Genomic DNA, 70,424 nt, shown 5'->3' with positions numbered 1-70,424 from the left:
TACCTCATAACTGTAATTTTGCTGCTGTTCTGGATCATAATGTAAATCTCTAATATGTAGAATATCTGATATGCGACCCCTACAAAAGGGTTCTTGGGCACCCCCTAAGGAGTTGCCACCCACAAGTTGAGAACCACTGCTCTACGTCATTGCCACTTTTTTTCTTGAAATTAAGCATTTGATTAAGTTAGGTGTTATATAAGACAGATCTCCAAATTCATGCCCCTCTTATATTAAGTCGGAATGTGAGCATTTATGAAGTCATATGCTTACAATTTCTAAGGTGGGTTAGACTATCAAATTGACATAATCTAACTTTCATTGGTCCCCTTATACACTCAATCTGAAAATGCTCACATGTTTTGGAAGATGATGCCAGTGTCCAGAAGGACATATTAATGCTACATTGTACTCATCCCCAGATGTTCTGTTTTCTGGTCCCTGCCACAGCACTGCCCCCAAGCCTGGCACTTGAGAGTAAGGTATAACACAACAACGTTCACAGCACAGACATCTTCCTATTCCGTTGTTTCTATGACAGGTAATGCAATCTCAGAGTACTGATGACAATTGGGCAAGGTTTAAGTGTGTTCCCCTAGTCTGTGTGTTGGAAGCATAGGCCTCACTGCAATAATGTGAGACCTATAAGAGGGGTGACCCTTTAGGGGGTCCTTAGGTCATTGAAATGTTGCCCTTCAGAAGCAATGCTGGTCTTGGGGATTGAGTCTCCTCAAAGCTAGCTCTTTGTTTATTTGTCTATTTGTTGTTTTTATACCCCAATCAAATCCCAACCAAAGTTTCCCCTCCCTCTGATCTTCCTCATTCCTCCCCCATCTTCCCTCTTCCCAACCCCAACCACTCCTCCTCCACTGTTTCTCTTCAGTTACAGGCAGGCATCCCATGGATATCAGCCAGCCATGGTATATCAAGTTGCAGTAGAACTAGGCACCTCCTCTTCTAAGATTGGATGAAGCAATCCAGTAGGAGAAATGGGTCCCAAAAGCAGGCAACACAGTCAAAGAAAGCCCCTACTCTCACTGTTAGGAGTCTCACACAAAGACCAAGCTATATAACTGTAACATATGTGCAGAGGGCCTAGGTCAGTCCCAGGCAGGTTCCCTAGTTGTTGGTTCAGTCTCTGAAGAATTGATAATTATAGTTTTCCTTAGTTATGATATATGTAATTTTACTATGTTAAAATTAAAACCTTCCTTTTTATTTAAACAGAAAAAGGGAGGTGATGTGGGATTCTCCTTTGTATGCTGTGAATACCATTAGTGAATAAGAAACTGCCTTGGCCTGTTGATAGGGCAAAACTTAGGTAAGCAAGAAAACTAAACTGAATGCTGGGAGAAAGAAGGAGGAGTTAGAGAAAAGCCATGTAGCCCTGCCAGAGACAGACATGCTGAAACTTTGCTGGTAGGCCACAACCTGGTGGTGAAACACAGATTAATGGAGATGGGTTAAATTAATATGTAAGATTTAGCCAATAAGAAGTTAGAGCTAATGGGCCAAGCAGTGATTTAATTAATATAGTTTCTGTGTGATTATTTTGGGACTGAGCAGCCAGGAACCAACAACCGGCCTTCCTTCAACATCTGTGAGCCCCTATGAGCCCAGGTTAGCTGGTCCTGTGGGTTTTCTTGTGATACCCTTGACACCGTTGAGCCATACAATCCTTCCTCCTCCTCTTCTGCAGGATTCTGAGAGCTCCGCCTAATGTTTGGCTATGGGTCTGTACCTATTTCCATCAGTTGCTGAGTAAAGTCTCTCTGATGACAGTTGGGCTAGGCACCAGTCAATGAGTATAGCAGAATATCATTAGGAATCATTTCATTGACTTTTTGTCATTCGTGTTTAGTTCTATCCCAGGTCTCTGGGTAGCTGGCCTCTGGGTCCTGGTCCTGGGGGGGGGAGGATGGAGGTCCCTTTCAGGGTATGGTGCTCCAGCTGGACCAGTCATTAACTGATTGCTGCACAATTTCACACCATCTTTTTCCCAGCACACCTTGTAGGCTGGTAAACTTTATATAGGTTGGAGGGTTTGTGGCTGGGTTACTGTCCCGATCCTTCTACTATCAGTCTTACCTGGTTACAGGAGATGGCCAGTTTAGGCTCTGTATACTCTATTTCCAAGAGTCTAAGCTAGGGGTACCCTAATAGATTCCTGAGAGTTTCCATTGCTCTAGGTTTCTAGCTCATTCCAGAGATACACCCCAAGATTCCAGTTGTCTCTCCCAGTACACTCTCTCCCTCCATTCTCTCTCCACCTGATCCCTCCTGTTCCCATCCCCATCCCCCCTTCAAGGTCCCTACCACCATCCACTGGTAATGACCGTTCTATTTCCCCTTCACAGTGAGATTCATGCACTCTCTCCCCTTGAGCACTTCTTGTTACTTAGCTTCTCTGGGTTGTAGTATGGTCCTCTTTTACTTCACTGCTATGAAAGCCTGAGCTTGATTTGTGAATTGCCCTCTGATTTACCACCTGGAGCTGAGATCTCTCTCAAGGTTTACTGTCTGAGAATGTGTTCTTTTCTCTCATTTGTTCTTGCTCTCCTGGGTGCTGGTGCTGACACTATGCCATCAAACATCCTGAACTGTGAGTTAAATAAACTTTTCTTAGAGACTTGTGACCAGCTACAATAGCAATAAACTAATATCGAAATAATGAAATAATGAAAAGATACAAAAAAGAATTCGGTGAAGAGTCTTCTTTGTCTGCCTTGTCCCATCGTTCAGCATTCTTGCCGCTTAGCACCCCTTTCTGCTCCCACAATTACTTGACCCCTCTATGCTTCCATTTTCTCTTCTATAAACTAGAAGCTATGATAGCAATAGCACCGATCTCAGAGCTGCAGTGATGAAATGAGTGGGTACATGTAACAGGCCCCCAGACCTTAGCACAACTGACACCGTGATAGAAGCACCATTCAGGCCTTGGAACCCTACACATAGGCAGCAGCTTCTGCCCAAGCCAAAGCAAAGTCTGTAGTTTTCTGAAAGTCCCTGAAGACTTTCTATTGGCTTGTACTGTGTCCAAGAGGTCTTCCCTGGTGAATACCTCACAGCATACATGCAGATAGAACACAGGGAACAATGGCCAGTCACATACAGTTAGAAAAGCACTGGTTATCACAAATATACAATAAAATGCATGTGTGCCTGTGTATATGCATGTGTGTGCACTCATGCATGTTTGTGCTTGTTTGTGCATAAACAACAATTCTTTAATTCACGTAATTTCAAGTAGAAAATTTGATGGAGAATCCAAGCCTGGGATTTAAATGACTACCCCTATAACATAATTGGAAAGAAGGTAAAGGTAACTTCTATACTCTCTCCATAGTGAGCACGAAGCACGCTTTCCTCAGTCCTCTATAGCAATCTAGAGGTGGAGGTCCACTTTTTCTGGGACTAGGGTAGTGGGCAGCCAAATCCCTGCACTTGATTACCTATCCTCCACAAATATGTATATATATATATATATATATATATATATATATATATATATATATATATATCATGGGAAAGGGAGTGTGGGAAGCATAGGAAGAAGTGATAGGGATGAGCTTTGGTCAAGGTAGCAGTGGTAATGGCAGATGTCCACGGATGAACCCTGAACAATAGCCGCCCCTGAGAGAAAAGGGGTAATAGTTCTAGAGTGGACATGGGTAGGGTGAGATGAGGATTTCCTGTAAACCATAAGTGATGGGGAACCAGGGCCCCCAAACCTCACTTAGATAAGGAGTAACTCTGCGACTCTGTGCCTCCATCACCCCACATGAGGACAAGATGAGCTGGGCCCCTGTGAAGAGGGCTAGGGGAGTCCAGTTCTCTATCTTCCTGCACCCCAAAGACTGCTGTTTGATCTAGTGCAGGGACTATAAAGGGCCAAGTGGCAACAGAGACACAGAAAAATGCACCCTCACATTGGTCACACTTGCTGCTGAGAGGGGAACTTCTCCAAATGAGACAGATGTTCCTTAAGATCTTCTTCAAGCTCTAGAGAGTAAGAGTGGCCCCAAACCAAGAGCCCAGAAGCCTGCTAAGGGAATGGAAACTCCGCAAGCACAGGGTGCAACTTAGTGTGGCTGGAGCCTCTTCCAGGAGGCAAGTGTATGTATGTGAGCTACACCATGAGGGTGGGAGATGCTGAGACACCTATTTCCCTCCCAGGGCAAAGTTCTGCCTGTGCCACTAGCTACTGTACAGCGGAGGGGCTGAGGACATAACTGGGTAAGCTGGAGAAGAGTCTGGGTCAGGGGAACCGAGCAAGCTCTCGAGCCTCACAGGCAACCTACTTCTCTAGGGAGAAGACAGGTCAGGGCTAGGTGTGGCCATGCCACCCTCTCTTAGGATGACTGTCAGAGGCTCCCTTCCTCCTTTCCCTGCTTTTGGTGTGTTGCTGGATGTCCTCTCTGGAGCTGTGGTTTTCCAAGTATCCCCCATCATTCCTATCATTGCTCTTCTTGGATAGACCCAGGTGCCTGTGACTGCAGTCTGCTCACCTCTTCCAGTCCCTTTCATTGCTTTTCTTTCCGTATCAGGAGACAAGACTTGGCAGAACTGAGTGCTTAACTCTTCTGACCATTCCATTCACTGTATAAACAAATCCTTCTTAGAATTATATTATGGCAGCAATCTACATTAACAAATTTCTTACTGAAAGACATTTAGGTTACTCCTACTATTTCCGACATTTTCCGACTGTAACCATTTTGTGGAAAATAACTGTAGTTTAAATCAGTTTACACATGTCTTGATATCTCCCTGCCATAAACTCTTAGAAGAGAAACTGCTGGGTCAATGAGTTCTTGCGCTTGTAATTTGCATGGATGTTGCCACATCACCCTTCCTACAGGTACTAAATTACACTGGGCCCCATTCTCTTCATGCCTCACCTACACAGAGCTTGTCAAGGAATGTGACCTTCAACCTGATACAGGAAAGATAGCGAGTTTAATTTGCATGTCTAGCGTGTGTTTAAATACTGAGCTTCCTCTCTGGTGAACTGTCTCTTCCTTTCATGCCATTGGCCGTCTTCCTGTTGGGATGTCGGTCTCGTCGTTGATGGGAATAGTTCACACGGCAGAAAATGCACATTTCAGTTGTATTTAGCTGCATTCATTTTTTTTAACTTTCGTAAGTTTTATTATATACAAAAACTTACAAGTAAAATGAATGTCACATATCAAAGTTAGCCAAACCTAATATCTTCACATCTCAATGAATGCCTAGTTAAAATAGACATTCTGAAGCTGGGTAGCTTCACACTGAATTTTGCATTTTCACCACCGAATGTATTCTTTTTATGTCATTTTTAATGTATTTTTCCATACAATATATTATGATCCCAGATCCTCCTCCCACTTCCCCACCCACCCAAATCAGAAGGATCACAAGTTTAAGTCCAGTGTGGATCACACATTTTTTTCATCATCATTCAAAGTAACAGGCTACAGATAGGAAAAGATTTTTGACACTGTATTAAATAATTATTTTCCCAGGTTGCCACATTATTTTATTATTTTTAAAATATGTACACATTTAGTGTGTATGTGTGTGTACACATGGTGTGTGTGTCTGTGTTGTGTGTAGTCATAACACAACCTTCAAGAGTTGATTCTCTCCTTTCACCACATGGGTCATGGGGATGGAACTCAATTCTCCAGGCTCGGCTAAGTACAGGGTTTTCAATCATATGGACAGCCCGATCTTTTCTTTCTTGTCCTGCTATGTTTTCAAAGTTGGTCTCCCAAGTCACCATTTAATTTGTTTCTAGTTTGCATGGTTGCACTTTTTATACTTAATCATGTTGCATAACATGAGTTTATTCTGCTGTGTGGCAGACACTGCTTTACTAAAAACCACCTTGGTTTTCGTAGCTGAAGAAATTCACACTTGAATAAAATGAGTTATCTAATTTTAAAAAGCTGCTTTTAAAGTAAGCATGCCCACTGTCGGCTTTAACCAGAGAATCCTCCCTTTCCAGTGGGTAGTGATGAGTATAGAGCCTCGTGGCTGTACAAGAAACTGAGGGTTAGAGACAAAAGAGTGTTCAACCTTCAAAAAGATGTCTGCACCTTCCTTTCTCACGCTCAAGAAACATTGTTGAGGGGTGGGGGAAATGTGATAGCCAGAACACAAGGAGAAGACACGCAAAATGTCACCCGCTCTTCAACATACAGCCTACAGCAATTGCTATCACAAAGTTGCAGCTGGCCCTGTGTCCACCCTGGGTCTGCAAAGAATGAGATTGGGGGCTGGAGAGATGGCTCCATGGTTTATAGCATTGGTTGCTCTGGCAGAGGACCCAGCTTCAGCTCTCATCACCCACATGGAGGTTCACATCCGTCAGTAACTCCAGTTCCAGATCCGACACCCTTGTCTGTCCTCCGTGGGCACCACACCTGCAAGCGGTACACACACCTACATGCAGGCAAAACAATCATACATGTAAAACAAAATAAATAAATCTTTACATTAAAGAAGAAGAATGAGATTGTCAACAGTCAAGTGTGGAAGGAAGAGGGGGCTCCATCTCTCACCACTGAGCATTTGCTACTGGCCTATTAAGGGAGGAGAGTTATTGCCTTCAACTGTGTAACTGTTGGTGACCACCCCCCCCCCCCCCCCGCCAAGCTCCAAAGCTCCAATGGATTGTTCCAAGCCCGATGCTAACACAGATGGTTCTGATTAAATTAAACAGGTCACAAATCAAAACCAAAAGCCATGAGTCTGGAAAGGAACAGGAAGGGTTAACCTGGAAAGGAGGGTGACGAAAGAGGATATGAGCCCTATGCATGTATGAAATTGTCAAAGGATGAAATTCATCAACTACTAAAATTTTGGTTAAAAAGGGATAAGCATGCCCTCTGTTCTGGCGGCCTCTAGCGTTCATCTACTGGCATTACATACTCGGCATCAATGGGGTTTGCTCTTTCATTTTGTTTAGAGACACAAGATAGGTCCTGAGACCAGGTAATAAAGGGGAAAAAAGAAAAAAAAGAGAAAACACACACACACTCACACACGCGCGCGCGCACCTGGTTTAATCTGGGAAGTGTATTAAATTATGTGCCTAAGGGACTAGTTCAAAAAAGGAGGCATCCTCCTCCCATAGCCCAGGATCTGCACTGGGCAATTCATGGGTAGGATTTGCCTGTGTGTGTGCTGTTTAAAATCTACAATTAGTGTTGTTTTTCTGTGGTCATGGTAGTGGTGGTGGTGGCCATAGTGGTGATGGTGGTCATGATGGTGATGGTGGTGGTCGTGGTGCTGATCCAGGCTGTAGTGGTTGGTCATGGCGGTCTGAGTGGTGTTCTTTCTCGGCTTTTGTTCTTTATTTCTTTTTGTAAATCCTTCACACTAGGCAAGCATCTAATCACAGTGCCTCCTTGGGACACCTCGCCTTGTATATAAGTAAACTAAGGCTCTTGGAGGTCAAGTACTTTAACTAGAGGACACAAAGCTTGAGACCGTGTCTGCTGCTCCCACAGCCATGTCCTTTCTTTTCAAACTTACCTACACTACAGAAATTGTCTCTTTCCCTTAAGGAAGATCTTGGCATCAAAATATCCTTAAGTAATGTTTAGGTTGTTGCAAAGACACACGTGCGCGCACACACGTGCACACACACACATGCGCACACATACACACACACACACACACACGGCTATTTGATTTACTAATTTACAGTAGCAGTGTGTGCAAAGCATTCAATGGGTTTCTATTAAATGAACTCACAATTAAATATGGCTTGTTTTATATTATAGTGGAGTCAAAGGTATCAATTAGAAAATTATGGCACTGGCAACCCTCACTCACTCACCTAATGGTAGTGTGCTCACTTAATCTTGGATCTGGGAGCAGTGTTTTGCTATAGAATATCCTGTGCCAATAGAAATGTTCTGTTAATGGGTTATGGGGGTGGCTCAGTGGGCAAAGGAGCTTTGCTACCAAGCCTGACATGTGCTCAGTCCCTGGGACCCACATGGTAGAAGGAGAGAACCAATTCCTGCAAGCCGTCCTCTAACTTCTGCACACATGGGCTAACTCTCTCTCTCTCCCTCCCTCCCTCTCTCTCTCTCTCTCTCTCTCTCTCTCTCTCTCTCTCTCTCACACACACACACACACACACACACACACACTACCGATGCAGCTACCGATGGAGAAACTGAATTTTTTTTTCTTTGTTTAGAGTACTACATTTTTGTTGAAATAAGCACATGGCGCTGGGGGCAAATGCAGAAGTTATTTTAGATTATATGATAAGCTTGGATACTTGAAATAACCCACGTGACACAAACAACTAAATATACTTTTTGTTAAGTCTAAATCTTTTTAAAAAGCATCAAAGAGCAAGCAAGATAGCATGTGTCATGTGTATCTGACCATTATCAGGGGGAAAAAAGTAAAGTGCTCAGAGGGCTGAACCGAACATGGAGACTGCCTTTTCCACAGGATATTTTTTGAACTTGGAAAGCTTGCATTTCGATGTTAATGGCCCTTCAGTGAGGTATAAACCACAAAGTCTTGGAGTCACCCTAGACAGAGACACCTCTGCAATTAAAACACTAGGTCCGCAAAGGGCCACAGCCTTGTAGAATGACGGCCTGGACTCAGCCCACCAACTCCTACACCGAAGAACTATGGGGAAAGCTGTCTGATTCTTTACCTAGGTGGTCTGCAAAGCTCCTTGACTACAGAAGCCCCCAGATGGTGGTATCTGAATACACCAGCAGATCTAAATGCTGATCCTTTGGGAGACACACACCACCATTTGGCTCGAGAAGCCCCACAAATAAAGCCCCATGGAAAGCACACACAGTGGTCACTACTGCTGATCACCAAACACTCCTGTCTCTCTGGCTTTCTGAAATGTGGCAGGAATGGGTTGAAGTTAAGCATGCTTTGAAATCGGCTATGACCAAGTGGCCTTCTTCAGCTAATAATGGGAAACGCAGTGGCAAGGTTTAATTTCCAGACGAAAGCTTCAGGGGCAGGTACGCCTTTCTCTTCGCACTGTGAAACCGGTGTGTGGAAGGAGAGAGAACTAAAACTACTGCCAGCCTGAGTTTTCCAACGAGATTTAAAAATCAAACACTAACATTGGGGGGATGGAGAGATGGCTCAGTGGCTAAGAGTTCTGACTGCTTTTCCAGGGGACCTGGGTTCCTTTCCCAGCATCCACGTGATTGATCAAATCCATTTGCTAACTCTGGTCCTAAGAAATCCATCACCACCCTCTGGTGACCTCTAAGGGCACTGCACACACCAGGCACACTTGCATGCACACAGGCAAAACACACACATAAAATAAAAATACATATTTTTGATAATGTCGAGGACATCCCTGACTTTTATCACATTTTTGCTCCAATCTCCTCTTCTCAGAGACTAGATGATAGATAGATAGATAGATAGATAGATAGATAGATAGATAGATAAGATAGATGATAGATAGATAAGATAGATGATAGATGGAGAGATAGATTAGATAGAAGATAGATGGATGGATGATTGATGGATGGATGGATAGATACATACACACATATACATACATATGTATGTGCATATATTCATAAGCATTGTAGTTTTATGATTTTATAAATAAATATATAATTCCAAGGTATTTTTTTACAACTAGGTAGATTCATGAGCAGATATTTTTCAATCTATTTGTTTAATTGGGTACACAATTAACATAAGATTGCTTATTATTAGCTAATTTAGCCTAATGCTCACTAAAGGAAAAAGAGAACTTTTCTTTGGTCACACCTGGTCTCTCTGTTAGAACCTAAACTTTTCTTTAATACACACGTTTTATTGTTGCAGTCAGTTAAGTTAAGCCTATGTCTAACCAGAGAAGCCCTGACCTCCAGAGAGAGGATCAGTAAGGACAGGCATGAAGCTAGGTCCTGGGAGGAACCCTGAGACACACAACTTCCTGCCTCTTGCCTTACACATTTGATGAACTGAAAGAAAAAGAAAAAAAAAGTTGGGCACAAATCCAGTCATTCTGTGGCCAAATCACTTAATTTCTTAATTTCCCTTGCGGTGAGCTTCACTCAAAAGATCCCTGCAACTCTGTTCTTGTCAACGACTTTCTTTCAAAATAGAGCTCCGTGCCTAATCCTGTTGGTGTCGTGGTTGTTAACATAGGGAGCCTTTCCACCTTCAAAGAGCACAGTGCCAAGGTGACAAGGAGGAGGGCTTGGCCCTTTCTCATCAGGACAAAAAAAAAAATAGTTCCCTGGCTGTGGGTAGAGCTCAGTGTAGGACTTGAAAGGGAAGATGAAGACCACAAGGAAGACGGCAGTGGTGGGCGGGGCTGCAAACATCCACCAAGCGAACGGCAAAGTACAGATTGTCCAAGGCAAGTCTACTCTTTCTTTCTTTTCATTATCCTTCCTGCTTCTCCAAATCCTGCCCTCCCTCCCCAATCCCTCCTCCGCCTCTTTCTCCTCCTCTACCAGTACCTTTTGCTCTCTTCTCCTTGTCTCCTTCTGTGCTTCCTCCTCCTTCCTGTTTTTTTTCTTTTCTTTTTCCTTTCTTCCAGCATCAACCAGAGTAGAACTGAACTGATTTAAGTGCACAGGAATCAAACAGATATGAATTTTCCTTCCTTTTTGGTTTTGTTTCTGTTTCCTTGTTTCTTTTTAGCTTTTATTTTGTTTCATTCGTTGAAATAGGGTCCCAAACAGCCCAGGGGGGGCCTCAAACTCCATAGCCAGAATGAACATTGAACTTCTGATCTTCCTGCCTCCACTTTTCTAAGTGCTGGTGTACACACCAAGTCTATCATTTGCAATGCTTGGATTGAGTCTCTGGCTTCATGCATGTTAAGCAAACATTCTGTACTCTGAACTACATCCAAGTCCCATCCACTTTTCTAAAATCCTTTCCTTTGGGTCCAAATGTGTGATGACACTCACCACAGCTTCTCAGCCCGTCTCGAAACCAAGGCCTCCCTTCCTCCCACCAGTCCACATCTGTGCCTCTACACTTCAACTCAAGATGCGCTGCCTTGGGGTTAGAGCTAATTGGACCTGGACTATGTCCAAAAGCAATCTTGGAGCTTTTGTCTTTATCACCTCCCTCGCCCCCACAGAACGCCTTTCTCAGGAGGATTTCACTCTGGGTAGGGATGGTCTACCGCTTGCCACGCAACCTTCGGGAGCCACACCCAATGGGACCTCTGGCCTCCTCTCCACCTGGTTTTGTAGCCATGGGCCACACACCTCTCTTCTCCCCATCCCCATTACTCATTTATCACACACTTTTCCTGTTCCTTTTTATGTGTTTATGCATATACATGTGTGTGTATGTTCACACGTGGGCGCATAAGAGGTACATGCGCATCTCTATTATATGCATGTGTGAGAAGGCCCAAGGTTGCTGTCTCAGGAAACTTCTTTTCCTCTTTTCCATTTTATTCTTTTGACCACTTTTCCACTTTACTCTTTTGGGGTAGGGCTTTTTTTTCATCTATTTATTTTACACCCCAGCTGCAGCCTTCCCCCACAACCTCCCCTCCCAGTCCCTTCTCCCCATTTCCCTCTTCCCTCAATGCCCTCCATTTTCTTCTCCAACCATTTAAGAGCAAGTCGACCATGGATGTCAATAAAACATGGCATATCAAGTTGTAGTAAGACTAAGCACTCCCACATGTGTTAAGGCTGATCAAGGAAGGAGACCCAGCATGAGAAATAGGGTCCCAAAAGCCTGTAAAAAGAAAAGGTCAGAGACAGCCCTTGTCCCTGCTGTTAGGAATCCCATAAGAGGAGCAATAGACACAACCATAACATATACGCAAAGTGCCTAGGTCAGTCCCATGCAGGCTTCCTGGTTGTCCATCTCTGCATGTCCCTATTAGCCCAGGTTAGTTGTTTGTGTGAGCCTTCCCACCGTGATGTCCTTGACCCCTCTGGCTCCTGAGGTAGGGCTTCTTAGTCAAACCCAGAGCTCACCAACATACAATAATAATAATAAGTGTGTGTGTATGTGTGTGTGTGTGTGTGTGTGTAATTTAACTGTGTAAACTAGAGAGAGAAATCCAATGGTAGTGCTTGCTGAGTAAGCATGAGAACTTGAATTTGGGTCCCCAGAACCCATATAAAATGCTGGGTGCTCACCAGTGATCCCAACACTGAGAAGACAGGGATACAAGGACCCCTGGCCATCCAACCTAGCATACTCAATGAGTTGCAGATCCACTGAGAGACCCTGCCTCAAATGCATGATAGAAAATGACCGCAGAAGAAATATGACATCAATTTGCCTTCTCATGCACATGCTAACACAAGCCCGCACACACACACACACACACACACACACACACACACACACACACTCGCGCAAGCTCACACACAAAGCACTTGTATGTGGGGTGGCAGGGAAGGGGGAAAGGAAGAGAAAAATTAAACAGAAAGATGGTTATTTTTCTTTTTACAACCTAGAGAATTAAGGCTCAGAAAAGCCACATAACACATAAGAAATGGAGATATTTTGTCAGAGACACAGTTAAAAGATAAAAACTAAAGCATCATTTTGAAAGCCCAATTTGCAGGAGTTTGGATTACATCCTTTTAACCTTTATCCACTTTTCAATTTTCAAACATTTACATTAAAATTTGTCACACCCCAAACTTTTAGTTGCAGCACATAGAGGCCACCAGCAACCTTACTGGGCTTTCACGTGAAGTCATTTGTATCCGCGCTGAATGTTCCAACCACTGTGAGGCACAAGATTGAGTTTCTTATACACAGGTCTGTGGGGACCCTATAAGTCTCTTTAGTTCTTACATTTCAAACGGGTGTTTATCCCTGTATGTTTTTTAAAATGAGAGAAATAGGTACCTTCACCCATACACCTGCCGTGGGCTCAGATAGGAACCAGGTGAGCCTCACCCATCCGCCTGGCACACGACATTGTCAAGGTGACAATATGAGTTTCGTAATGACCAAGGGCACGTTGCATCATGATCCTATCTTCTCAGAGTTTGAGCAATTCATGTGATTTCTGGCACCTCTTATCTTACATTCCGTTGACTGATGGGAATGTGAGTAGATGCTCAATATCAGTGATTCCCTTTTAGAATCAAAAGAACTTGACCTGCAGCTGTCCTTGCCACCACAGAATTTTCCATCTGGTTGTTCTGGGAACCTATTTCCCACTCAGCCACCAAAACAATCCTTTCACGGCGATGCCAGCGAACCCATCCTTTTAACACCCCTGAGGCTTTTCTCTTACTTGAAATAAAATCAGGGGCTGAGAAGACAGCTCAGTCTGCAAAGAGTTTGCTGGGCCTGAGTTAGAGTCCCTAGCACCCACACAGAAAGCCAGATGCCCTGGTGTGTGCCTGTAAGCCCAACACTGGGGGAGGGGTGGGGATGGGAGGATCTGTGGGACTTGCTGACCCGCTAGACTAGTTAATTGGTGTGCTCTGGTTCTGCGATAGATCTTGTCTCGAACAAGGTGAACATTGACAGAGGAAGATGTCCAGTATCAACTTCTGGCTTTCATATAAATATGCATATGCATGCATACACACACACAAAACACAGAAAAATTGATGATTGATAGATAGATAGATAGACGAATAGACAGACAATAGATAGAAAACACACAAAAATTGATGATTGATAGATAGATAGATAGATAGATAGATAGATAGATAGACGAACAGACAGACAATAGATAGATAGAAGAGAGAGAGAGAGATAGACGAACAGACAGACAATAGATAGATAGAAGAGAGAGAGAGAGAGAGAGAGAGAGAGAGAGAGAGAGAGAGAGAATCAGTTCCTCCCTAGGACCATGAGCCCTGCCCACCCCAGCCACTTCCCGCTCTGCCCCCTTGCTGCTCCTCGCTGCTGTCACACTGGCCCCTTCATGCTCACAGCCGCAGCTTTGTCCCCTCTCTTGACATGCCAGTGTCATTCCTGGAATGTTCTTCCCCTCTGGATGTTTCTTCTTCCCTCTTTTTAAGTCTCAACACAGATGTTCCCTACTGGCGAAACCAACCTGGACCACAGTCACTAACACCACCCAGACCTGGACCCACCTCCGCTTTCTATTCTCTTGGTGCTGATTCTGGCCCATGGGTGGCATCTAAAAAAGGCTTTTTCCTTGACAGAAATCACAGGCTCCACACAGGGCGTAGGGGTGAACGGGCTTTTCATGCAATGGGAAAACACTGGTTACTGTTGAGCAAAACAGACAGCTAGGATTTCCATGCCAGAATAGAGTTTATTGGAAGGACAAACAAAGGATTTGCATTGCAACTACAAAGACGAAAAGTGGGACAAAAAAACCACATTAAGTCCCACTTATGCTCTGCTTCACACGGGTGGCAACCAACTCACCCACGCTCAGTGGGACTATTTTCAAGTCACATTCCGATAAGTTTCATTAAAGTATAACATTGGGTATGTAGACACCTTGTGATGGGAGACAGTCTTTGATCCTATTGTCGGTTCCTTAAAAGACAGACTTTGCATCTCCAGTGCTCGAGGTTCAAGCCAGGAAGTGCTCTGCAGTCTGCAGCTGACCCCAGGACCCAGTCTGTCTTTGTCCGGTGTGGTTGCTTTTTGAGGTCTTAGGATGAGCTGGAGTTAAGTTGTAACTGGTACCTTTGTCCCCCTTCTGGCAGTGGTAACTCTAGCGCACGAAACTGTTGCAAGGCCCACACCGAGGTCTTGTGACACAGGGGTTAGAGACGCAGGGCCCAATGGGCTTGTCACATGCATTAGTTGTGGCGCAGGGATTGCAAGGGAGCCTGGAGAAAGAAAATCAATGGAGCAACTTAGAGCAGGGTGCATTAAACACACAGGAAGACACTGAAAAGAGAACAGTATTCAGACATGCCTTTGAATGTCTGCAAGCAGATGTTTGAAGGGATACATTCATTTTAACCAAGAAAACAACTCACCCCTAGAAGAGCCTTTCAGCCCATACTCACTTGCAGTCCTCGCTCTCCAGCAGGCCTCTGTACGTGTTGATCTCACACTCCAGCCTGGCCCGGATGTCCAGCAGCACCTGGTACTCCTGGTTCTGACGCTCCAGGTCAGCCCGGATCTCACCAAGCTGGGACTCCACGTTGGTGATCAGGCACTGCACCTGGGACAACTGGGAGCTGTAGCGAGCCTCGCTCTCTGTCAGTGTGTTTTCCAGAGAGTTTCTCTGTGGGAGGAGAAGACAGAGGCTGTCAAACAGCTGTCCCCTCTAAAGGTCCCTGCATGGCCTTGCAAAGGAGTCACAGCCTTCAAGAGCTAGGAAGAGGGCATTGCCCCAAGGGCATCGCAGTGACTCTGCCTCCTGACTCCACACTGCTCAGCAGCAGGTCTGGATACTACACACCAGGTTGTGCTGGGCCTGCAGCTCGATCTCCAGGGCGTTGACTGTGCGTCTCAGCTCGATGATCTCTGCCTGGCAGGACTGCAGCTGCTCTGAGCTGGACACCACCTGCTTGTTCAGCTCCTCGGTCTGCAAGAGGCAAAGGCAGAGACAGGCTCAGACCCTGCCTTAGAGTCCTGGGGGACTCAGTTCCTGGGTGGCCATGAACTCAGATGCCCACCTGTGTGGTGAACCATTCCTCCACTTCTCTGCGGTTGGTTTCCACCAGGGCCTCGTACTGACACCTGGTCTCATTGAGCACGCGGTTCAGGTCCACAGTGGGAGCAGCGTCCACCTCTACATTGAGGCGGTCTCCAAGCTGGCAGCGCAGGGTGTTGACTTCCTGGTGGGGGAAAGAGGAAAATTTATGATATCAGAAAAGGTCTTGATGCTCTCCTTGAGAGAATACAGTTGGACTGCTGGTGCATGTGATCATTCTATAATATCCATTCCCTTCCTTCCCCGCATCATTTTCCCCATGGTCAGTGACACAATCTCTATTCCCTTCCATCCCAGCATCCTTTTCCCTATGGCCAGTTATTGACTGATTCTTTTTCTGCCCTTCATACCCAACATAATACTTCTTATCTAAAGGGATGTGGTCAGTTCACATCAGAGCTGAGACATAGCTGAAAACCATTTAATTTCTACTCCGTAACAGCCCAGGTCCCAAGTCTTGCTAGAATATCTCACTGTATCCTTAAGTTTTTAATGTAGTAGACAAAGTCTAACTACAAAGAAAATAAAGAATATTTGCTTCAAAACCTGTCAACCTTGGACAAAAGAGCCTTAACTCGCAATGTGTTGGTCCTGCCAGTGTGAATTTTCCTGAAGGAAGTTGAACATCTATACATTTTTCTACTGATCTCTAATGGAGCCAACAGAACTTGGTCCCGACCTTGCAGAGCCTTGAAACAGACTTAACTTGTATCTCATCTTTATCACTCTCATATAACTTCTAGAAGCCTCTAGAGCAGTTGTTCTTAACCTTCTTAATGCTGCGACCCTTTCATACAGTTCCTCATGTTGTGGTGACCCCCAACCATAAAATTATTTTTGCTGCTACTTCATAACTGTAATTTTGTTACTGTTAGGAATTGGAATATAAATATCTGATATACAAATGGTCTTCGGTGACCCCTGTGAAACATCCTTCGACCTTCCCCAAGGGGGTCACAACCCACAGGTTGGGAACCACTGTTCTAGAATATTTATAGTCTTCCTCTTTTTTTAAAAGAAAAAAAAAAAAGAATGACTTCAGAGGCTCTCAGTGCATAGTGGAAATTTGGTGCATAACAAGCTCTTCATGAGTGTTAGCTGTCACCACATGCAGGTTCCGGGATTTATATTTTGCTCATATCTGCTCCCTGTGTGCCAGCGACTGGTGTGTACTGGGGAGCACTTTACTCCATGTTTCTGCCAAGCAACACAAAGAGCAGGAAGGGTTTTGGATGAGGATGAAGAGCTGTGGTTTGAGTCTAGCTCAGCCCTCTTGTTGTGTGGCCCTAACTTACAAAACAGAGAATCTTAGTGGCATCCACATAGGCTCTCACCTGGGAGTGACAGAGGCTCCAATTGCTGCCTTGGCTCTGACCTTCCCTTGGTCCTGACTGAGCTAGCCAACTTCCTTTATTCTTGTTCCTGCCTCTAGCAGAAAATCCTAATCTCCTATCACGATTTTTTTTTTTAAGATTACTCATTCTCTACAAATCCTTTTTTGTTTAGAGAACATCTTTCTGGGCTAATTGAGGTTCAACCCACAGCTCCTCCCATAGCCTGTGGCAGTCAGAAACATGTCCTAGCCAGTTCGACCGTGTACTTCACTTTGGGAAACTTCACCTGCTCATGGTTCTGCTTGAGACACAGCAGCTCCTCCTTCAGGGACTCCACCTGTGCCTCCAGATCAGACTTGCACAGGGTCAGCTCGTCCAGGATTCTGCGCAGGCCATTGATGTCCGACTCTACCAGCTGCCGCAGGGACAGCTCTGTCTCATACCTGCAATCACGGGAGAATTAGGGACAGACTGGGTAGGAATATGCCTGGCCTCGACTCTGCTTTGGTTTGGTTTGGTTTGGTTTGGTTTGGTTTGGTTTGGTTTGGTTTGTTGGATAACTAGGAATTAAAGATACTAGTTTTTACAACCATCTCCCTCCACTTAAGTTATCAAGACCCAGCAGTAGTTCCTAAAGGCAAAAGCACCGCAATTGCTTTCACAATGCCAGTGAATCTAAGGAGACAAGAGCTTGTAAATTCCGAGGCTTCCAGAAGGAAGGCACCTCCCACATTCTCATTGAGTTCTGTGCCTAGTAGGAGACCGTGCTACCCCAGACACACAGTTCAATGGAGTTGAGATTTGGGGTGGAAACACCAATCTACAATGGGGAAGAGGAGGGAGTTCAGGTCTAAGGGAAAGGCCTAGGGGAAATCTTGGTCAGTATTTGTCTGTGTGGACAGCAAACTAAGGGGAAGGAGAGAAAGGAGATGGAAGACACAAGCAAAAAAGCCTGCCCCCCTCCACCATCTGCCCACTCACTTGGTCCTGAAGTCATCAGAGGCCAGCTTGGCATTGTCGATTTGCACTACCAGCCTGGCGTTCTCAGATTTGCCACACAAGATCTAGAAGTTATAAAGTGTAATAATGTGAGCTTGGTTCTTTTCATCACCAGAAATCCTGTTGATTTGTTTGTATGAAAACATCAGAATTTTTTAAAAAAAAAATCATAGTATATCCTGTATCTATTGAAAGTTATCCATGTACAACAGATGCTCAAAAATTATCTGAGGAAGTAAATCTGAAGACAGACATGCAAATACACCAAGAAACATTAGCATATGGTCTTCTTTCCCTTTCTTAATAAACAATAATGAGAAGCTGATTTTAAAAATCTATTCATGTTTGTGAAAAATGGCTGCTATTTGGTTGGTATAGCTCTAAGAGCTAAAAAAAATCACACTGTTAAGAAACTTTCCATCAAATGGACAAGATAAACACAAAGCAGCAGGTGTAGGGGCCTAGGCAAGGGAGGTTGTTACAGTCTCATGGCCATCCTGGATGACTTGGTACCATTTTTATCTTCTGTCCTATCTTTCTAGGTTTAGCCAAATACACTAGTTCTCCACTGGATACTGTGCACCAAGGGAATCTAGGGGTGTCCAGGTCAAAACAATGGGGTCAAGGTTATAAGGTGAGGAGGGCAACCAGAGGTCAGAGCATCCACACACTCAGTTAAGGGAGAAAAACATGGTCCTTTCTACTCGGTGGTTTCCTTCTTGGGCTCAGTTCTTTTCTCTTACCTCAAGGGAATATTTTCAAAGCTCAGAAGCACCCAGAGGCCACTCTTAGTAATAGTGGGGAGTTATCTAAACTTCTATAGCTCCACCTCATCTAATTTATGCCAAGATTCAAAACTAAGAGTTTCCAGTATGAAAATAGATGAGTCCTCCAGAAAAATGTTTAAGAAACTGGAAATATGGGTATCACATTTTTCCACCATAACAAGAGCTCAAGTCATTTCTGTGTATCAAATGTTCTGACAACTTCCTGTTAGGGATACTGTGATGCCCATCCCCTCACCTTCTGCTGCAGCTCCTCGATGGTCCTGAAGTAGGCCTGGTAGGCAGGGCACACCAGAGGGTCCTGCTGCTGGTTCCTCTCCTGGATCTGACGTTCCAGTTCTGCGTTCTCTCTCTCCAGCTGCCTCACCTTCTCCAGGTAGCTGGCTAGGCGGTCATTCAGGAACTGCATGGTCTCCTTCTCGTTGCCATTGAAGGAGCCCTCACAGAACCAATTGCAGTTGCCGATATTGGCAGGGATGTTGCAGGCCCCGGGCAGGGTGCAGCCATGGCAGCTGTTGGGTATGCAGGGCCGGGAAGAGCAGCTGGTGCGGCAGCTCAGGGCAGGCAGACAGCAGTTGTATGGCATGGTGTTGGAGGGAGTGAGGTGCCTGGCTGAAGACACAGAGTAGATTCTTCAAGCCTCAGAGCTGTGGACCCACTTCCTCTGGTGAGCATTTATACTCATCCCAAAGAGGGTGTGGACACATAGGGTAGTCCTTTTTTTTTCCTTTGGCTTTGCTCATTTAGTGATGGTCAAAGGCTTCCCCATGCATTTGTTATGCTTCTCAGAAGATTCCCTCACCTCATAAAAGACTTTACTCGGGCTTCTCCCTCAGTCAGGACTCCTCTACCATGCTGTGCATCATGAGGTAAGAGCTTCGTGGTATGACTTCAAAGGACAAGACTCATGAAAGGCCCGGCCTTCATTAATAAGGTGTGGCAGGTCGAGGGACAGTGTTGCCATTCCATGAGGGCCCTGACACTTCAGTGAGCCTCTGGCTCTGCTTGCTGAAACAGAGAAACAGAATTCTTCCTAGGTCCAATTTCCAAACGTCAGGTTCATGGTTCTCAAAGAGAGGACCAGATGCTAAAACAGTCTAGTTTCTTGTGACATGGATTCTAGACACTTCCACCAACCAAATTACTGATAAACCTTGGATCACGGCTTTACTCAGCCAGGGCACTAGAGTGGAAGGTGGACTAGTGATACTGGCAGAGGGTACTCACACTTGTTGGAAGCCTGCACAGTTCCCAGACAATGCTGGCATTTCTCACAAATCTTAAACCTTGGCACCCTCTGCACGGGTCTCCAAGGCAAATGATAGCATCCTCATTCTACAATGGTAAACCAAAGTATAGAAGGTAGGAGATCGGGTTATGCAGCTGTGTATCTAACATCAGTTTCTATTCTTTTCATCATTTCTCACTGCTGTTATATAGACAGCCCAGTTCCCTTTCAAACCTCTCCTCTGAGCTCTCCTCTTGCTTCACCCTGAGCATGACGTTGTCCTGACCTGTGTGTTTATCTCTCTCTATCTCTCTGTTTGTTACATGATGGACATATTGAGTCAGTAGGGGTCAAATAGATGAAGACACTAATAGGAAGCAATAAGCCAAGGCAGGAAGCAACAAGTAACATATGCAAGGTTTGAAAATTGGGGAGAGTAAGCGTTCACAGACAAGGATCTGAGCTGGGGTAGAGCATGGTGTGGTGTCTAAGAAACAGAGAAGGTAAAAGGGGGATATCTGGGTGGTATTTGGTGCAAACACAATAACTCAGCAGGGAAACCCAGCATGGCGGAGGACCTCGAGCAAGTCTAGGTGTCAGTGAAGGGAAATGACAGAAAAATAGCATCTATAGATGCTACATCCATATGCCACCAGTCTTCTGTGGAAGAGCTAAGGGGTTTGGACCATCCTGATATCAACACCCTGTGGTGTGATTAAAGTTCTGAGATACCATTTCCACAAATGTTTGCCGGTTTTAGAAAAGAGAAGGAAAAGGTTAAATACAGACAGACCAGCAAGGAGATTATTATGCCAGTCCAGGAAAGCAGCAATAAGGGAGTCAAAGCAGTCAAAGGATAGAGTGAACGGTAGGGATGATAATCACAGATATGGTAGTAATTGGGGCGCAGGTGTGAGAGTTATGAAAATGGACAAGGGGAAAAAGTATAGAGAGAAGAGCAATAGCTGAGGACCAAACTTTGGAAATTCCAGAGAAACAGAGAAAGGGTGAAAAACAACGAAGGGAATGAGTTTGCAGCATCCCAGATGGACAAGGAAAAAAGCTTATCAAAGATGAGGTTGTGCGGTGTTGTAAATGGAGTGGCAGGCTGTGTTCTCACCACCTGGCTTCAGGCTAGCTTTATACCCAAAATAATTACACAGAAACTGTATTCATTTAAACATTGCCTGGCCCATTAGTTCTAGCCTCTTCTTGGCTAACTCTTACATATTGATTAACCCATTTCTAATAATCTGTATATCACCACATGACTGTGACTTACCAGAATGAGTCTAACCTATGTCCATCTCGGAGAGGAGAGCCATGGCGTCTACCTCACTGCCTTCTTCCTCCCAGAATTCTGTTTTGTCTACTCCACCTATCTAAGCTGCTGTCCTATCAAAAGGCCAAGGCAGTTTCTTTATTTAACCAATGAAAGCAACACATAGAAAGAAGACCCTCCTATATCAGTGCAGACTGGACAGATGGGTGTCAGTAAGATGCTTACCACACAAACATAAAGATATGAATTTAGATCCCCAGCACCCGCATTTGCAGCTGGACACAGAGACGCACAGCTGCAATCCCAACACTGGGAAGATGAACACAGACGATCTCCGAGACTCTCAGGACAGCTAGCCTAGTCAGTTAGTGAGTTCAAGGTTCAGTGACTTCATGTCAAACAGTGAAGTGGAGAACAGTTGAGGAAGACACCCAGTGTCAACCTCTAGTTCATACAGAGAGAGACAAGGACAGAGACAGAGAGAGAATGCATTGCGTGAAAACTGCCAAATACATCCACAAGATCATGAGTGCACAATCAGGACCATGGAGAGGGTGCTGGGTGAATCAAAAAGTCAGGACCCTCCTTGTGTCACACAGGTATGCCTACTGTGTACAACACCTGTGTTCATAGAGGGACATCCACACTGAACTTTAGTAAACTGAGTTCTCAAACATGCAGAGTGAAGATGTCCATTCCATAGAGTCTTTCCACCATATTGCCTTTGTACGCTTCATTACAAAGTGTGTGGGCTTTGGTCTCAATGATCACAGTTTTATACAGTATTTTGACCTTGAAAGATAATTGCACTTGAAACAGTTCAGAGATGCCGAGCTTGTTTGAACTCCATGACTCACAAAAGTTTGTGATTTAGGAACAATCATCCAAGAAGCACGTCATTGTAGACAGCCTGTGCATAAGGCACCACTTCTACTCTGTTAAGAAGAGCATTATTTGATACTCAGTCAAGGGGGATGCCTTATCAATGCAGAGGAAGGGCTTCTCACTGTCCTCACAGCAGGTGACAAAGTAGACCTCAAAGAGAGATACTCCCTGAGAGATCCAATCTCTTCAGCTACAGCTGCACCTCAAAGTCATCTGAAATCTCTTCCACCTCCTCACGTAAACCCCAAATGCCAAGACGGTCCAAAGAGAGAATGGAAATCTTGAACAAGAAGATGCCAGGGTCTTATGATCTTTTTTCCATACTTCCCTCTTTTGCTAGTAGGGAAACTGAGCCTCAGCATAAAGAAATGATTATTTGTAATCTTATCACCGGCACCCTAATCCACTGATCCTCATTGCTTTCCCAGGTCCATCAACACACTACAAATGGATAATTTCACAATCTCATCTGACATAACCTGGAACCGGAAATCAAATGCAGTAGGGGGATGGGGCAAGAAAAACCATGGCTTACACATTTTCTGTATTTATGTACTATTGATGAATTAAAGGCGTAATGATAGAATCGAGCAATATCAGATTTTCTTGGTATCTCTTTAAGCTAAAATGTTCTTTCTAAGTTGGCAGTATAATTATATCCCAGAAATTTAGATGCAACAATATGCTATTGGCTATAAAACTTTATCTAGTTGGTTTGGAGTAACTTAGAATGGTAATTGGTTAAGCAATGAGACCTTACTCCACAGTAGTACACACAACCCCCTCCACCAAAAAGGTACACAGAGATAGCCATAACAAAATCTGTTTGTATATTACCTTAAAAATTATAGCTGGTAAGCCAATAAGATGGCTCAGTGAGTAAAGGCACAATAATTATTTGTCAACTGTGTTTTATAAATGTAATTTTATTAAGATTTGCTCTGCAGACCTTCTTAGAATTTTAGGAGTCTGTACACTGGGTTTTAGTTTGGATTTTTTTCTTTTTACCAAATGACAAATCCACTTTTATAAAATTAAATGGATCTCTAAATAGTTTTGGTGATATCTAGAAATTGATGTTCATTTTGTAGGATGTTTGGTGAAGAGCTCCATGTATCCTTCTTTCTATTCATTTTTGTTGAGTGCTACATTTTTCTCTACTTCCCTACCTGCCTCTCCCCTCCCCTTCAACCCTCCCCCAAGGTCCCCATGCTCCCAACTTACTCAGGAGATCTTGTCTTTTTCTACTTCCCATGTAGATTAGATCTATATATGTCTTTCTTAGCATCCTCATTGTTGTCTAAGTTCTCTATGATTATGATTTGTGGGCTGATTTTCTTTGATTTATATCTAAAAACCACTTATGAGTGAGTACATGTGATACTTGAATCACATGTATCCTTTTTTTAAGATAAAGAATATACATTTCCTTGTTGACCATGTCCTTTGCTTTACAGAAGCTTTTCAGTTTCAGGAGGTCCCATTTATTATTTGTTACTCTCAGTAGCTGCGCTTGTGGGGTTATATTTAGGAAGTGGTCTCCTGTGTCAATGAGTTCAAGTTTACTTCCCACTTTCTATTCTATGAGGTTCAGTGTGGTTGACTTTATGTTTAGGTCTTTGATCCATTTGGATCTGAGTTTTGTGCATGGTGATAGACATGGATCTATTTTCATTCTTCTACATGTTGATATCCAGTTATTCCAGCACCATTTGCTTAATTTATATGCTTTCTCTTTTTTATTTTATATTTTTAGCTTTTTTGTCAAAAATCAGGAGTTCATAGGTGTGTGGATTAATATCTGGGTCTCGATTTGGCTCCATTGGTCCTCCTGTCTGTTCTTATGCCAATACCAGGCTGTTCTCAGTACTGTATCTCTGTAACAGAGTTTGAAGTCAGAGATTGTGGTGTCTCCAGAAGTTACAGAATGGGAAAAGATCTTTACCAACCCCATATCAGACAGAGTTCTGATCTCCAAAATATATAAGGAATTCAAGAAATTGGTCATCCAAAGAACAAATAATCCAATTTAAAAAATGGAGAACAGAACTAAACAGAGAACTCCGAACAGAGAAATCCAAAATAGCTGAAAGACACTTAAGAAAATGTTCAACATCCTTAGCCACCAGAGATTTGATTTAGCCATTAAATCAAAACAACTCTGAGATTCCATCTTATACCTGTAAGAATGGCCAAGATCAAAAACACTGATGACAACTTACGCTGGAGAGGACGTGGGATAAAGGGAACACTCCTCCATTGCTAGTGCGAGTGCAAATTTGTATAGCCCCTTTAGACATCAATGTGGCAATTTCTCAGAAAATTAAGGAAAAACCTTCCTCAAGACCCAGCAATACAACTTTTGAGTATATAGCCAAAGGATGCTCAATCATACCACAAGGACATGTGCTCAACTATGTTCATAGCAGCACTGTTTGTCATAGTCAGAACCTAGAAGCATCCTAAATTCCTCTCAGCTGAAGAATTAATAAGAAAAATGTGGTACATTTACACAATGGAGTACTACACAGCAGAAAATAATAATGACATCTTGAAATTTGCAGGCAAATGGATGAATCTAGAAAACATCATATTGAATGAGGTAACCCATACTCTGAAACGTTCTATATACTCACTCATAAGTGGCTTTTAGACATAAACCAAAGAAAAGCAGCCTACAATTCACAATCCTGAGAACCTAGACAACAATGAGGACCCTAAGAGAGGCATACATGGATCTAATCTACATGGGAAGTAGAAAAAGACAATATCTCCTGGGAAAATTGGTAGCATGGGGACCATGGGAGAGGGTTGAAGGGGAGGGAAGAGGAAGAGAGGGGAGCAGAGAAAAATGTATAGCCAAATAAAATTAATTTAAAAAAGAAAAAAGAATATACATTTCCACATCACCATTCTTCTTTCTTATTTTTATGTATTTGGTCATTATTTTATGTACTAAAGTATTGTTAGCTTTAATGACTAAGCATTATTTGTAATAAAACCAAATATATCATGGCTATCTCTGTTAAAATTGCATTTATTGAAGTCAGTGAGATAGCACAGCAGGTAAAGGTTGAAGTTTGTTGCCAACCTACCCACCAAGTCCACATTCCTGACATCTACATAGTGGAAGGAGAGAATTAACTCCTTTAAGTTATCCTCTGAGTTTCACATGTGTGCGCATGCACACACACACACACACACACACACACACATAATATATAAAAATGTATTAAGGCCAAATCTAATTTTAAATTAATAATAAAATGTTCTTATTTTCTAAAAGTCTAATACTAATTTTAAAGCCCAGCTGATTTATTAAGCATCAGATTAGATTGGATAACGACGAAAAGAGAATAGGTGAACTAGAAATCATAGATGAGGAAATTGTCAGCATATCGCACAGGCTTAAAAACAGAAAACATTAAAGAAGAAATGAAAGGCAAGCTATGAAGATCCAAGATCTACTTAAAGGAATCCAGAAATGATGGATGAAGGACTCAAGAATAGCCTTCCTCCTTCTGGAAGACATTTGTTAAACTGTTCAAAATTGATAAAGAAAACCAATGTCTCTAGAGATTTATTTTCAAAAGCTTACAACAATGCTTAGATGCATGGATTCAAAATGCTCATAGAAATGTCATAAGAGCATCTGGAGGTTCTAGTGTCTAAAGACAACCTGTACCCATTCTTCACAGCTCTGTCTCCATTAGCATCATGGGCCTGGCAGCTGAGTGGCAGTCCAGTCCATCTCAGCAGCCAGACTACATCAGCAATCCTATTTTTCACAACCTGACCCTTTCACAACACACCACCAATTTCCTATACATTGGAAGAACCCAGGTGGCCAGTGGATGGTCCAGTTCCTCTGTCTCTAACACCTCAAGGTGGTGGCTAAGATACCCTGCGTGGATTCAAAAACTAAGATGGTGTGAAGGTTAATCTTGTCATCGTGGTGGGATTTAATATCAGCACAGAAACAAATCTCTAGGCATGTCTGTGAAGAATTCTCTAAATTAAGTTAAATGTGGTGCGAAGGCCGACCTTAAATATGAGTGCTGCAATTGTGTGCATGGGGGCCCTAGGCTGACTAAAAAAGGAGACAGCGAGTGCAACACAGCTGTGCACCACTCTCGGCCTCCATGGAGCTGTGAGCCAAAGCCATCCCTTCCTTAAATTACCTTTCTGAAGTACTGCGTCACAGCAAGTCACACAAGGAACAAGACCGAAGACCATGCTCCTGTAACTGTCCTGAAGTTTTAACACAAGGCTGAGCGAAGTCCCTGCTAGCTTTTTCATAGAAATTGACAAACTGACTAAAATACGTGTGGGAATGGAGTCAAATGGTCAAAACAGTCTTTGAAAAGAAGAACAAGGTACTGGAGGCGTTACATTTCCCGACTTTCAAACTTACTACAAAGCTGTCTTCAACACGGGTACCAACACAACTGAGAGAGGAAAGAACAGTGATTTTGATGAGTAATGTCTAAGTAACTGGGCAGCCACATGAAAATAATCAAGCTTGGCCTTCGCTTACATCGTAAAGGAGCAGAGCGTCTGACATGGCTATGCAATTTCTACAATCCCGGGGCTCATGACATAGAAGGGAGAGAATGGTGAATTCGCATCCTGACAAGGATATACAGAAGGATCCTGTCTCAGAGGCTAACTGTAAGAAATCAAGCTAAAAATTTTGAGGAAAAAAATAGGCATAAATCTTTTATATCTTGGGTTAAGAAATAGTCTCTTGCTGGGTGGTGGCGCCACACGCCTTTAATCCCAACACTCAGGAGGCAGAGGCAAGCCGATCTCTATGAGTTAGAGGCCAGCCTGATCTTCAGAGTTCCAGAATAGCCAGAGCTACACAGTGAGACTCTGTCTCAGAAATAAATAAATAAATAAACAGCCTAGCAAACAGAAAGAAATAGTTTTTTATATAAAACACCAAAATCACAAGTGATACAAGTAAAATTCGGAGACTGGAAGGATTGCTCAGTGGTTAAGAGCACTTCCTGCTCTTCCAGAGGACCCAAGTTCAGTTCCCAACTCCTGCTGTGGGAGGCTCACAACCAATACCAGCTCTAGGTGATCTGACACCCTTCCTAGCCTCCACGAACACCTGCTTTCATGCACGCACACACTCATGCACACATACACAAGATTTAAAATAATTTAAATATTTAAAACAAAATTAGATTGGACTTCAAAATTTAAATCTCTTCTATAGCAAAACATATTTTATTTTCATCATGAAAATGAAAAATGAACTTCTGAAGGGGAAGAGCAACATTTATAAATCATCTGCTGGATAGGAACCCTGTGTCCAGAATGTTAAAAGCTCATCTACAACTTAAAAGACAAGTGAGCCGGGCTTTAAAACCCAGGCAATGGATCTGAGTAAACATTTCCCCAAAGATATATAAACTTAGGCTACACACACATGAAAAGAAGTACGACTCCATGAGTCATCAAGGAAATGCAAATCAAAACCACAGTGAATGCTACTTCACGTGCACTGGGATGACCTGGGCTTTGGCTGTTGTTGTCTTACGAAAGGGGAAAACACAGGTGTTCCTGAGAATGTGCAGCCGGAACTCTTGTATTCCGTCGGTGGGAACGACAGCTGGCCCAGAGACAAGGCCAGCAGTTACTAGGTTTGTGAAAGTATACAGTTAACACAATCCAGCAATTTCATTCCTGTGTATCGATACTTCAAATAACTGAAACTGTATGTCCAAGGAAGGTGTGCAGACTCACAAATGAAGCCCCAGGATGAATGCTAAGCCAGCTTAGACTGTGGAATAAGACAGTACCACAGTAACAAAAGGGGGATGAGGAGATGACTCACATGGTAGAGAGCTTGCTAAGTGAGAATCCATGTTCAGATCCCCGGTACCCACATAAAACAGCTGGAGGGTGAGTCGTGCCCATAATCCTAGCACTGGGAAGTCTAAACAGAAGGGTTCCAGAGTTCCACTGGCCAGTCTACCCAAGTGAGTGAGTCCTAGGCTCAACAAGAGACCTCATCTTCAAAACTAAAATGGAAAGCAAAAGAGAAAAATAGCCAGCATTGAACTCTGGTTTCCACAAGTGCACGTACAGGCATTTATACCTGTATGCACACATGTTCCACAAGGTAATACACATAGAAAGAAGGAAGAGAGGGAAGGAGGGAGGGAGGGAGGAGAGAGAAAAAAAACTCGTGTCCATAATCAAACTTGAACCCAAAGATTTAAGACAATGCTACTCTAATAACCCAAAATTGAACACAATTCCAAAACCCAATTCTCACAGTACATGCTATATTTTGGAGAATGGGTTGATCTAAAGACACTAGATTATACGAGAGCAGCCAGTCACAGAATATCACATATCCTATGATTCTACTCGTATTACCAGACTTAGGGTCACACACAGAGCCCCAAAAAGCCAGTTTTAACTACCCATCTTCAGTAAATCCAATTAAATCAGCTGTATTGCTAGGAGAGAGAGAGAGAGAGAGAGAGAGAGAGAGAGAGAGAGAGAGAGACAGAGACAGAGAGAGAGAGACAGAGAGAGAGAGAGAGAGAGAGAGATTCATTCAATGTGATCATATTGGGAAGAGGGACAAGGAGATCCAGTAATGAACCCCAAGAGCTTCTTCAGGGTCTGAAGTCCAATTTTAAGTAGAAAGCTGAGTTAAGCATATTGAGACAGTGTAGATCAAAGTATAGTCCTGCCTATCATTGGTCCACCATTGTTTTGGCTCCACTCTCATGCAAGGCTCTCTGACAAGTTGCAAATCTCTTCCCAGGGAGAAAATTTTCCCCTCTGGTTTTAGGCTATCTCTTTTCCAGACATGAGATTCATGGGGAAATTCAGTTTCTTAAGCCCATTGTGTTACAGAATTCCTTTTAGTAGTTTAGTAGATTCTAACTCCTATCCTTGTCTTGTAGTGACTTAGAAAAGAAAATAACAAGAACTCTGAAAGTGTTAGCCTGTAATGGATGTGTTTATCACATTCACATGAGACCTTTTGCCCATTTAATGCCAGCCTGCATGGATGCTGGCACTCGCTGTGTCTAAGGAATGATAGGACTGGACAGGGTTGAACCATAAAGTCCCCTTATGCTTTCAAGTGGCTTCATAGAAACCACACAGAGAACAAATACTCTGAAAAGAATGGATACAAGTGAAACTCACATCTGTTTGCAATAGGAAAGTTTATTAGGTTTGGGGGAACTGCAAGAAAAGATGGAAGAGGCAGAGAGACCCACAAAATACCTTGTGTGACCCCTCCACAGCTCAGGTCTCTCAGACCACCAGAACACAAGTGGTTGGTCATGAAGAGGCCCTGGATGAAGATGGCCCAGTAGACCTGGACTCAGGACCAAACCACAGCACCAGGCCCATGCTCTCTTTCCAGACTATGATTTGTGCAGTGCTGGCTGTGAGGTCAGAAAGGCTGAGCTAATCCATCAGTGGTCTTTCTGTCTTCATGCCTTCATGCAATCCTCCTGCTGGCCTTGGGGTGTTTAGCAGCCAAATGTATTGCAGGGGCCACATCGGGAGCGTGTAACACAAGGGTTTGTGACACAGGGTCCAATGGGCTTCTCACAGGCATTGGTGGTGGCGCAGGGGTTGCAGGGCAGCCTGGGACACAAGATCATTAGAGTCAGCATGAGAAAGGAAATTTTCAAAAAGCGGGGTTGGCTAAAAACAAGAAGCCCATTCTCCTCTTTAGACAACAAGTCTTGTTCAGATCACTCCTCTACAGAGTTCAGGGACAGTGGTAGCAGGGAGAGGAAAACACTGGCGTTGGAATCAGGCCTTCTGTTTAACCCTGGGGACACAGGGACGCCACTTCAACCTCTCAGCCTCTGCCTCAAACTTAGAGCATGGCCTTGGTGATGTCCACCTCACAGATAGAAACCTGCCTGAGCTGCCACTTGGCCTGCTCTACTTATTATTAAGTCATCTTCCTTGGAGATGCTCAAATGCAAGAAGATGGTTATAGTGAATAGAATCCCTTCCCCTGAATGCTTCTAAAAAGGATTCAAAGCAATAGTAGACCTACAGTTTTGGTTTAATCAAAGCAATGACTGCTGGAGTTTCCTATTTCCTTTCCATGTCAGAAACCACTTGTGAAAATAAAAGGAATTTTACCCATCAGTCAAAGAATCTCCAGCCTCGTGACTATTTTTTAGGACGTAAAGTATCTTTAGTCCAGGTCGTACTGGCAACAAGCACCTTATACCAGTCTCTAGGGATGCCCTGGTTTCTGACCCGCATCCTCCAAGTCACACTATGACTCCTAAGGTACTTTATGTGTGGCTCACAGTGGTGGATACACCCTCCAGGAACTCACTTGCAGTCCTCGCTCTCCAGCAGGCCCCTGTATGTGTTGATCTCACACTCCAGCCGGGCCCGGATGTCCAGCAGCACCTGGTACTCCTGGTTCTGACGCTCCAGGTCAGCCCGGATCTCACCAAGCTGGGACTCCACGTTGGTGATCATGCACTGCACCTGGGACAGCTGGGAGCTGTAGCGAGCCTCGCTCTCTGTCAGTGTGTTTTCCAGAGAGTTTCTCTGTGGGAGGAGAAGACAGAGGCTGTCACACAGCTGTCCCCTCTAAAGGTCCCTGCATGGCCTTGCAAAGGAGTCACAGCCTTCAAGAGCTAGAAAGAGGGCATTGCCCCAAAGGCATCGCAGTGACTCTGCCTCCCGACTCCACACTGCTCAGCAGCAGGTCTGGACACTACACACCAGGTTGTGCTGGGCCTGCAGCTCGATCTCCAGGGCGTTGACTGTGCGTCTCAGCTCGATGATCTCTGCCTGGCAGGACTGCAGCTGCTCTGAGCTGGACACCACCTGCTTGTTCAGCTCCTCGGTCTGCAAGAGGCAAAGGCAGAGACAGGCTCAGACCCTGCCTTAGAGTCCTGGGGGACTCAGTTCCTGGGTGGCCATGAGCTCAGATGCCCACCTGTGTGGTGAACCATTCCTCCACTTCTCTGCGGTTGGTTTCCACCAGGGCCTCGTACTGACACCTGGTCTCATTGAGCACGCGGTTCAGGTCCACAGTGGGAGCAGCGTCCACCTCCACGTTGAGGCGGTCTCCAAGCTGGCAGCGCAGGGTGTTGACTTCCTGGTGGGAGAAAGGGAAAGGATGGACCACAGAGCTAAGGAGGCCTCTGTACTTTAAGAAGCATCCTGGGAGTGCACCTTTAATGCAAAAGACTTTAAAAATATGGAAGCCTGTCAGAAACAAGTTTATCATGAATGCTCTTTAGAGGAAAAGAAGTTTAGCGTAAATATAATGAGAGTATCAAGAACTGTGGTGGAGGAAGGATTGCATCGAAGTTAAAAAACCTGAGTTCAGTGGATGGAAATCCACCCCTGGTGACTTGATCTGAGTCCCTTCCCTCATCTCTGTATGAAGATTCTTTGGATAAGTTATTGCTAATATTTTTTTGGAACTCTAAGATTCTGCCATTCCCTTCTGGTTTTGTATTTGTTGTGTGATAAGTGATTTGGAATTGTTGCTACTTAAATGTAGAGAAACTGTTAAATGTTGTCCATTCTGCGTCCTCTAAGGTCATATCCTGTTTGTTAGAACTGTTTCCCCCCTGGGAAAGGATCTGATGCAGCTGATTCCTCAAATCTCATTCAACCATGTAAGTTTCTTCTTTTCTCCCATCTTCTCATCCACCCATCCGCACACGCACCCGTCTACTCGTTTGGTATCCATTTGCCTGGACTTCACAAAGGACAAAAGCCTTACTTGTCTCTTTCTAAACTTCATCATTGATTTGATAGGTACTCAGAAGCAAACAGAATTCATGTGAGTCTTGGGCCATGCATCTGATCCCATGTGAACACAGATCAACCAACCACACTTCCTCCTGTCAAAGAGATCAACCTGGGCCCCATTGCCCAATCATCTCCCAAAACTAGCTTTTATTCAACTAGCAAAAACCATTGCATTAATCTCGTAACCCAACACCTACCTTCCCCTGCTGAGAGGGATCTTCAGTACTGAGATGTTAGTGACCGGGACTTCCTTACCTCCTCATGGTTCTGCTTGAGACACAGCAGCTCCTGCTTCAGAGACTCCACCTGAGCCTCCAGGTCAGACGTGCAGAGCGTCAGCTCATCCAGGATCCTGCGCAGGCCATTGATGTCTGACTCTACCAGCTGCCTCAGGGACAGCTCAGTCTGGTACCTGCACACATAGTCAAAAGTCAGAAGACATCCATGAGGAAGAGCTTACATTTGGATAACCCAGTCAAACCCACCCGACTTTGAGTTTGTTCCATTTTAAATGTTCTGAAAAAACAAAAAAGCATCAGTGTGGTGAGGCGACCTGTCTCCCTCCAGGACCCACAGAGAAGGCTCTGTGTGTGGTGTCCTCCATTGTTCCCTGCATTGGTTCTAAGAATCCATTCACGAGTTGCTATCAAGGAAGTCTACCGTCCCTATCCTCTTGGGTTGCTACACTTCCCAATTCTGCTATAACCTGTCTTCCTTCCTTTCCAACTACCCTGAGGATCCTGAAATTCAAAGTCACTTAGATCCAGCTTTGTCATTAGATGGCTGGAGGTGGATTCTTTAATCTCTCTGAGCCTTGATTGTAAAAGGAAAACAAAACTAACACTTTATTGTTTTGGGCTGAATATGAAAAATGATACTTGTGAGATACTGTTACAACTCTTATAAGTCTTTTATGGGACCTATATAAGGTTGCATAGAAGATTCAAGAAGATTATGATTACAATCTTCCTGAAAACACTGATTAATTCACTGAAAGAAATGGCTTTTGCCTCTTTTTATGACATTCTAACTCCTTTGGGATGTAATGATAATTACACTTCTTCCAGAAAGACTTAAAGCATAGACCCTCAGCTCTCAGTGAAGAGACCTTGGCTTTTGTTCTAACTCTAACCCAAGTCACAATTGCACTTAGAAGCTGTGTCTGGCACAACCCTGGAACAAGGAGTCCTTGCTTTGAACCTCAGTCTCTCCCTAGGCTGCTCTGGTCATTACAAATGTCTTACTTGGTCCTGAAGTCATCAGCTGCCAGCTTGGCATTGTCAATCTTCACCACCAGCCTGGCGTTCTCAGACTTGCCGCACAGAATCTGCAGAGGATCGATTGTGGCATGAGTTATGTTATTATTCTCACCCAGTTGCTCCGTGTCCTTTCAGACCATCGCATCAGGTACACAAGCATGTGATTCATTCAGTGAACCATCGCGTGAAAACCTAAGGTATGTAGCCTGGATATCAGAGAGCAAGAGTACAATTTGAATGTCATTGCTCCTTCACCCACAGCTGGTGGGTACAGTCAGGACTTCTGGGGCTTCTTCTAGTGTTCCTGTACTGGGTAGAACTGAGTGTACTGGGTAGTCAACCCTCAGGTCAGGTGACCAGGGATCCCTGTATGTTAGGATGAAAGCATTCTTGGACACTAAAATGAGGCACGTGCAGATAATCAGGGCAAGGCATTTACCCAGTCACACCACCTCCATTGGAAAACCCTGTTGACCCTGTCCACTCGCTGGCACCGTGCACTTGCTTTAGTTGAAATGCCTTCCCCCACCTAGAGAGCACCGTGTAGAGGCCACATCCCCTCTTTTTCCAGTTCCTCCAAGTGGCCACTTCTTCCACGTACACTATCTGTTCTCCATAGCTCTTCTCACAACCTTGGCTGTGGTCACTCTTCCCCACACCTCTCTACCCTATGAAGCTGTGATGTCCTGCTGGAATGAAATTTTCTTTCTCAGCATTTTACCCCTGACCCCTACCCTAGCACTCTGCCTAATGCTCACCATCTATGAGTGAATAAATAATGATACTCAAATTGTACTAATCCTTTCTAGCGTTCACTGTGTCAGGAGACAGCAGACAGACAATTCCCTCCACAAACCAATGGCTTGCACAGTCAGACATGCAATCCTATTTGTTTGGGACTAAAAGAGAGATTAAATGGTAAAGTGCTTGCTTTTCAAAACAAGAACCTGAATTCAATCACCAGAACTCAAGTTTAAAAAAAAATAATGGCGTAGTAACCCTCACTGACATGCCCAGCACTAAGGAGACAGAGACAGAGTCCTGTGGCTTGCTGACCCACCTCCAGGCCAGTAGATGACCTTGTTTCAGGAAAAAAAAAACAGAGGTGAATGGCACTTAGGAATGGTACCAGGTTGTCCTTTGCCCCCCCCCACACACACACACGAGGACTCATACACATATCAATAGGCACCCGCAAATATATATGCACTACACATAGACACAAACAGAAAAAAAATCCTGCTAGTCTTTTAAATACCACTTTGATACTGGTTCTTTTGAGGATCCTTCCAATTTCCACTTTTTGTGGCCTCTACTCCTGTCTTCATAGCCCTGTATTTGTATTGCCATTTGCCTACATAGCTGTTCTAGTGAATGGTGTGTGTGTGTGTGTGTGTGTGTGTGTGTGTGTGTGTGTGTATGAGGCTTCTGGAGTTGGTGGTTTTCCTGGTTTACCAAAGCTGTCTTTTAAAGTATTTGCAAAGAACTAATTCAGGTGCACTGTATTGTTTTAAAATGTTATAATCTGTCTGAAAGCAAGAAAGGGGCATCATAAAAACCCTTTTAAAATAAGCTATTCAGCTGTCTCTGTAGATTTCTCCATCATGATCTTGGCCTTTGCTAATATATTCCCTCCTCCTTCCCTTTGACTATGGATTCCCGCAGAGCCCGGCCTGGTGCTTGGTTGTGGATCTCTGCATCTGGCCCATCAGTTACTGGATGAAGGCTCTATGATGACAGATGGGCTAGTAACCATTCTGAAGGCCAGTTCAGGCGCTCCCTCCACTACTGCTAGGAGTCTTAGCTGGGGTCATCCTTGTGGATTCTTGGGAGTTTCCCTAGCAGTAGGTTTCTCCCTAATCCCATAGTGGCTCTCTCTGCCAAGATATCTCCTTCATTGCCCTCCTACTCCATTCCTCTACCCCTTGACCATCGCATTCCCTCATTCCCTCCCTTTTACTGCCCTCCTTGTTCCCCGTTTACTCAGGAGATCTCATCTAATTCTCCCTTCCCAGGGTGATCCATGTGTCCCTCTTAGGGTCTTCCTTGTTACCTAGCTTCTCCGGAGCTGCAGACTGTACTCTGGCTCTCCTTTGCTTTACATCCAGTAAACCACTTATAAGTGGTTATGAGTGAGCACATACTGTGTCTGTCTTTCTGAGTCTGGGTTACCTCACTCAGGATGGTGTTTTTCTAGTTCCATCCATTTGCCTGCAAACAGAGACAGCTGAACCAAGCTCATGGAAACTCATGAACTCTAGACCAACAGCCATGAAGCCTCAATGGGACCAAATTAGGCCCTCCATATGTGAGAGACAATGGTGAAGCTTGGACTCTCTGAGGGGTCTCTTGCAATAGGACCAGGATCTATTCCTGGTGCATGAGCTAGCTTGGTGGAACCCATTCCCTTTGGTGGGGTGCCATGCTCAGCATTAATGTAGAGGAGGGACTTTGTCCTACCCCAACTCAATGTGCCAGGCTTTGTTGACTTCCCATGGGAGCCCTTACTTGTTGGGAGGACTGAAAAGGTGATGAACTGGGGGAAGAGACAAGGGAGTGGGAGGGAGAACTGTGGTTGGGATTAAAATGAAATTTTTAAAAATTAGTTAAAAAAATAAAAATAAACTAGTTTTTCTAGTTTGGGGTAAGAAGTAATGTTTTTTTAAAAAAAAAAACTCAGGCTAATTTAGCACTAATACTGAATTTGCATAGTTCCATTATGGTGATTCCAAAAGGAGTTTTCAAAGACATATCTTTTTAGGCCAATGAATTCTACATCACTTCTAACTGTAAGCAGCCTTATCTCTGTTCTGACTTCATTATGTTCAATTGGAATAAATAATTCATTCAACTGACATTATAACGCTCATTCCCTCACCTTCTGCTGCAGTTCTTCAATGGTCCTGAAGTAGGACTGGTAGGCAGGGCACACCAGAGGGTCCTGCTGCTGGTTCCTCTCCTGGATCCGACATTCCAGCTCTGCGTTCTCTCTCTCCAGCTGCCGCACCTTCTCCATGTAGCTGGCCAGGCGGTCATTCAGGAACTGCATGGTTTCCTTCTCATTGCCATTGAAGGAGCCCTCACAGAACCAATTGCAGTTGCCGATATTGGCAGGGATGTTGCAGGCCCCGGGCAGGGTGCAGCTGTGGCAGCTGTTGGGTATACAGGGCCGGGAGGAGCAGCTGGTGCGGCAGCTCATGGTGGGCAGGCAGCAGTTGTACGGCATGGTGCTGGAGGGAGCAGAGCGAGGAGAGTTGGCTTCTACACCTGATGTTCTGTCTCTGGTATAAGGCCTGGTCCTCTCCAGAGCTTTATATCCTGTCAGTGGTGGGTGTGGTAAGCATGTAAAACATTTATTTCCCTTTTGCTCTCATTACCAATTTTCCATTTGTTATTTTGCCACCTTGCATGAGTCCTTTAGCTCATAAAATATTTTACTTTGGCTTCCTGCTATGTCAGGACTCCTCACCAATCACGCTGGTTAGTTCAGAAGAGCTTCATGGTTTGGCTTCAAAGCAACCAACTTTGCCAACAGCAGCACTTACTTACTGGGCATTAAGTTACAGTAGCTTCTGGTCCTCAGATTTGGGGGCACTTCTGATCTCCTTCTCCTGAGCTTAGGAAAGGGCTGTGTCTTATTCAGCTCAGTGCAGTGTCTGTGGGGAAGACCATCTGAGCATCTTTTTTGGAAACCAAACTGGTTAGTAGAGAATCCCAAAAGGAAACATCAGAAAATACAACCCGGCTCAGGGCTGCCATACCATTCAAGTGGGTGGGGACAACACTGTCCTCTTCCTAGGGAGTTACAGAAGTCTCTTGGGGTCCATTTGGGCTGTTGTGTCCTCATAGAAATGCTTAGAAAACTAACATTTGGGGGTAGCTAGTATTGAAGTATTTGTACACAATGTGGCTGTAATTGACTCCTGCTTGCTTGAGTGCCTACTTGGTACCAGACACTGAGTGAGTTAGGTAGCTCCTATGCATTAACTCCTTCAAGAACCACAAAGCCTTATAAGAGTTTGTAAGGTGGCCTCAGACTTTTCCCAAGATCCTAGAGTCCCACTGTGATTGAACCAAGATCAAACGCAGATTTCCCTAATTCCAGTGACCATGTTCTCACAACAGCATGGAACTCTCTCACTTCCAATAACTTTGCGATAAGATGGAATAATGTGTGATAGACAGAATTCAGTCAAACTCAGCCACTGCCTGGCAGTGCTTCTCCCCAGCCCTACTACCCATCAGTATGAACCGAGAACTAAGTCTATTCTTCCTTTAAGAGCCCAAGTCATTTCTATTCTAATGAAAGTCTACTTAACAAGACCACATCGTTCCCACTAGAAGTTGGCGAGAAGCCAACCCCTAGTCAATCTAGTGCAGAAACACCTGAGCCTAGTGATCCCTCAATGCCTGCACCTGTCACGTGCTAAGGTGACATCTCAAGACCACCAGCACAGTCTGGCAAACACATCTTCTGCTTTTGTGCCTTACTAGATGGAGTTTTGAGCAGTTGGGATTGTATGTCTAATCTATCCGTGTCCCAAATACAAAAGGCATTCTTGAAGTTATTCTTCTTGGAAATGCTGAGCTAATTCCTATCACACAGTTAAGGCTCAGATTCTCCTTCTTTCAAAGGTATGCTGGGACCCTACTCTTTTCGTTATTCTCATGGAAGACATATTTTAAGGCCGCATCTAATTTTGGAGCCAGCCAAATGTTATTTGAAACTAAACCTGTTAAGTGAATGCTGAGCCATTTCTTTAATGGGTCAGAAACAAGTTGTGACTATAAAACAATAATGTGTATTTTCTTGGATGATTCTGAAAGTCATTTCCAAGGAAGAGCTAGCTTCAAGCGTGGTTCTCGACAGAAAGCAAGTTGTAAGCAAATGGATGTTCTTTTAAGGCTATTCTTTCCTCATGTTCATAGCCTCTGCCCTCCCACATAACCCTACTTGTAAATGGTTCTACCGTGACATGTGGATCAGGTGTGCTGATTTATAATCAGTACCAAGTTGATCAAAGCCCAATTGGATGAGCTCACACAACCCAGAAAATAGGTGAAACTATTAATTTTTAAAGAATCTTCCATTCTTCTCTTCTTCTATATTAACAACATCAAAAGACAAAGATCCCAGACAATGCTGTTTTCTAAAAAGAAAGGATAGTGTGTTGTAGACTAGAAAATATGTCCATGAAGTGTGTATAACTATTTCTATAGCTTCTGCCTCAGTCAGAGTGGAATAATGCATGGAAAAGATTATTATATTCAAAAACACATGGTAGAGTTAGAAAAAGACACACATTCTGGGTGGAGGTAGCTGCATTTGCTGAACAGTGATGTGGCTATTATATAATGAATGGCTGAAAGGGCGTGGATCTGTTAAGAAAAGAAACTAATTTCAGTTTGTTTCCTAGGAATTCTTAGAAGTAAGCATTTCTCATTGGTTCCATTTATTATACACTGTGTGTTCTCAACTTTACATAAATGATGATATTGTCCCTGGCCAATGACCCTTCAATAAACATGATGGGAAGATGAAATCCTAACAACCAGAAAGGTTTTATAGCTACCTGTATCATTGTGTCAGACGCTGTGGCTGAGGCTTCTGGTTTCAAGATGTGAGCCAACGGCATCTGAGGTTTAAGGACACTATTCATTATAGAAGCCAAGGTTATTTCCATGCCATAGATCACACACAAACTCAGCAGTAGTATTTAACCGTGGAGTGAAGTCAGGGCAAGTCTTTTGCTGGAGCCACCTTTCCTGTCTTTAAAGTCATGAGGAAACCTCCCTTCTCTTTCCCAATGTCATGTCCATGATGGTGAGAATTTACTGTTTGAAATTCTCATCCGGACATAGCATATGAAAGATGTGTTCTTTCGGAAATGCAAATCATACATTGGGTTCCTCACAAATTTATTTATTAGATGTATACAAATGGCAGTGAGAAATCGTGAACGGCAACACTAGGCAAGCAAGAGGATTTCTCATAGCAAAAAGCAGTCCAGTTTAAGAACAAGAAGGTCCAAGTTCACCCATGCTATGTTTTAAACTCTAGAAGAAGGTGCAACAATCCGAAACAACATAACTTAATGGTTTTACTTACTTATTGTTATCATGTGTGTGTCCATGAGTGTAGGCACACACACGTGTGTGGAGGTCAGACAACAACTTTCAGTCGCTATTTTCCTCCTTCTACCTCTGTGTGGATATCAACTCATCAGCCTTGCATGGTAATCACTTCACTAGCTGACCCATCTCATCAGCCCTAACAATGGTTTTATTCTACCTGGGATGGCTAGATTAAGGAACCCTGAGGAGAAGAGGTTAAAATCTGCTGTGTAGAGTGTTCTACAAGTCGAGAGAAACAGCAAACGCAGATAAAGCAGCTTGGGGCTTAGTGTGACTGCATGGAAAACTTTGCATTACACTCAGTGTGGAGTGATAATTTAAGGTGAGCGTGAAGGAGCTATGAGGCTATAGCTTCTTTCCCCAGCATCCTACAGACCATGCCCCTTCGCAGTCTCCAGTGAACTCCCTCTTTGTATGTCCAATATGATTCTCCTCTCATTTGATCTGTGTTCTGTTGGCCATGCCCTCAGTGGAGTTCTTGGCTTATTTTGATTCTACGTCACCTAAGCTGCTCCTCCAATTTCCTTATCCAGAGGTCCTCATAAACCTGAAAAAAAAAACAAGCTGTGAACACCATGTTGGGAATTTTGAAGCACACTATGTCAACTCTGTCACTTCCATCAGTAGTCCCGGGGCTCTTTTGTAGTCTACCACCTTCCCTTCTGATTGGTTTAATAAAGAGTTGAATGGCCAACTACATAGGCAGGAAGAGGTTATACAGGACTTCTGGAGACAGGGAGGGCTCTGGGAAGAAGAAGAAAAGGAGAAGCCAGAAGACAGGGAGAGGAAACAAGAGGCGCAAGATGGAAGAGAGTTATAAATGTGTTAATTTAAGTTATAAGAGCTAATTAGGAGCAAGTCCTAAGCTATATGCCAAGTTTTCATAATTAATAAGAAGTCTCCACGTCATTATTTGGGAGTTGGCTGGCAGGACAGAGAAAGACTCCTTATATTATGACTCCTACAGCTCTAGCTACCACCCTTATTTAAATAACTCTCTAACAAATCCAGCCATTTGTGGAGATGGAGGAGGAGTGGATGGGGAGGGGGTTAATGGGAAATAGGAAGAAAAGGGAGGGAGGGAGGGAGAAAGGAAGGGAGGGAGAGGAGAAGGAAGGGAAAACTGTTTAGTTTGTAAGATAAATGGGGAAATGTTATTTAAATTTAAAAAGAAAAGAACTATCCAGACATACTTTTTAAGATCGCTGTACCACCATTGTTTCCTTTCAGGAGACTCAAAAGCTTTAGACCCAGGGTCTGGGGAGTTGACTCAGTGGTTATGAGCACTTGTTGGTCTTGAAGAGGACCTGAAATTTTTTCCCAGAATGCACATGACAACTCACAATCATCTGTAATTGCAGTTCCAAGGGATTCAGTGCCTTTTTCTGATCACCATGGATACCAGGTGCCTATTTATTGCATATATATACATGTAGGCTAAAAATTCAGACATGTTAAAATAAAATAATTAGTTTTTAAAAGAGAAAATCTTTATACCCATAGTAGGTGTTTTTGATGATTAATTTTAGGTGTTTATTCAACTTTGGTAAGGGATGCCAGATAGCTGATTAAGTCTACTTCTGAATGGATTTATGAAGTGTTTCTGGAAAGCATTATACTGAAGATCATTTTTATCAGTGTAGATGAGCATCATCTAAATCATTGAAGGCTCAAAGAATGAAAATAGGCATGCAAGGATGTTGGGTTAACTCTTCCTTCTTGACCTAGGATGCCAGTCCAATCCTGGTCTCAGACATTTATGCCTTCAAACCTTGACTAGGACCCATTCTGTTGACTCTCTTGGTTTTTCAGGTCTTTGGGCTAAGAATGGAGCTACACAGTGGCCTTTCGTGGGCTATCAACTTCAAGATCACACAATTTCTCAATCTCCTTAATGACATGAGTCAACACTGCATAACAATTTTATATACATCTATGTCTTAAATAGAACATAGATATATGCATAAGTAGATAGACAGAGATAGATAGGTGGATGATAGATCGATGACAGATAGATAGATAGATAGATAGATAGATAGATAGATAGATAGATAGATAGACAGACAGATAGATATCCTAGTGATTCAGCTCCTATAGAGATCCTATTGGTTGATTATCTAAGAATCCTGACTAATCCAGTGTTCAACCAGTATAGTTATAATTTCTCCCTATCTTTTCTTCCTTGTTCCTTATCTCCAATCAGTTTCCATAAGCTAGAGGATGCATCCAAACTTCACTCATCCTCTCCCCACCCCACCCATCTCGGCTCATGGTTTCTCTCAGCAGCTTCCTGGAAGGTCTTCCTTCTTCTATTCCACCCAGCTCCAAAGTTTTCAGGTCCTATTACAAGTCAGGCGTTCCACAGCCACTAGATATATCACCTGACAAGTTTCCATGAATGAAAATCTCATAGATAATCACTCAAAGCGTGTCTAGACACAGTCTACCAAACTATCAAGCAGTTTCATTCTACATTTCTTTTATGTTCTAAGTTAGAAAATGGACTATCAGATTATAAACACACCTCCCAATTCCTCATATCCTTACCCAACAAGTGTAATGCTTGAAAAAGCTTTCCCTCTACTTGAACCTGCACACTCTCTGTCCAAACACATGCCATCAAATTTGATTTCAGAATTATGCTAATGTCAGTTGATTGAAGTCAGAACTATTGGAGGTATATAAAGCTTTAATAACTTTATCATGAATCCTCATTAATGTTACTTTTTCCTATTCATCCCATTCACAGTAGCCATTGGTTTGCACTGTGATTAGAATTGGCAGATGATTCTACTGCATCTGAAGAGTTGCAGTCAACAAGACAGAGAGACAAATTTTATATGAAATAAACACATTTCGTATAAAGTGTCAATCAAGGGCTAGAGAGAAGCTTAGCTAGACTCACAAAGTGCTGATGGGACTGGCTTGTCCTCTGTCTTCTCTTACCATTCATTCTCTCATGCTTCTGAAATTTGGAATTCTTCATTCATATCTACCTTGAGGCTCCCCACTGTTTTTCAGTGATGACTATCTCTTTGTCTTATTCACTCTGAGCTGTAAACATTGCTATGACCAAAAGTGGGGCTTGTTTATTAGTGTTTCACCTTTCCCAACATAATGTTTGATGTACAATAGATAACTGATTGTATTTATGTCAGTCAGAAAGCATTAACTGAATATATAACAATTGTGATTGTGCCTTATAGATTTGACGGCTTTAAAATTTCAAAGACAAAGCAAATGGGTAGAGACATGAGAATCGTTGTTCATTGAGAAAGACTTGGTGGACTCTGGCCTTTCTTAGGATTATGAGCCATAGAATGCAAAGACTTCATGAGAGGTGCTGGGTATAATGATTCATGCCTATAGGCCGGTACTAGGGAGGCAAAAGCAGGCAGATTTCTTTGAATTTGAGGCCAGCATGCTCCACATATCAAGTGTCAGGCCAGCCAGAGCTACATAGTAAAACTCTGTCAAGAAAGAAAGGAAGGAAGGAAGGAAAGAAGGAAGGAAGGAAGGAAGGAAGGAAGGAAGGAAGGAAGGAAGGAAGGAAGGAAGGAAGAAGGGAGGGAGGAAGGAGAAAGGGAGGGAAGGAGAGAAGAAGGGAGAGAGAGAGGGAGGGAGGGAGGAAGAAATTTGTGAAATAAAATGATTTCAGTTTTAAAGTTGGGCACACAAACTAATAACCCAGTAATATCTGTTGCTTACACACCTCATTATTTGACCTACTTTTATGTATACAGTACACCTGTTCATCACTACTATATCCATGTACCAGTTGTTGGTATGACTCTGTATTTATGCTTCCAAAATAAGTGTGTTACCATTGGCTATTTTGTGTGACTAGTCTGTAAAGTCTATCACACTTTTATGTGTTTCTCAGGTAAATCCCTTTCAAGATTCAACTTTTAAAAAGAAATTATTGAGACTGGAGAGATGGTTCTGCAGTTAAGAGCACTTGCTGCTTTTGCAGAGAACCTGGATTCTGCTCCTAGCATCCATGTAGCAGCTCACAACTGTCTGTAACTTCAGTTACAGGGGATCTGGTACCCTCTTTCCGGCTTCTGTGGGCACCAGCAGACATATATGTAGTACACAGACACACATATAGACTGAATATTCATACATGTAAAATAAAAATAAATTTTCAGAGATTGTAGATCTGAGAAAGATTTAGAGAACAAAATTGTCTTAAACAGGGGGGAAGTATGGAATAAAAGATTGACTGTGTTTAAAAGGCAATTTCTTAGAACAATGTCAGATATAAATATAGTGGGTAATGTTATTTATTAATTTAATTACACACTAAAATAAATGAAATGATCCGAGCAATGGAATGAGCGATGATTTTTCTTCGCTGTTTTAATTTGAGAAAGTGATTTTTAATGCAATTCTCTAGCAAAATTTTACTTAAGTCTTTTAGATGCATATTCTTAGGAAATTAAAATCTTTTCATTTAACTTTGGGCAAATAAACAATTTTAAATCTAAAGAAAAAAAGGCAATTCCTTAGGCATAGCAAGTAGGTGAAGCAGGTGACAGAGGGGTGAGGGAAAGATGTTCTCCCCTCTCCCCCGTCCTACGAGCTCCAACTGGTAAGGTGTTGACCCTCCCATTTACTAGCTGCAACACTCAGAAAAGCAGGCCCTGAACTTCATCTGGGCAGCATAGCAGAGCTGAACCTGTTGACCTGCGAGCAAGGCAGCATTGAGCCATCCTGAGAACTTGAGTGTGAGTGATCTGGTCCTGCCCCTCATCTGCCTTATGGCTGCATGAATGAGAGAGAGACCTCCTTCCCACACACATACATACCTGAGGCAGGTGGGAGAGCTAGTTTTGAAGTAAAAAGAGCTGGAGAGTTCCCCATGCCCCTCACCAGCTGCAACACTTGGAAGAGCAGGCCCTTCACCTCACCTGGGCAGCACAACAGAGCTGACCCTGTTGGCAGAGGTAAAGGTGAGCCAGCCCCAAAGTTGTGAGCAGTGGGAGAGCAGAGATTCCCCCTTACCCCTTACTGCCTACAACAAAGGATGAAACTAACCTTTCTAGTTACCAATTACCTCACTCAGGAAAGTGGGTCCTGTACCTTGTCTGCGCAGCACAGTAGAGCTGACCTTATTGAGAGGGGTGCCAGTAAACTGGCCTCAAGAACATGAGTATGGGATTTCTGGCCTTACCTCTCATTTGCCACATGGTGGGGTGGGCAAAGGAGACATGCTCCCCCATCCCTCACCACCTGTGACAGGTAGGAGAGCTGGCCCCGAGGTCATAAAGTGGGAGAGCTGTCCCTTCCCCATCACTAACTACAGAACTCAGGAAAGTAGCCCCTGCACCTCACCTCAACACAGCAGAGTGGACCCTGATGGTGTAGGTATGAGACAGGTGACCCTGAGGGTACGAAAGCAGAAGAACTGGCCTGCCCCTTTCTCGTTGCTACAAGGGGTGAGCTAGCCAAGGTAATGCTGGAGAGCTCACACTGGTGGTGAGGACAGGGAGAGCTGGCAGGCTGACCAACCCTGCAACTACCCAGGCCCAGAACCAAGATTATGAGTTGACCCACCCCAACATCCACCCCATCTGTAATCTGCTGGAGCACATGAAAGGGCTAGTCCTGCAGACCCAAAGCTACAGGATCTCCACAACACAAAGCAACAGCAGGATATTCAAGAGGCATCCCATTGAGGGTCCAGCATCAATAACGTAGCAGATACCAGAGACCTAGAACCAGACCAATGACTCTGTAGTGAACATTTGTACATCAGGATTTATGAATTAAAGGGTTCATTGCATAACTCACAGTGTCTCACTACAGCTTCCAATATGAGATTGGGTTTTTTTTCCTTCTTTTTCTCTCTTCCTTCTTAAATTTTATTTTATTTTGGGGGGAGATTACAAGGCCAGAGGGTGGACAACAAGTGACAGAGAAATGAATGTGATTGAGATGCATGATGTAAAAGACACAAACGTTGGGGATTGCAGACCACCAGACCCTGAATTTCTTGTAAACAACTTGTTTTCCTCTGCTCTGAACATAAGACCCTGATGGCAGGGGAGTGATTTCTGGTGACTGCAGCTGAAGATCTCGAGAGATGGGATATGGCCAGAGCCCTATGTAAGCTACCCCTGAGCACAATAAAGTGGGCATTCTTGGCATTCTTGTCTAAGGGAAGTCCCCATAGCCCCGTCTGTCTGTCTGTCTCTGTCTGTGTGTATGTTTGTAAATTTTCAGCCTAGTTTGCATAGCACGTAGTGTGTAGAGTGCAGAACAAAACCCATGTTGTTTTACAAGTGGAGGTTCCAGCGAGATCACCCTCAGGAGCAGTGAGGGTGAATTAAAGATGGGTATTTGTGTTATGTGTGTTTGAGTAAGTCTTTTAAGAGACAAAGTATAGACAGTCAGATTATAAGCCACAAAAAGATGGAATGTGCACAGAGAATTTGGATTATGTATATTGTGTTTTCTTTTGGTTTTTGTTGTTTTTTTTATTGACTGGAGAAAGACATTTGATTCTGGGAACTGCTAAAAAAGGCATCTTGACTTTAAAATATGGGTCTAAGGATATTTTGCTTTGAAAAGAGGTTCTGCTTTTGTTTCCATAGAAAATGAGAGCCTGTGGAATCATTCAAGGCTAATGTGGTTTGATGGACCAAGAGCCCCAGAAATGTCACTGTAATATCCCCAAAAATTACTTCACCCAATAATTAGCAGGAAGTAGCCTGGAGAGAGAACTAGGCTCAAATTCCCTACTGGAGGTTGTAGGGCCGAGGGGGATGCCGTAGGCAGTGGCAGTACCAGGACCATTGGCAACTGTGACACTGGAGCTGAGGCAAGCCAGATACCCAGACCACTGGGCTGCCCATCTGTGTGCAGCATATGGAGAGGTGGTGGCTGGAGCAGAGTTTTGTAAGAGTGGCAGCCAACTGCTGAGTGCTGATGTAGAGGTCCAGGAGGCAGTGATGGGGAGGCTGCAGCACTCCTGGGCTCTGTGTGCCCAAGAGTGTGACCTGAAGGACCCACACAGCAGCCACAGAAGGTCTCCAAGTCCACCTGCTGCCCCAGCTCCCAGTGGCAGCAAAAGGCATGCATGTTGCTTGGGCCCAGTTGGTGCCCAGCCTGGTGGAGACTTTGGGACAGTGACTATGGTCACTAGGGCATTTTTCAACTTATTGCTATTATGTTTGTGCCAAGCCCATGCCAGTCCAAACCCTTGCTCTGTTTATATAGAAAAGAGGGACACAAAGAATCAATAAAAAGAAAGTTAAAAAAGAAAAAAAAGAAAGCCAAGTGGATAACAAGACAAAGCAGCTCACTAAGTCTCAGCCCAGCTAGGCACAATGAAGTGGACCAACATGAACCGAAACTGTCTTACGAGCAACCGAAAGCATGGTACTTGAACTGAGGCTTGGTATAATAATGAGAAGAACAGCAGCTTCAAGGGAAAGGAAGTTAAACCAATTACCCTTCAGAGTGAACTTTAGCAGAAGAGAGAGACTTTGGCCTAACGTCCGGAGAAAGGCTTCAAGAAATTCATCAAGAGAGATTGTTTAAAGTAAAAGAGAAAGAGAGAGAGCTCCACTGTGGACACCATGATTGGGGGAGGGAATCTGAAGGAAAAGGGGCCCCCCAAAGAAAACCCCTAAACAAAAACCCCTGAATAAATTTTTAAGAGATCATGGATAGTTCAATGCTAAGTGCCATAATCTATACGGCACTTGGCATATATGAAGCCAGATTCTGAAAGGGACAATAAGATTATCTCGTAGCTGCTGGGGGGTGGGGGTGGCTATAGAACCGCAGCTCTGATGGTTTCTTTCCTTTCTGTTCTAGAGAGCAAGCTTTGGGGAGATCTGACCGGGTTTATGGATTTGAAGGCAGCTGGAGAGTTTGTGTTCTAACAAGACTGAGATTTGGAAATCATCAGCCAATTCAGGAGTCATATAGGGGTGCTAAATGTCCAGGAGCAGGGATATAAGTGGAGAAAAGCTAGAAGCCAGGGCACACGTGAGCAGAGCTGTGCTGGAAGGTGTGATGGATTGTGGAAATCAATGAAGGTGAGGCAGGGGCTCCAGAGAGATAAGATGAGGTACCTCCAGTGGTAAGGTGGTTTAGGAAAAAGAAAAAATCCTAATGAGGGAGACAAATTGAGAAATTTGCAGGTTAGGGTATTTTCAGAATAACCAAGGGACCCCTAACTGCAGCAAAATTATCTTGGTGTTCATGGCCAAGCTTTCTGTATGGCAAGCGCTTAATGAGAGTCACCCACCCAGAGGACACCTCTCCCTTGCCCCTCGAGGTTTCCCTTTGAGCATAACACCTAGGTCAATCATTTGATCCATTTACTCGCCCTGCTGGTTAGAGGTATTTTTACGGGACAGTCATGAATAGTTTACAAAGTATGAATATGGATGAGAAACATCTTTACTATGCCAGAGAAATAAAGTTTATTGGGAAGTAAATGAAGCTGCCTCCTTGCATTCCAGAGACTACCAGAGAAGAAAGGAAGGCAGGATATGGAGGCATGTACAGGAAACGCCCTCTATGGTAAGCCCCAGAGCTCAGCTTGCAGAAGTCTGACATCTTCAGCAGCAAACAGGCTCAACCTTCAACTGAAGGAGCTTGTCCGGAAGTTGATGACGGCTGTCTTTGCTTGTTGGTTCTGCAAAGCCTGGCAGATTCTGGCAAACACCATTGTCATAATGATATTTCTTAATGGTGATGGAAGTCCTGCCTAAGTAGGCACCTGGAGACTGTTCCTGCATTTTAACTAAATGGCTTCATTGGTATTTTCGAAGGGGATCTAAGTTGTTCAGTTAACAGCAACGCTTTTGACAGCCGCCACAAGGTCCGCAGGAGCTACCAGTAGCGTTGGTGGTGGCGCATGGGTTGCAGGGGAGGCTGAGAAGACACAGAAGCAAACATAAGATTGGACAGGGTAAGTCAGAGAACCCTAAATCACTCACAGTATCTTTTACTTATAGAAACAACCTAAGAATTGTCAGTGGTTGGAATTAGAATTGTGGCTGTTATCAAGCCCCTTTCTCTTACCCACAATACCTTGGGCAGAACTGGAAACTTGTGCTTTTAAAAAGTATTATCTCACGCTCTTCCCTCTCATGGAACTTAATGAGATTGGCCTTACCCAACATGTAAGGCTGTGACTGGCAATTTCTGGACCCACCTCTCTCCTCTCCATTGATAACTTTCAAAGGGAGAAGCTATGCCCTTCACCTTTGCTCACTCTCATTTACTTGACTAATGCCAATCAGTGCGACCACTGTGGGCATTCGATGCACTATGTGAGCAGTCTGAAACACGGCCACCATGTGTGTTTCTCCTGTCTAACATGTCCACCACACATGCAATCCCAGAAATCCATTCTGCACTCACTTGCAATCCTCGCTCTCCAGCAGGCTCCTGTATGTGTTGATCTCACACTCCAGTCGGGACCGGATGTCCAGCAGCACCTGGTACTCCTGGTTCTGACGCTCCAGGTCAGCCCGGATCTCACCAAGCTGGGACTCCACATTGGTGATCAGGCACTGCACCTGGGACAGCTGGGAGCTGTAGCGAGCCTCGCTCTCTGTCAGTGTGTTTTCCAGAGAGTTTCTCTGTGGGGGGAGAAGACAAAGGCTGTCACACAGCTGTCCCCTCTAAAGGTCCCTGCATGGCCTTGCAAAGGAGTCACAGTCTTCAAGAACTAGGAAGAGGGAGTGGCCCCAGGGGCATCCCAGTGACTCTGCCTCCCGACTCCACACTGCTCAGCAGCAGGTCTGGACACTACACACCAGGTTGTGCTGGGCCTGCAGCTCGATCTCCAGGGCGTTAACTGTGCGTCTCAGCTCGATGATCTCTGCCTGGCAGGACTGCAGCTGCTCTGAGCTGGACACCACCTGCTTGTTCAGCTCCTCGCTCTGCAAGAAGCAAGGGAAGAGACAGGCTCAGACCCTGCCTTAGAGTCCTGGGGGACTCAGTTCCTGGGTGGCCATGAGCTCAGATGCCCACCTGTGTGGTGAACCATTCCTCCACTTCTCTGCGGTTGGTTTCCACCAGGGCCTCGTACTGACACCTGGTCTCATTGAGCACGCGGTTCAGGTCCACAGTGGGAGCAGCGTCCACCTCCACGTTGAGGCGGTCTCCAAGCTGGCAGCGCAGGGTGTTGACTTCCTGATGGGGGAAAGGAGAAAGAATGACGCTATGAAAGCAGATCTGTGCTCCTCCTGCTAGAGAGAAACGAGTACAATGCCTCCTACAAAGGGATGAGGGCTGAAACAACATCCTGATCACTCCAAAGATGCAGACATCTCTGCCAAGCTCCAGCAGGACCCACGTGATTGTCTTTCTCACACAAAAGCAGAAGCACCTTCTAAGCATCCTTCTGAGACTGAGTCCTTGGTGCTCACAAACCCTCCTGTCTCCACCACATCCTTTTAGGTACTGCATGCTTAGCCATACTTAAATATGCCTTGCCTAAGCGCCTCTTTGCTCAACCTATACCCTCAAATGGCAGCACTTTAGCATCCTCCCCTTGCCCCTGGAAGTGCTCCCCTACTCCTCCCTATAAGACTGGCTTCCTCCTACTATGCACACACCGCACAGCACTGATTTCACTCAGCCTTGCATTCTATTGCTAGGGCTCCGTGGTTGTCCCTTCATACTGGAGTGCAAGTTCTTAAAGAGAGGAGCCATGGGTTATTTCATTTTTTTTTACCCTCCATTTCCTCCATCAGTTCTTGGACCCTAACAGTAGTAACCATCAGAGGTCAGAGTTCAGCGGATGGACATCCATACTCACTGCCCACACTCACCTATGTGCATGAGCATCCACAGCTCACTGTACTCCTTGATAAGGGTACAGCGCCATCCTCCTAGGGTCTTAGCTTAAAGTCCTTTGGAGAATGGTCCCACGTCAGGGAGCCTGACAGCTGGTACCTCCTGATTCCAGGGACCCTCTCTTAATGCTAACAGCTTCAGTCTATCTAAGGCTCTGAAACCTGCTTTGACAACACTTCTCCATACCTCCTCGTGGTTCTTCTTGAGACACAGCAGCTCCTCCCTCAGGGACTCCACCTGAGCCTCCAGGTCAGACTTGCAGAGGGTCAGCTCGTCCAGGATCCTGCGCAGGCTGTTGATGTCTGACTCCACCAGCTGCCTCAGGGACAGCTCAGTCTGGTACCTGCACACACACACATAGAGGGAGGATCAGCTTAGGATGCTGGACCACGAAACCCATGAGCGTATACAGTTGTCTGCCTTTCTCCCTCCGTTTCCATCCTGCTATGGGTGGATCAGCTGGGGGAGGTCTGGACTCACTTTGCACCACAAGAGGCCCAAAGACACCTGTAAGGTGGGGCGTCCTCACTCTGTTCTTGGTGTTATTGGTTAATAAAACACCAAATGGATCCACTCCCATCTCTCGATTTAGGAGTTTTATAAAAAGAACTTTCTAGAAACATTGATATGGGTTGAATATCACTGACTAGAAAAATCCAAAACCAGAATGATCTGAAAGTCTTTGAGGGACACAACACCACAGTGCAAACTGCCCCACCTGACTCCATTGGCAGAGAAGACAAAATTCAGGTGCCCTAAAAATAGTGTATAAAATGACAGTCTGTGTTTATGGTATATAAACACCTTAACAAATGAGTTTGTACTCAGGTCCCACCCTAAGACAGCTCTTTATGAGTGTTCAAATATCCCACAACTCAAAAGAAAAGCCAAAACCCAAAAACCACTTCGGGTTTCAAGCACTTCTGATAAAGGACAGTCAACTCGTATCAACTGCAGGGCTCAAGTCTGAATATCTGTCTGTAGCTTATTTTTATAGCCAGACTGAGAAGGAGACAGGAGAGGGGGAGAAGTATCTTTCTCATCCCTTCCACCTGCCCTGCCAGGCAACATTAAACCCACAGCACCATGAACAAGCCATGAAAGAGCCATCAGGGTTTGGAAGTCACCCAACTCAAAAGGTTCAACATACTTGGTCCTGAAGTCATCAGAGGCCAGCTTGGCATTGTCGATCTTCACAGCCAGCCTGGCGTTCTCAGACTTAGCACACAGAATCTGAAACAATGGTTCTAGTGTAAGATCCACTTGAATGTAAGCGTGCCTTCCCAGTCAAAGAAAGGCAACTGATGATGGGCTCTTAGATAGGCCACCCTCTCACCTTCTGCTGCAGCTCCTCAATGGTCTTGAAGTAGGCCTGGTAGGCGGGGCACACCAGAGGGTCCTGCTGCTGGTTCCTCTCCTGGATCCGACATTCCAGCTCTGCGTTCTCCCTCTCCAGCTGCCGCACCTTCTCCATATAGCTGGCCAGGCGGTCATTCAGGAACTGCATGGTCTCCTTCTCGTTGCCATTGAAGGAGCCCTCACAGAACCAATTGCAGTTGCCGATATTGGCAGGGATGTTGCAGGCCCCGGGCAGGGTGCAGCTGTGGCAGCTGTTGGGTATACAGGGCCGGGAGGCGCAGCTGGTGCGGCAGCTCAGGGCAGGCAGGCAGGATTCACAGGACATGGTGCTGGGAGAGGAGGTGGCAGGAGAGCAGTGAGCTGCTGGAGGTAGATGTGGATGAGGTTTGAGTCTCTCCCTCTTTCATGGTCCTTTTATACCCTTAATAGTGGGCGGGGGCTTGGAAAATAGCACAACTTCCTTTCCTAATGCTTGAGCTAATTTTTCTTCAAAATAAGCTACTTAGATTGCTTTCAAAGAGTCCCCCCTCATCTATAAAATTATTCCATTCAGCTTGTGTCACAGTGGCCTCTTGCTGGGTGCAAGTGGTTGATGAAATCAGAGTTTCGTCAGATGGCTTCAAAGGAGGCAGATTCATCACCGTCCTGAAAGGCTCACCCCATTACTCAGAGGGAAGGATAGCATGGGACATGAGGTGGGGTTGCTTGGCAGGCAGAGATTCCTTTCCCGGGAGGTTCTGCTGATATAGCCATGGAAAAAGCTCTGTGAGTAAAAAGCCTTCCCATAGGCCTCTCCTCTCAAATCTACACACATTTCAGAATTTAGGGAAACAATCCTTATAGAAGAAGCTCAGCCTGGATATTGGCTGCACCTTGGGAAATGTCTAGATAGACAGACTAGAAATGTCTAGATAGACAGCTGTGTAATAGTGTTTGGAAAATGAGAATGCAAGATGAAAGATGGATGGATGGACGGACTGACTGACGGACGGACAGACGGACGGATGGATGGGACAGACAGTCATATGGATGGGGATTGTACTAAAAGGAGATTTGGTCAGCTATCGGCCACAGTCTGTATAGAATGTAGAGCTGTACTCTTGGTGGACAGTGGGACCTTTAAGAGGTGGAGCCATTGGGTGGGTTCTCTGACACTGATGGGAAGACACACACACACACACACACACACACACACAGCGCTATTCTTTTCTCCCCTTAAGAAGTCAAGACATGTGTTAGGTCAATAATAATCAAAATTAATCGTCTTTAAAGAAAATTTCCATTTGACAATGTTTGCATTAACACAACATTCTGTGTTTTTCTCAACAAGTGTGTCAAGTAGGTGAAGATGAGCTGGTTGTCTCTTCATTACCTCTGGGGAAACTGAAGCTCAGGAAAGTCACAAGTCCTGTCCAAGAATGTCAAGCTGATAGCTCTGACCAGCATCCAGGTCCTGCTGAGCAGGCTTCATCGGAGCCATTGGAAATGCTTCACCTGTCTGGATTCTACAAGTCCCATGGGACCAAACTGACCTTTGGCTCTTGAGTCGAATAAATCAATCTGTTTAAGAGGAGACAGCACTCTCAAAAGTTATTAATTGTGCTCCCCAGGTTTTTCAATGCACCCCCAACACTGAGAACTGTTGTTTTGTCATAGGTCTGTTGGTAACAGTGGCACACCAGGGAACATTAAAAGCCATTTCAAAGGTTTTGGGGAACTGTAGAGCACATTTCTTTAAACATTAAGATGTGTTTGAAGAACATACTATGATTTGTGGATCTTATAAGTTCTGTTCATAACCACAGTGCCCCTCTAGTGCAGAGGCTATATCTACTTAAACCTTACGCAGAGTTTTCGGGGGTGGGGGCTGCCTTTCTTCAATACTCGTCTGTTGTGAACAACAGACCTTTCTGCTTGAGGATTGGCTTGACTCTTGTGAAGCTATTCAAAGAGGAGTTGGGAGTAAGGTAGACAAGTTAGATAATTAAAAGCAAACAAACTGTGTAATTATATCAATTATGATCCATTATTCTCTTTAGAGGGGCTTGACAAAAAAAAATGAGTCTGGAATGTACCCGTGTACGGAGCTTGTGCATGCTTTGAAGAATGTCAATAACCTAGATGTAGACATTCCATTCTTCATACTTTGTGGTAGAGTCTTGGCTATAACAATAGGTGGGACCTGATTCTAATAACCAAATGTGATTTTTTAAGCCAGTGTCCAAACCTCAGTGTCCTCATCTGTAAAGTGGGTTTGATTCTAGCACTGTTATAAACATTCATTTGTGATAACATCCTAAGTCGTGGAGGGCCCTCAATAGGTAAGAGCTATATTGGTTTCTTGTTTCTACTGCCATGAGTTCCCACAAAGTAAAGGCCTTAAAATGACTCAAATGCACTCCTTAGAATCCCATAAGTTAGAAGTCCAAAACTGATCTCAAACCCAAGTTTTATGTTGCACTAAGATCAAGAGATCGAGAAGCATTTCTCCACACCAACCATGGAAAACCTGAAAGGGGACTGACGAGAAGACTCAGTGGGGAAGGCACTTGCTGCCAAGCCTGACAACATGAGCTCAGTCCCAAGGACTCACATGGCGGAAGGGGAGAATCAACTCCTGCAGATCATCCTCTAAGTTCCGCGTATGAGCTTGGCACAAGACCACTCTCTTATATACATATACATGCACAAAATATGTTAAAAAATAATTATTTTTTTAAGATTTCTTAAAGGATCAAAGTCTCAAACATCAGAGCTAAAACTATAAAGGAACATCTTTGTGAATCTGGATTTGACACCAGGATCTCAGACAACCAAAAGAAAAATTCAACAAACTTCCTCCAAAATAAAACTTCTGTGCATCAGATACTCAACCAAGGACTGGAGAGATGCCTCAGCAGTCAAGAGCACCTGGATTCAGCCCCCAGTATCTGTATGGCGGCTCAGAACCCTCTGTAATTCTGGTTCCAGGGAATCTAATACCTTCTTCCAGCCTCCATGGGCGTGGCACACACATGATGCACTTATATACATAAAATAAATTAAATTTAAAAGGAAAAAGTAAAGTACTCTATCAAGAAAAGAAACATGGTCCGGAAATACAACCTGGTGACCCACTACTTGCTTAACATATGTGAGGCCCGAAAGTCAGGATCCAAGGCCCAGAAAGGGGGTGGATAAACCAAGGAGTTCACAAACTGGGAGGAAATATCTACAGATCATATATCTGGTGGGAAATAAGGTCTAGAATTTATTATGAACTCCTATAACAAAAAAAGAGACTAACCATCTTAAAAATGAATAAAAACTTCAACTGACAAGTCTCCGAAGAAGATGTGCAAATGGCCATTTAAAAAGATGCTCGAGGGCTTTGGTCATCAGGGTCATGCAAATGGACAGCACTATAAGGTACCACTTCACACCCGTTCTGATGACTATCGCTTCAAACAAACAGAAAAAAGAAGCGTTGGCAAGCATATGAAAAAACTGGAACCCTGTGCTCTTCCGGTGAAGGAGAGCATTTTAAAAGGTGCGGACACTGGCGAAGACACAGTGTCTTGATTCTGTCAGTTCACAAGACCATGGTTCATAAAAGCAGGTTGATAGCATCCTAAGGGTCCTCTGGGGTTTTATGAAGTCAACACTTATCATTTCTATGGATTTTCCTTCCAGTTAAAAGAAGCTGCCATTTCTTGAGACATCCCACTGTCCTCAGTCTCCAGAGCTTGTCTCTTTCAATGGTCAGATACTTGCTCAGGAATCAAGGTTCTGTGTCTTAGGGTGATAACACTCCTTGTGGGTCTAACTTTATGTTCTTAACAAATTGTGAGTAGCTTGCGGTTGGGAGCTGCCTGTTAGTGTCTCTCCCTGCTGCACCACCCAGCATCTATAGAGTAGGAGTTCACCGGGAATGGTTAGAATGACATGAGAGAGGACAAATATCCCATGAAGAACTGATGGATCCTCCCGGTCAGTGGCTGGAAGCCCTGGCCAATAATGAAAACACACATAAAAGAAAGGAAGACGGTCTGAGTATGGCAGGAAAAACCGGGGGAATGGGAGGCTCCTTCACAGGGTACCCCTGAGGTTTCCTGAACTACAATAATCCAAAATCATAGAACACTAGATCCAAGGATCTTGCTGGAAAAAAAAAAGAGTTTTCCAGAGCCTCTTTGCCATCCCTAGTTCATGCCTTCAAGTTCAGGCTTGGATATCAACAGCTCTGGGAGAATCTATGTCCTGAGAGAAATATAGAAATAATGAAATGGAGATAACAGCCTGCATTGCAGCAGCCTCACACTCCCTCCTGGTGGCTGCTCTACTTCACCCATGGGTGCAGGTGTCAGGCCAGCCATCAGGACACAAGCCCATTATAAAGCTTGACTTTCAAGTGGCATTTTATAGAGTCCTAAGATGGGGAGCAGATGGCGACAAATGAATACCAATAAGAAAGGCATCTGCTTTTGGCAGGAAAATGTTTATTGTAAGATTACAAGGGAGGGCCGCTGGCACTTCAGAGTCCTCCAGATGAGCCAAGGGAGAGTCAGGTCCTTCTGAAGGAAAAAGCAGGCAGGCAGTGGTCTAGAGAGGATACAGCAGCTGAAGGCGCAGTTTCTGAGGCTGTCATTCCAGGGTTGCACTGGCTATTCTGTGTTTTTACGCCTGTTTTGCAGAATGAACCAGAACCAGGTCAGAGCTCTGGAGCGCTAAGCCCTGTATCCTTGCACCTTTGGCATCTCTCAGGTTCTAGCGTACAAAGGAGTTGCATGGCCCACAGCGGGGACGTGGGACACACGGTGTGCAAGGGGCAGGGGGTGGGCACGGAGTGCAGGGATTGGAGACACAGGGCCCGATGGGCTTTCCGCATGCATTGGTTGTGGCACAGGGATTGCAGGGCAGCCTAGAAACAAAGAACACAAGAGAAAGGTGAGGTGAGCCAGATGCATAACCACATACCAGAGAGTCCCAAAGAGTAACCACATACAACCCTATCTATATATGACCACATATCAGAGAGTTTGCAAGAGAAGAAGTCCTGTCAGGATTTATCCTAGCCTAGAACAGAGAAGACCCAGCTCCCCTCCACTGCAAAACCTTTAATTCACTAAAATTCCCCCTCCTATGCAAAACCACAAGCACTGCAGAGACACCCCAAATCTGCACACTACTAGCTTTTGACCTTGAGTGGGTTACAGCCTTCTCCAAGCCCTGGCGTCCTTACATAGAGACCTGGAAGAATACTGAACGCGCCTACCCGAGGGTTATTACACAAGCAGATAAGATAGTTTCTATCTTAAGCTGTCCATACAATGGAGTATTGTAAAAAGACAGCTCACATGATTCTCATGTTATCACAGTAGAGTACAAAGATAACTGTGCCAGTTCAGTTTGTACACCGGCAACTGTGCTAACAAGACACTTGGAGTTTTCGCTGAGGGCTGTAGTGTTTTGGAAGTTCTGTTTGAGCATGTCAAGTGGGAAGGCATGATTTTCTTTCCCAAGGTAGACAATCTGTAACAGTTCCAACGGAGCCCTATACTCCCCTGTGAGCACTCATCAAACCCATTCATCTGTGTACTCACTTGCAGTCTTCGCTCTCCAGCAGGCCTCTGTACGTGTTGATCTCACACTCCAGCCTGGCCCGGATGTCCAGCAGCACCTGGTACTCCTGGTTCTGACGCTCCAGATCAGCCCGGATCTCACCAAGCTGGGACTCCACGTTGGTGATCAGGCACTGCACCTGGGACAGCTGGGAGCTGTAGCGAGCCTCGCTCTCTGTCAGTGTGTTTTCCAGAGAGTTTCTCTGTGGGGGGAGAAGACAGAGACTGTCACACAGCTGTCCCCTCTAAAGATCCCTGCATGGCCTTGCAATGGAGTCACAGCCTTCAAGAACTAGGAAGAGGGAGTGGCCCCAGGGGCATCCCAGTGACTCTGCCTCCCGACTCCACACTGCTCAGCAGCAGGTCTGAACACTACACACCAGGTTGTGTTGGGCCTGCAGCTCGATCTCCAGGGCGTTAACTGTGCGTCTCAGCTCGATGATCTCTGCCTGGCAGGACTGCAGCTGCTCTGAGCTGGACACCACCTGCTTGTTCAGCTCCTCGGTCTGCAAGAGGCAAAGGCAGAGACAGGCTCAGACCCTGCCTTAGAGTCCTGGGGGACTCAGTTCCTGGGTGGCCATGAGCTCAGATGCCCACCTGTGTGGTGAACCATTCCTCCACTTCTCTGCGGTTGGTTTCCACCAGGGCCTCGTACTGACACCTGGTCTCATTGAGCACGCGGTTCAGGTCCACAGTGGGAGCAGCGTCCACCTCCACGTTGAGGCGGTCTCCAAGCTGGCAGCGCAGGGTGTTGACTTCCTACAGATGAATAAATTCACAGTTATTATTCTCAGTGAGTCTCAGAGATAACCCTGCCTGTTGAAGCACTAAGTATATTTCCTTCTTAAAAAAAAAAAAACTTGGAGTGGAGCAGTTTATTATATCAGTGCAATGCAAATAATCTCCATAGGCCCAACTCCCTCCTCACCATTACCCTGACATGACACTTGTCTTCAAAAAGAAATCCCAAGGGTTTGCTGATCTGCTGTTGAAGAACAGGCCAACAAACAAGTTTCCCAGATTGGAAACTGTGAGACCCTCAAATGCAAAAAGATGGCCAGACAGATCAGGTTTTACATTAAATAATTCTTGCTACCAAAAACGAAAGAAAATCCTGTCATGCCACCTCCCAGGAGAAGCCACTCATTGCTCCACAAGACTTTGGAAGAGTGGAGGCAACATTTGTCCACCTTGTCTTATTGATCTTAGCAAGAGAATAATCAAATCACCAACATAGCAAGTCTGGAACTCTATAGCTCGGTGGCAAATTGCCAGCAAATGGAGATGTCTGGGAAATCATACATGGGTTTTTGACATGAGGTATATTCTGTCTGAGAATATGGATAAGTTCAACTATAGTTTTTTCTCATTGGGTCTTAATGGTTTTGAAAGGAATTCATAAAAACATTCTGAGATTTGTATTTATACCCTTTGTGCTGTTTCTCCCGACCCCAAAACCTGAGGCTGAGTTAGGTTCTTCATCTGGTCTCACCTCCTCATGGTTCCTCTTGAGACACAGCAGCTCCTCCTTCAGGGACTCCACCTGAGCCTCCAGATCAGACTTGCACAGGGTCAGCTCGTCCAGGATCCTGCGCAGGCCGTTGATGTCTGACTCCACCAGCTGCCTCAGGGACAGCTCCGTCTCATACCTGAAAAAGGACAGGGTCAGAGCAGCAACTGGTAAAACTCAAGATTCAGAACAATAATCCTTGTTAGACACCAATTGTGTTGCCTGCCTACTTCCCGCAATGCGTAGACCCAGGGGACAGAGACTTCTGGATACTCCATCCAAACCCAACATCTTCCTTTTCCCATTTTTTGTGATTCCTTTTTGCTTGGTTCTGCCCCCAAAACGTCTTTTGCAGAAACATTCACAACTAACAGATTGTCTGCTGTTCAGAAAAACTACGGAAATCCCTTCCATTAACTGGAGGTTAAGTCAAAGCAAAGGATACTAGCATGAATGCCAAACAACTCACTTAGTCCTGAAGTCATCGGCAGCCAGCTTGGCGTTATCTATCTGCACCACCAACCTGGCGTTCTCAGATTTGCTGCACAGGATCTAAGGAAGGAGAGACCACATGACTTAGTGAGCATGGACAATAAATATAAAACCTTCAGCTTATTTTAAAATGACTAGCAGGGAAAATGGGAAAGCAAGGATCATTGTGGCAGCTGTCATCTGCTGGATCGACCTTATGAACATCAGCAGTTATCTACTGCATTTCTTTATGGACCCTGACAGATCATTATTGGTCGGAAATGAAAAACACTTCTCTACCTCAGGCTGAGAACCACAGTAAGGTACCATCACTTAGACACGACAGCATGGCCCCTCACCTTCTGCTGCAGCTCCTCGATGGTCCTGAAGTAGGCCTGGTAGGCGGGGCACACCAGAGGGTCCTGCTGCTGGTTCCTCTCCTGGATCCGACTTTCCAGTTCTGCGTTCTCTCTCTCCAGCTGCCGCACCTTCTCCAGGTAGCTGGCCAGGCGGTCATTCAGGAACTGCATGGTCTCCTTCTCGTTGCCATTGAAGGAGCCCTCACAGAACCAATTGCAGTTGCCGATATTGGCAGGGATGTTGCAGGCCCCGGGCAGGGTGCAGCTGTGGCAGCTGTTGGGTATACAGGGCCGGGAGGAGCAGCTGGTGCGGCAGCTCATGGTGGGCAGGCAGCAGTTGTATGGCATGGTGCTGGAGGGAGTGAGGTGCCTGGCTGAAGACACAGTGTGAATTCTCCAAGCCTCGGAGCTCTGGGTGTCCTTCCTCTGATGAGAATTTATAACCCTTCTCCAGAGGGTGTGGACACAGTATGTAAAATCTTTTTTCTTTGTACTTCTTCGCCGGTTTTCAGACGCCCTCTCCATCAGTCTGTCATTTGCCTCCCTCAGAGGAGTCCCTGATCCCATAAAAATTCTTTACTTGAGCTTCCTGCTAAGTCAGGACTCTTCTTCAGCCATTACACCCATGAAATCAGAGTTCTGCGGTAGAGCTTCAAAGAAGCCACATGGTCCAGCCCTGGTCACTTGGGTGTTGGTCCATCCAGTGGCATTCTTTTGTGTTACAAGGTCCTGAAGGCCCATAGTCAACCTCATGTCCTAGCTAACCTGCCATTTCCAGAGAGAGAAACAGACAGACAGATTGCTTGAAGGAAGCTATTACATTCAGTTACAACCATCAACTCTTCTTCCTTGTGATGAGAGACAATTCTCTGCATGGTGCTGTATTCCAGGCCATGGATGGGTGACAGTGGTGGTTATTTGTGGTGACCTGAACCTTAGCTCTGAAGGTTGGAGAGATGTTTGTGGTTTACAGAACCACTTAAGAGAATAGTACAGACTTTAATAATCACCTTGACAACAGAGATGTTTCTGGAAGAAGAGACAGTTTTGAAAGAGGTCCGAAAAAATATTAGCTGATGGGTCAGTAAATTTATTTAAACGGTCTAGGAAAAGAAAAAGGATGTGTTCATCAAATATGAGACATAAGTCAAAACAGAAGGGATGGCTCATTTAAGAAAGTCAAGAGATAATCCAAAGTGATTAGGAATACAGGTCTGTAGTACTTAGTGCACTTGCCTACTCTACACAATGTCCTGGGTTCAAACCCCAGCAAGGCAAAAAGATAGTCCAAAAGGGATCTTCCCAGGCAAGAAATCACTTTATCTTAAACTTGAACAAATTGACTCTATAGTATGTAACATATCCGTGTCAGATTTAACATTAAAAACCACTTTTAAATTTCCAATGAAACTTTCAAACATTCTGCCCATTCTCTGCACTCAGTGTATGCATATGAAACGTTCTGTCCTGGGCATCCAAGCTCCAGCCCTACTGATTTGCATACAGATGTTCTAAGGACTAAGAGCTCAAAAGTATGAAAGGAAAGCTACGTAATATCATTGAATTCGAGGGCTTAGATGCTAGGAAGAAAGATACTGAGGTACCCTGTAAGCACAGGATTTGGCCAGGGAGGGGGCGGAGAGGGATGGAGACAAGCTAAAAATGGGTGGCAAGGATAGGACCAGAGATCTGAGGATGAGATGGTCCAAACTGGGAGTATAAAAGTTATGTAATTATAGGCACTGCCACATATTGCCTGCATCTCCAGAGCATCATCTCAAGTGCCTGTGGCTTTGGCCAGCAGCCAGAGCTTCTGGTTTACTGACACCTTATTGGAGTCCTGCTCCCCGGTGAGCTTTCATGGTCGCCTTCATGTGGCTGGAGTCTCCGCTAAAAGGTCCAACGTCTGCACTCTCCAAGATCATTATCCCCCCCCCCCCCCTTATTATAAAAAGTGTTCAGACTTTTAAAGACCCAGACCTCTACAAAGCAGCCTTGGACTTGTAATAAAATCTAATTTTCTTTGTTTTTTTCCAAAGACTATTAAGTGGGAGAAATAGGCGGGTCTGGAGACAGGTACCACCCAGACTTTCCATCAGAAAGACACCAGACAAGCACTGGCAGTCGGCAGGGAGCTTCTGATACCTTCCATCTGGGTTCGGGAAGGTTGGCAAGATGACAACCATACAAAGATGAGAACCAATGGATAAAGACCAGAAGAAGCCTCTGGTGTCCCAATGCTAATCAGCCTGCTCCAAATCATTGGCTTTCCAGAAAAGAGCTGCTTTCTCAACCTGCCTTCTTCCCCATCCGGGGAAACCTTGCCCTGAGCACAGATGGAATGCCTGCAGCACCCTCCAATCCCTTTGGCCTTCTATGGGCTGCCCAGTGTCACCCCCTAGAGGTCTCCGCCAAGAAGAACATTCAGGTGTTTATATAGAAGACTTGCCAATTGGATCATCCATGAGGGCAATAACAGACTCCCATCAATACACAGAGATCAAAGAAACGGAGGACAGATGGAGACAAGGAGGAGGCTGTCCAATAAGAAAGACAAGAACATTCCAAGGAAACAACAAGGAGGAAACGTGGACCGGAACCCCAGACCTGCGCAGCCACATGAATCAGACAGAGTTAGCCCACTTTCAAACGGGCTAACCCACAAGAGTACACAGCTGAGAATTAGCCAAGATGTCCAAAATCAATGGTCAGAAAACACAGCCTACCCTGCTGAGTGTCCTGTGAGAGATCAATGGAGGAGATCCCTGTAAGACCTGCAGACACAGGACCATGACTTCTGAAGCCTCAGAAAGATCAACCTAGGCCCACGGTGACCAAAGCAGAGTATCTTCTCCATCATCCGCTCTCAGATTTGTTTGTAGCTAAAATACTCTGCCCAGCAATGCCATACTTACAAGTATGGAATACTGGGAGACAAAGAGGGAAAAGCAATGAGGACAGTTGAACATGCACTGGCTTCGGGGATTGAACAAACATCGGTCACATTGAAGATGCAGGAAGGACGGGTTACCTCTGTTGCCTGCAACCTACTCCTGGAGATAACTTGTTTCCCTACTGACCGCCCTGCAGAAGGTGATGTGGAACAGTTCAGGATGGAGCCCTCAGGCCGACTGGCTGGTGAGTAAGCCCAAGACTGGCAACCCTTGTCATTCTAGCCTCCCTTGCAGTGTTTTTGCCTCTTGAACTAGAAGGAAAAATGAGAGCCCAGGCTTAAAGGTTTCCAGGATCTCACTCGGGCTACCAGTAGATCTAAGTGTTTTCTTGATTTACTAATTGGAATGTTTTATTTGCACATTGTAATCCTTCTAAAAGAAACTGAGCTCTCCATGAACCCTCAAACCTACCTTTCGTTATCTGGTTCGATTTAATTCAAAATGCATTCACTAGGCACCTTTTCTATACTAAAAACAGAACCAAATTAAACCAAAAAAAAATCTTAGCTGGTAAGGGATTCCCTGTTTGTGGATAATCCAGGCCAGTCAGCCCCAATTTGGACCTAAAAAGTAAACAGGAAATAGATAGGAGTAAAGGGATGAGGTATTTTAAAGGCATAAGGCGACATTTGGAAATATATTTGTATTTAATATAGTTTTAGGACTATACATATGATGTTAAGGGCAGCAACATTTGTTGACTATCCACTGTGTGTCTGGCAGAGACCTAAGGGCAGGGTCGTGGTGGATATGATGTGTTCTTGCCCCTCCTGGAGCTCTCAGATGTGCATAATGCCATATAATTGGACAATTCGATAAAATATCCTTCTGCTACCCACCACCACTGGTCCCCCAACCTGTCACTTGCCTCATATCCAGTGGGACCATTTCAAACCCAGTTCATGGTTCTCAGCCCGAGGGTGAAGGGATGGAGCCCTTTCTGACTAGAATCTATTGTTTCTCTCTCTCTCTCTCTCTCTCTCTCTCTCTCTCTCTCTCTCTCTTTCTCTCTCTGTGTGTGTGTGTGTGTGTGTACGTGCGCATGTGCACACATGTGAGCTTGCACACACATGTGCCCACGCACATGCCCATCTATGTACAGAAGCAAGATAAGGACATCAGGTGTCCTGCTCTATAGCTCTTCACCGTGTTCTCTTGAGACAAGGTCTCTCACTGAACCTGGAGCTCGGCTGACAGCTAGCAAGCCCCAGTGACTGACCATTACAGGCATATGTGACCAAACTCAGTTTTTTTAGGAGAGTCCACAGAGATTTGAACTTGGATCCTCATGCTTTCACAACTACCCACTGGACGGTCTCCAAGCCCTAGCTGCCAGGTTTTCAAAGGTCCATTTGTACTCTGCTCTGCAGGTGATTCGTAGGCAGGACTCAAAGGAATTGATCACGTTAAAATTCTAATGCCCTTAAAACCTTTTTCTGAACAGGCAAGACTAACGTGTATTTAGAGGACGCAGATGGATGCTTAGTGAGGATGGGGAACAAGAAGTTGAGCAGAGTGAAGGGGCGCTTATTACACACAGCAGTTTTGTCTGTAGTGATCAATGGATGGTGTACACTGTCAAAATTCAATGAACTGTGTAGCCAGACTGAATACAGATTGTTGGATATGAATTGTGACTCCAAGTGTTCATTTCTAGAGAAAACCCAGCACTTGCATCAGATCATTCCATGTTGATTCACGTCTCCAAGCTTCCAGAAAAACCTTTCCCTCCTCAAATGTTAGCTCTTCCCAAAAGACTTCCCAGATGCCCAGACTGGGGACTCTAAGTCTCTCTCTCTCTCTCTCTCTCTCTCTCTCTCTCTCTCTCTCTCTCTCTCTCTCTCTCTCACACACACACACACACACACACACACACACACACACACAAAACCCTTTTTCTGGTAATTAGTTACTTTTCTAGTTGGGTCGTGTTGCTTTGATATCCACAAGGAAGGAGGCTGGCAAAAAGCCACGCATTGGCCCCATGGTGTTAGCAGAGACTGTTTGTTTGTTTCCCAACCACCCAGACCCAAAATAATCACACAGAAACTATATTATTACAACACTGCTTTGCCTCTTAGCTCATGCTTCTTATTGGCCAGTTCTTATACCTTAAATTAACCCATTTCTATTAATCTGTGTATTACCATGTGGTTGTGGCCTACAGGTAAGGTTCCGTCGGGCGTCTGTCTCCTGCAGCAGCTACGTGACTTCTCCCTGACTCTGCCTACCCTCTATCTGCTTGGAATTCTTGCCTTGCCCTATTCTGCACTGCAGTAGGCCCAAAGCAGTTTCTTTATTAACCAATGGTATTCACATCATACAGAGGGGAATCCCACAACACCATGGCTTCCCCAGGGTCATGTTTTTAAGAAGGGAAAGAGGCTTTTGGCAGTTGCAATGTGAGAAATAGGTCCAGGGCTGTGGGGCAGCAGAGAGAAAAGAGGGACCCTGTGGATTACATCCATTTAAAGAGGAAATCCGAAAAGGGAATTAGAATCAGAGAGGGAAGCGGGAGGCAGCCCACGAACCTGCTGATGGGCACAAACCACACTGCCCTCTTCAGACCAAAGATCTCATGGGTGTGAAGGACCTTGGAAGCAACCAATACATAGGATGTCTAAGAACCAGGGGAAAGAGAGGCACATGTAACTTGGGTATAATAACCAACATAAAGGATAGTCCTTGGCTGAGAGAAGCCAATAGTTCTGATCAATGCCAGAAGCTTGGCCTGAAATGTTGAGTTTGTGTGCAGAGAAGGCAGAGTGTGAAGGGCCCTGGTAATATGATCTTTGAGGAGGGAGGTCCCAGGTCCTGGGATGAATGTCTTTCCCCCAGTAAGTCTATCCTAGTATTTAAGGGTGTGATACTTCAACCACACATACCTTCGCCAAAACCCTAACAGCTGCATACAGAGAAAGAGCAATGGACCAGAAAAGAGCCTAGGATTGAGTACCTAGTGTTGCCCCCTCCTCTGTGAGCCTAGGAGGAGACTCCTCGTCTCTTTAGACCTGAGCTCTTCCCCTTGCACAGCAAAGATGATGATGCATACTCTGCCTCTCTCAAGGTTGTTTGACATTTGAATGGGATAAATGATATTCTTTGTGGATGGTAAAAGCAGTGAACGCAGATGAGGGTTTCAGGCCATGCTTCTTCTTCCCTGATACGTGCTATGATTTTTGGCTATGGCATCGGAGGTGGAGTGGCCATGGATTAAGCTTCTTCATCGAATTCTAGTCATCAAAATTGTGCTCAGGTTTCAGGCTACGTGGAGATACTATGGAGTTTTCATTCCTCCCACCTTGGTGTCCTCAGCTCAGAATGATTCCTGCAACCGCAGCATCTTTCTTTCCTCTAAGACAGTGGCTCGCAACCTGAGAGTCACAACCCCTTCTGGGTCAAATGACCCTATTAGAGGGGTCATAAGACCATCAGAAAACACAGATATTGCTATTCATAACAGGCACAAAATTACAGTTAGCCTGTAGCAACAAAAAATAATTTTATGGTTGGGTCACCACAGCTTGAGGAATTGTATTAAAGGTCACAGCATTAAAAAGGTTGAGGACCACTGCTCTAAGGCCAGGAACCAAAACGATGGCCTAATCACGGTTCTGTCCATCCTACTGACAAAATCTGAGACCCAGCTTCTGAAAGCAGTGGTTAGCGCACAGATGCTGGAGGCACCCTGAACTGGGACTGAATCTTGTATTCTTCATTCAGTAGCCATGTGACTTTTAATGTGTTATTTCTGTTTTTGGAACCTTGGTGCCTCGCCTTCAAAGTGGAAAACTATATTGATTTTGTAGGCTACTGTGAGGATTGAGTGGGCTTTGTATATGGACTTACCCACTTACATCAGTGTTTAGTTCATAGCAAGTGCTCAATACATGTGTCCTCTGATGAGGAGGAGAAGTTGAAGGATAATTCATCATCATCAACCATGATTCCAGTGCTGGTAATGATGGATGTTGCATTTCCAGGGAAATTTCATCACACACACACACACACACACACACACACACACACACACACCACGTGTAATAACCCCTGATCCCAGTATTTTTTTCACAGGAAACCAAACCATTTTCCATACAACCTCCTCACGCCGAATCGTCTCATTATAAGTGACAGTCAAGTCATTGGATATGAACTTACTAGACACGGGTCAATGCCCCCAAGGCTCCACTGACTCACATCACGCTACCAGAAGAATGATTCACCCTCCCTCTCTCTTCCTTAAATGGGCAGAGTGATGCTTACTGATGCTGTCACAGTACAAGGATAAGATGGTTTATTTTGTTAGACAGCTTTGAACTTACCGGATGAAAGGAGCTATTTAAGTACAAAGGAGGAGTAAAGATGTTTGAGCCAGATGCTTGCTACAGTAAGACTAATCAAGACCACACTTTCTTATTGAGACTATTGTTGGTCAGAGCTTCAAGCATGAGTTACCTGTGCCAACCTCCACTGCTTAGAAAAAAAACAGAGTTACAGTTCAGAGGGGGATGTGACAGCCTCTGACCTTCCCTCAGCATCCCATGATAAAAGTCCCAAGTCCTTGCAAGCGAATCAGGGTCCACATGGATAGTTGCTGTTGGGCAGGAGTCGTAGGAAGACAATAATTAGAGGCAGAGCAGCCACATTCGAATTTAACTTCTTCCCTTTACCATTAGATAGAGCTTGAGGCCATGGCCACTTGTACACCCAAGCTCCCTGCCATGACAGGATTAAACCACCAGCAGCCGTCCTTTGTACGTTTTAGGGCCAGCTACTGTAATCTGTAGAGTTCACAACACAGAGGGTGGGGAGCAGAGTCTGCTCAAGTGCCTGTGGTTTTGTGGGTGAGTAAGAACTCGAAAACAGAAGTCGGAGGGTGGGAGGAGCCAGAAGACTGGCCATCACCATCACACCCGGCCCCGCCAAATGCCCTCCTTAGTGGTTGTAAAATTCCTTTTTAAATATCTCCAGAGATGTGTCTCATCTTTGGTCGGCTGTGATGCTGAGTTTTGTAGACCTGTCTGTTCGCAGTCACGGCTGCCTCATACGGAACTTCTAGATTACATAGTAGTTACCTGTGGCTTCTAAGCCAAGGCATCTGCCCGAAGAACTCACTAGTGGAACTTCACGGGGAACTTGAGTGCAGCAGGACGTTTGGATCCTTCCAGACTGACTGTATATGAGACTCAGAAGTCCCACCATCTCCATGGCACAATGGTCTCCTCATTTCATCATGAGATACATTGGGAAAGCAAGACCAAACCTTTCTATAGTGTCTGACCAACCAGGGGCTTATCCTAAACATGTTCCAAACATGTTCTTAGGCCGGGGCTCCCAAACTCGAGTATGCATCAGAATCACCTGAAAGACATGATAAAAGCAGTCTTCTGGTTCAGAAAGTTTGAGAAAGGCTCAAAACTATGTACACCCAACCAGTCCTTGTTGATGCTGGTACTGCTGGTTGGAGATCCACAGTTTAGAACCAGTCGAAAGCTTCTGTATAACTTTTCCCTTCAAAGTTTCCAAGGAATGGACTTTGGACCTCCTTCAGAGAGACTGGAGTTCAATATTTGACTCAGCCACTAAGAACAGCAGCTGCTCTGGCTTTGCGGTTGTTGTGGTACCCAGGGCTACTCTGAAGTCACTCCCAAGAGGTCTCTGCTATCATACTTGGTACTGACACAGTATCGGGGTGTATACTGGCAACCCTCGGTATCCAGAAGTTTCTGATATGTGTTGGTCCTGTCCTGGAGCTGAACCTTGATGGCAGCAACACCTGATACCCCTGTTTCTGCTCTAGCTGGGCCTGATGAGACGTGGCATCTGGGTCAGCATAAGCCCATCAGGGCCTCTGCCTCACGTAGGTGTTCTGACACAGAAGATGGAGAAACAGGTTAAGAATCACCAACTTCTTCTAAAAACCATGACACCCTAAGATATTTCCAGGCCCAGAGAACAAGTCTACCCCCATTAGCAGTCTCCAGCCGCAAGAACTTCATCAGTCTTCAGAGTCCTCCTTACTTAGCTTCATGTCCATCCACTCACCATCTGCCTCCTGGAAAAAAGCTTTTCCAGCCGAGATGAGGGCAAGGTGGTGCTGTGTCTTGTTCCTGTGAAGCCTATGTACTTAGCCCAGGGACGTGCTCGTGCAGTATTGAATGAGCCAACTCATCTCCACTTACAAAAGAACTTGCCAGCATGTGCTGGACCCAGAACTGTGCCTGTCTTGGGGGTTTGCATGGATCTCAGCTCCAGGGTTAATAATAGGCCTTCCACTGAAATACGGTAGGTCACATAGAGATCCAGAAGAGAGCCAGGGCCACTGTCTGCTCTGCAAGCACCCTCCTTGCCTGGGCTTAGAGTCATCACTGCACCTCCTAGTGGCTGATCTCCCCCAGAGCCCCACCCGATAGCAGCCTTGCTCAGATTCACAGTGGACTCAGAATTCAGCTGTGTCCAGAGCATGTCCCCCAGGGGACACTCAGGAAGCACATTCCGTATGGGTTCAGGAGAAGGGTGACATCCTCAGGGGTCTCGTGGCCTCCACTCAAAGCTCAGCTCCCACTTACTGTGCTCCTCCATGTCTTCTCTGGGCTCTGTGAAGAAGCAGTGCCTGCCCCTCCCAGCAGCCTCCAGGGCTATGGTCTACCAACAACTCTTACAGAGAACCAAGAGAGAAGGAGAATTGGTCTTTTTCAGGGTGGAGCCTCCTGATAAGTTATCTAACCTCAAGCGGTCAGCCCCAAACAAATGCACACATGAGCAACACAAAATGGACTCCACAGGCCATATTTATGTATACATACGCATTTTAGATGTATGTATATGAAACAACAATTAAAGAATAAGAGGGTATGAATTTGAGAAGGAGTTGGGGTACACAGATGAAGTTGCAGGGGAAGGGTGAAAACTATACAAATATAGTACCATGTATGAAATCCTCAGAACTTTCTAGTTAAATTTTAAAACTTCTGGTCCTTTCTACTGTGAGTACATACTAACTAAGATGGACAGCAATTAATGCTTTGTGGCATCTGTTCTTGTGGTCTTGGTCATTTCTCCTGACCCTCTCTAACATCAAATCCTACTCGCCTTGCTGATAGATGGTATACATTCAACAACTTTGATCATTTGTCTCTTTGGAAATGTCCTTGCATTTCTTGAAGTGCACCCAACTAGTTTGTTCATCATTTGGGAAACTTGAGAATATTTCTTTTTAATGTTGGTTCTTTTGTCTGGATATATGTATGTGTACCACACGCATGAAGTTCCCATAGAGACCAGAAGAGGGTGTCAGGTTCCCTGGAGTCAGGGACATTTGTGAGCCTCCATGTGGGCAGTGGGTGTGGAATCCTGGTCCTCTGACAAAGCAATCAGTGCCTTTATCTATTGAGCCATCTCTCCGGCCCCTCTTTTTGTTGTTTTCTTAGTCAGCTCACACAGTATCAATTTTCCTTAACAGCTGACACATGTTTCAGTTAGTTCCCTCCTTCCGCAGCCCTTTCCGTCACAGTTTCCCCCACTGTACCGCCTACCACCTTTCCGCTTCCACGTCTCATGGACTGCTGTCCTCCCAGCCCTCTCCCCTGAAGCTCTGTCCCCCACCCACAGTCTCTTTTCTTGCTGTTTCACATCTGCTCCCACCTAGATACAGGTATTTATCAGTTAAAAGCTAGGATCTGCCTATGACAGAAGGCATGCGGCATCTTTCTTCCTGAACCCAGGATTCCTTGCTTAATATGATGTTTTCTAGTTTCATGCATTTTCCTGTGAATTTCCTAACTTTTCTTTATAGCTGAGTAAGAGTCCATTGAGAATATGAACCACATTTTCATCATCCTTTTATCTGTTGATGGACGTCTCTATGGCTCTCATTTCCTTACTGGTGTGAAAAGGCAGATGGATGGAAACACAGGTGTGCAAGTGTAGCATCCCTAAGAGTATGTGGAGTCCTTTGCGTGAATAAAGGAGTAATACAGCTGGCTCACAACCTGCAACTGATTCCCATAGTGGCTGTACCAGT

At 44.8% G+C, this 70,424-nt stretch overlaps 4 protein-coding genes across 4 annotated transcripts; all 4 read right to left on the bottom strand.

Annotated features, from left to right (window-relative positions):
- Positions 1–14,237: 14,237 nt before the first annotated feature.
- LOC125410838 (keratin, type I cuticular Ha3-I) lies at positions 14,238–19,357 on the bottom strand. The gene is made up of 7 exons (XM_087909521.1): positions 18,979–19,357; positions 17,938–18,020; positions 17,243–17,399; positions 15,585–15,746; positions 15,368–15,493; positions 14,970–15,190; positions 14,238–14,786 (listed from the first exon to the last, which is right to left on the bottom strand). Exons 1-7 carry the CDS (start codon positions 19,324–19,326, stop codon positions 14,669–14,671), a joined length of 1,215 nt encoding a protein of 404 aa, XP_087765647.1. The 5' UTR covers positions 19,327–19,357; the 3' UTR covers positions 14,238–14,668.
- A 9,961-nt stretch (positions 19,358–29,318) lies between these two features.
- On the bottom strand, positions 29,319–36,442 carry LOC125410837 (keratin, type I cuticular Ha3-II). The gene is made up of 7 exons (XM_087909520.1): positions 36,062–36,442; positions 33,169–33,251; positions 32,180–32,336; positions 31,098–31,259; positions 30,881–31,006; positions 30,483–30,703; positions 29,319–29,767 (listed from the first exon to the last, which is right to left on the bottom strand). Exons 1-7 carry the CDS (start codon positions 36,407–36,409, stop codon positions 29,650–29,652), a joined length of 1,215 nt encoding a protein of 404 aa, XP_087765646.1. The 5' UTR covers positions 36,410–36,442; the 3' UTR covers positions 29,319–29,649.
- Positions 36,443–47,770: 11,328 nt separating this feature from the next.
- LOC125410836 (keratin, type I cuticular Ha4) lies at positions 47,771–51,862 on the bottom strand. The gene is made up of 7 exons (XM_085695786.2): positions 51,485–51,862; positions 51,299–51,381; positions 50,335–50,491; positions 49,321–49,482; positions 49,104–49,229; positions 48,706–48,926; positions 47,771–48,213 (listed from the first exon to the last, which is right to left on the bottom strand). Exons 1-7 carry the CDS (start codon positions 51,830–51,832, stop codon positions 48,129–48,131), a joined length of 1,182 nt encoding a protein of 393 aa, XP_085551912.1. The 5' UTR covers positions 51,833–51,862; the 3' UTR covers positions 47,771–48,128.
- A 4,103-nt stretch (positions 51,863–55,965) lies between these two features.
- LOC148120785 (keratin, type I cuticular Ha1) lies at positions 55,966–59,854 on the bottom strand. Its single transcript, XM_087909519.1, has 7 exons — positions 59,448–59,854; positions 59,087–59,169; positions 58,600–58,756; positions 57,705–57,866; positions 57,488–57,613; positions 57,090–57,310; positions 55,966–56,407 (listed from the first exon to the last, which is right to left on the bottom strand). The coding sequence occupies exons 1-7, from the start codon at positions 59,793–59,795 to the stop codon at positions 56,254–56,256; spliced, it is 1,251 nt and encodes a 416-aa protein (XP_087765645.1). The 5' UTR covers positions 59,796–59,854; the 3' UTR covers positions 55,966–56,253.
- Between the last annotated feature and the right edge of the window lie 10,570 nt (positions 59,855–70,424).

Source organism: Myodes glareolus, chromosome 9 (genome assembly GCF_982192425.1).
Source record: "Myodes glareolus chromosome 9, mMyoGla1.1, whole genome shotgun sequence".
In the NCBI taxonomy this organism is placed as follows: Eukaryota; Metazoa; Chordata; class Mammalia; order Rodentia; family Cricetidae; genus Myodes; species Myodes glareolus.
This window is presented reverse-complemented; position numbering and strand designations above follow the sequence as displayed.

Bases quoted from the DNA above. Each gene is read 5' to 3' on its own strand.
- LOC125410838 (XM_087909521.1), bottom strand. From the start codon at position 19,326: ATGCCATACAACTGCTGTCTGCCTGCCCTGAGCTGCCGCACCAGCTGC. The intron at 18,021-18,978 runs GTGAGGGGATGG...TATAACTTCTAG, and splicing joins TCGAGGAGCTGCAGCAGAAG to ATCTTGTGTGGCAAATCTGA. The intron at 15,747-17,242 runs GTGAAGTTTCCC...TTCCCCCACCAG, and splicing joins TCAAGCAGAACCATGAGCAG to GAAGTCAACACCCTGCGCTG.
- LOC125410837 (XM_087909520.1), bottom strand. From the start codon at position 36,409: ATGCCGTACAACTGCTGCCTGCCCACCATGAGCTGCCGCACCAGCTGC. The intron at 33,252-36,061 runs GTGAGGGAATGA...GATCCTCTGCAG, and splicing joins TTGAAGAACTGCAGCAGAAG to ATTCTGTGCGGCAAGTCTGA. The intron at 32,337-33,168 runs GTAAGACATTTG...CTATGTGTGCAG, and splicing joins GCTGATGACTTCAGGACCAA to GTACCAGACTGAGCTGTCCC.
- LOC125410836 (XM_085695786.2), bottom strand. From the start codon at position 51,832: ATGTCCTGTGAATCCTGCCTGCCTGCCCTGAGCTGCCGCACCAGCTGC. The intron at 51,382-51,484 runs GTGAGAGGGTGG...CCATTGTTTCAG, and splicing joins TTGAGGAGCTGCAGCAGAAG to ATTCTGTGTGCTAAGTCTGA. The intron at 49,483-50,334 runs GTATGGAGAAGT...TTCCCCCATCAG, and splicing joins TCAAGAAGAACCACGAGGAG to GAAGTCAACACCCTGCGCTG.
- LOC148120785 (XM_087909519.1), bottom strand. From the start codon at position 59,795: ATGCCATACAACTGCTGCCTGCCCACCATGAGCTGCCGCACCAGCTGC. The intron at 59,170-59,447 runs GTGAGGGGCCAT...CTCCTTCCTTAG, and splicing joins TCGAGGAGCTGCAGCAGAAG to ATCCTGTGCAGCAAATCTGA. The intron at 57,867-58,599 runs GTGAGACCAGAT...ATTCATCTGTAG, and splicing joins TCAAGAGGAACCATGAGGAG to GAAGTCAACACCCTGCGCTG.